We start from the raw sequence: 72089 nt of genomic DNA, 5'->3' as shown, positions 1-72089 counted from the left end.
GCGTCAGGTCATCATATATTTACATAAAACACGCCCCCACTTCCACATTTGAATTACGCGGGCTTACGCCGGCCCCATTTACGCTACGCCGCCGCAACTTAGAGAGCAAGTGCTTTGTGAATACAGCACTTGCTCCTGTAAGTTACGGCAGCGTATCGTAAATACGATACGCTGCGCCGCCGTATCATTGCGCGCCCCTACCTGAATCTACCCCAGTGTGTATGAGGGGTTATTCCTCTGCATTGTGTAAAAAGGCTGTTTGATCCTGTCTTCTCTGATCCTCCGCCCCTTTCACTGTCCCCAATCCATCCCCTGACAGTACAGAGCCTTGGGGGCAAGTGGCACATGCTCAGTTTGGTGTGTATTGCTAGAGCGTTTTTTTTTTCTTTTCTTGGGAGAGTGCATGCGATCAGCACAGGGCCAATCAGCATCATCCTGACAGAGGGTCAGGGGTCTTTGCAGCCGTATAGGACAATCAGGGAAGAATGAAAACTCCTCCTACAAGCTTCAACCAGACACTGATAGAAGTCATAAGACTGCTATATACTGCCGATAAGAAATGGTATTTAGCAGTTTATATTTACAAAAAAAATGCATTTCTATGTTCTGAGTACTGTGGGAGCAGTGGTGGTGCGTCCATAGAGGGCGCAGGAGCGCCGCCCCCTCTCTCCTGCAGCCGTCAATCAACAATAGATAGAATTATGCAGTGCATTCATTTGATTTGCAGCGATGGGGGTGTTTTAGAAGTGCATGATTAGAGCTGTGGGCTCCAATAGGCTTCCAAATTGTTAAGCAGCGGGCGCACGTAGTGCTGTGTTAGGGAATCGCTTCCCTAACACTGACCCGCCTCTCAGCCAATCAGGTGCAGCGGGTCTGGTTACCGGTCACCTGATTGGCTGAAGCAACAGGCGCTGTGACACAGCATCACTGTGTCATAGCAGAAGACGGGAGAAGGGAGAAGACATTGAGGAATCGGAGGTCAGCTTTGACCGAGACAGGTAAGTGCCGGGCGGGGGGGGGGGGATTTGATGGGGCAAATCTGGCAGCACACTGGTGGCATTTGATGGGGCAAATCTGGCAGCACACTGGTGGCAATTGATGGGGCAAATCTGGCAGCACACTGGTGGCAATTGATGGGGCAAATCTGGCAGCACACTGGTGGCAATTGATGGGGCAAACTGGCGGCATTTGATGGGGCAAACTGGCAGCACACTAGCGGCAATTGGGTTTAGTAACACTTTAAGTTGCAAAAGCAGCAAACGCCGGCGCTCGTTCACATGCCATGGTCGCAATGCTTTGTTTTGCGCACGGAGCAAAGAATCCCCCCCCCCCCCCCCCCCCAACGGCTGCATTTGATGGGTAATACTGCTGACAAATACAACCCATAAAGTGAATGTGGGGACGCTATGCACACAGTTGCAGCATGTGGTTGTGGCATTTAAAGGGTTAAAAGAGGTGGTGAGGAGACATATCGCCTCACCTCCTGCCAAATGCCTCTGAAAGGCAAACCCAAATACAAATAGCCTTTCAGAGGTGTGGCGATTTAGCCGTGAGTCTAAACTTAGCCTTTTGCCATTTATAAAGCTGATAGAAAATGACTCAGAGGGCCAATGCAAGGGAAGACAATTGGGAACAAGAAAATGTGCCACCAATGAGCGGGGCGCTAAAAACAGGTCCGCCGCATGTCCTCTCTTCCCAATCGCAAGTCTAAAGGAGCGCGTAATGCAAATCTTAGAAGCCAATCTGTAAAAATAAACAAAACGCGTATGTGCGCTCCATGGCATGCATCCAGGCTAAGTACAAAAGTTATCACCGAGACAAACGACTGCGATTGATGCCCATCAATACCAGATTTGTAATAAACGTAAAACGCTGATGGAAGGAAGGATCTGGACATGGAAAGTTCACATAGATACCCAATCATACCCCCAGGATTCATAGCCATGATACCCAATCATACCCCCAGTATTCATAGCCAAGATACCCCATCATACCTCCAGTATTCATAGCCAAGACACCCAATCATACCCCCAGGATTCATAGCCAAGACACCCAATCATACCCCCAGGATTCATAGCCAAGATACCTCATCATACCCCCAGTATTCATAGCCAAGATACCCCATCATACCCCCAGTATTCATAGCCAAGATACCCCAATCATACCCCCAGGATTCATAGCGGGTATATTGAACCATCACTTTCTTGTGGTCACTTTAGGGGGGCTCCTTTCCAAATACAAGCGGATGAGAATGTACAAGCAGCGTGACGCGGGTCAAATGTACCCACAAAGAATTGCCAACTATCCCAGAAGAGCTTCATACTGATGTCAACAGCGAGCTGCATATTCTTGTTACCACAGTCCCTAATGGATCAGAGTATAGACCAGTGGTGTGGCCCTTTGCTTGCCTTTAGCAGGCCCATGGGACACTATTCCTCCCACTGATACAAGGCACTATTTTCTTCTACACCAACAATGGGGCATAATTCCTGTCATCAATAATTCCTACCACTCTCCCCAACAATGGGGCACTATTCCTACCACTCTCCCCAACAATGGGGCACTATTCCTACCACTCTCCCCAACAATGGGGCACTATTCCTACCACTCTCCCCAACAATGGGGCACTATTCCTACCACTCTCCCCAACAATGGGACACTATTCCTACCACTCTCCCCAACAATGGGGCACTATTCCTACCACTCTCCCCAACAATGGGGCACTATTCCTACCACTCTCCCCAACAATGGGACACTATTCCTACCACTCCCCCCAACAATGGGACACTATTCCTACCACTCCCCCCAACAATGGGACACTATTCCTACCACTCTCCCCAACAATGGGGCACTATTCCTACCACTCTCCCCAACAATGGGGCACTATTCCTACCACTCTCCCCAACATGTTCTCTATTTCCTTGTTGTTCAATGAGGAAAGTTGGCCCGCCGAGATCCTCGGCGGCTTCAACACTGAACTCGACGAGGAACTCGATGTGTTTGGCACGTCAAGTTCCTCGGACGTGTGTACGGGGCCTAACTCAGTTTCCCAGCAGACACTGTGTTCAGTGTTCCGCCAATCACAGACCTTCTTTCATCCTCGGACAAGAGGACGTCCCTGATAGGCAGAACACTGAACACAGCATCTGCTGGAAAAGTCCGAGGATGAGAGGACCTCCGTGATAGGCGGTAGCGGAACACAGTGTCAAATGCCTATCACGGACCAGGAGGAAGCCGCGACTTTTGAAAAATGGACGCCCGCGACCCGACAGGTACACTGACTGGAGTATAAGCCTAAAAAAAGAACTGAAAACTGGGCTTATACTCGAGTATATACGGTAGTATATAGCCCCTACTTTCCCACATACAGAGGGACCATGGAGAACAATCAAAGTCACCCTCTAAGAGGAAGTCACATTACAGCAGCAAAACAAAGGAATTTGGAGATTTTAAGGAGGCCGAAAGCAATACTTTGAGTTAAGAACACATTCCTGAAATACATTTTTTCTTTTTAAATCCAGAGTTTAGTGTAATTTTAACATAATTTCCAAAGAAATGTCAAAACCAAGTAATTGAGACCCCAGAATGCTGCTGAGTGGTGAAGCTTTTAAACCCACAAAACAACGACGTCATTCTACAACAAAGCAAACACGCCGAGGACTGTAACCCCGCTATGATACATGGAGATTGTACAAACACATTACCATCTAGCTGGCATTTCAGAGAAAGGAAATGCAATAAAAACAATACGATTTGTTAAAAAAAAAATATATATATATATATAACACAATGGTAAGCTGAACTCCAGCCTAAACTAATATTACCTAAATACACTACATTGCCAAAAGTATTGGGACGCCTGTCTTTACATGCACATGAACTTTAATGGCATCCCAGTCTTATATTGTAGGGTTCAATATTGAGTTGGCCCATCCTTTGCAGCTATAACAGCTTCAACTCTTCTGGGAAGGCTGTCCACAAGGTTTAGGAGTGTCTATGGGAATGTTTAAAGCGGATGTGCCACGGGGAAAAAATATTAAAAGCCAGCAGCTACAAATACTGCAGCTGCTGACTTTTAATATTAGGACACTTACCTGTCCTGGAGTCCAGCGCCGTCCGCAGCAGAGGATGAGCGATCGCTCGTCTCTCTGCTGCTCCCCCCTCCATCCACGCTCAGGGAACCAGGAAGTGAAGCGCTGCGGCTTCACTGCCCGGTTCCCTACGGCGCATGCGCGAGTCGCGCTGCGCCCGCCGATTGGCTCACACGCTGTGTGCTGGGAGCCGAGTGTTCCCAGCACACAACGGGCGACAGACGGGATGTGACGGAATGCCCGTCTTTCGCCCGTAGCGTGTGGCCGGAAGTGGGTGCAAATACCTGTCTTTAGACAGGTGTCTGCACCCCCCTCCCCCCTGAAAGGTGTCAAATGTGACACCGGAGGGGGGGGGGGGGGTTCCGATCAGCGGGACTCCACTTTAGGGTGGAGAACCGCTTTAACTATTCTTCCAGAAGCGCATTTGTGAGGTCAGGTTCTGATGTTGGACGAGAAGACCTGACTCACAGTCTCTGCTCCAATTCATCCCAAAGGTGTTCTACCGGGTTGAGGTCAGGACTCTGTGCAGGCCAGTCAAGTTAATATTTTATTGATGGAATTTTTATGTATGTTGGTTTTGTCATACGTGTTCTGTTTTGAGCACATTTGATCAGCAGTTTGTTGTCCACAAAATGTCAAACGCAAGCTGAACCCACACTGCATTTTACCATCTATACAAGCCCCAATAATTGTGCCATCACTGCAATGAAAGATGCCACCTCCAAGGACCAATGACCAACTCTGTCCTTTCAACTTCTCATATCTCCACAATATTACACACAAAGGGGCAGATCAACAAAGAAATTATGCCGGCGTATCTATTGATACGCCGCATAATTTCAAAGTTCCCGTGTCGTATCTTTGTTTTGTATCCTCAAAACAAGATACAACGGCATCTCGGCTAGATCCGACAGGCGTACGTCTTATGCCGGGTACACACGAGAGGATTTATCCGCGGAAAAGGGTCCTCCGGACCGTATCCGCGGATAAATCCTCTGGCGGATTTTGATCTCCTGGTTGTACTAACCAGGAGATCAAAATCCCCGCGGAATTCCGTCCGCGGTGACGTGTCGCGCCGTCGCCGCGATGACGCGGCGACATGCGCGACGCTGTCATATAAGGATATCCACGCATGCGTCGAATCATTACGACGCATGCGAGGGAGTGAATCGGACGGATCGATCCAGTGAGTCTGTACAGACCACCGGATCGATCCGCTGGAGCCGATTCCAGCGGATAGATTTCTTAGCATGCTAAGAAATTTTTATCCGCTGGAAATCGGTCGGCCCGAAATATATCCGCGGATAAATATCCGCTGGATCGTACACACCAGCGGATCTATCCGCTAAAACCGATCCGCTTGTGTACGGGGCCTTAGTACGCCGTCGGATCTAAGCTGCAATTTTTCGGCGGCCGCTAGGTGGCGTTTCCGTCGAATTCCGCGTCGAGTATGCAAATTAGCTATTTACGGCGATCCACGAACGTACGACCGGCCGGCGCATTTTGTTTACGTCGTTTGCGTTCGGCTTTTTCCGGCGTATAGTTAAAGCTGCTGTTATGAGGCGTACTCAATGTTAAGTTTGGCCGTCGTTCCCGCGTACAATTTTGAATTTTTTACGTCGTTTGTGTAAGTCGTTCGCGAATAGGGATTTGCGTAGAATGACGTCACCGTCGTGAGCATTGGCTTGTTGGTTAATTTCGAGCATGCGCACTGGGATACCCCCACAGACGGCGCATGCGCAGTTAAAAAAAAAACGTTGTTTACGTTGGGTCACGACGTATTAACATAAAACACGCCCCCATCACACAGATTTGAATGGCGCGCCATTATGCCGCCAAAGATACACTACGCCGCCGTAACTTACGGCGCAAATTCTTTCAGGATTCGAAAAAAAAGCACAAAGTTACGGCGGCGTAGTGTATCTTAGATACGCTGCGCCCGGCGCAGAGGTACGTGAATCTGCCCCAAATACTCCAACAGGTAGGTGATGCAGTACAAGGCAGTGGAGCCGAGAACACATGTATAAGGACATACTTACCAACTGTCCCGAATTTCCTGGGGTATTTAGTCCCTTTTCCCGAATTTATCGTTTCCCGGGAAATCAGTTTTTCCCGATATTTCACCGCTGCTAGAGGTCCAGGGCCGGCGGAGCTAATGTCTCCGCTGGCCGCCATTTTTAAGAAGACCAGAAGTAGAAGTAGAACATGGCCAAGTGGCTACAATAGAAATGTAGCTGCTGCGGCGCCGCCCACCACTACGACACACCAACAAATGCCCCGCCCCCTAATTATAAGACTCCGCCCACAGACCAAAAAGCGTCCCTATAATTTATTTTACAATGTTGCCAACTATGTAAGGAGGATGATCCCAGAGATGTCAGTGAAAGACCCTACCGAAAACCGGCAAAGGGCTATTAAATCCATGAGTTTCCTTTCACGTATTCCATCTGTTATCACTCAGGCCAGAGCTTTTACACTTTGCTATGAAATATTTATTGAAGCACTTTGCATATTGCTTTGTATGCCATTTGAATATACCGTCAGAGAGAACTACAGTAAGATAACTTCACACAAAGCGCCAAAGATGTTCACCTAATTGTGACATCTACTAATCCTTTTACAAAGTCTGTGGCCAATCTCATAGAACAACGTAGAACCGGCAATGCCTTAATGTATCATCAACAACTTATCTTCACAAACTAGTAAAAAATGTATGTTAACAAAGTTTGTAATATTTGCAGGTTGGGTTTACATAGAATCCAATCCAGCAATGCCCAGCTGGTAGTATTTTGTTCCGTTGCAGACATCAGGTGTAGTGTTACATTCTAGGTCAGTGGTCTCCAAACTGCGGCCCAAGGGCCGAATGCGGCCCTTTGCTTGCCTTTATCCGGCCCTTGGGGCACTGTCCCTCCCACTGATACGAGACACTATTCTGCCATCTGACGCCGACAATGGAGCACCATTTCTCCCACTGACCCAACTAATAGAGCACTATTCCTCCCTATGATACCAGCAATGGGGCACTATTCCTCCCCCTAATACCAGATGTTTACTAACAATGATGCCAGGAAAATTTCCACTCCCGCTGGTCAAAGTCCGGCCCTCCAAGAGTCTGAAGGACAATAAACCGGCCCTTTGTTTAGAATGTTTGGAGACCCCTGTTCTAGGTAAAAGTTGAATTTCCCAGTTTTAAATTGTCACAGAATAAAGATTTGATTTCAAATATATATTTATTTTGTCGCAATAACATGGTGTGGGCAGATTTATGCCAGTCACAGGTGGTGTCATGCCCCTCCCAGCCTGTGTTTTAGAATAAGAGGGAGGCGAAGCCTCCATTAATCTGCATGTAATATCCCACCCCCATTGTTTTTAGCTGGTTAGTGGGCATGGAGGAGGAGGGAGGTTGTGGGCTGTAATTTTTCCACCTGTGTGACTCTATAGTCACATGACTGCTCAGATTTGAAAGGGAGAGAATGTTCAGCATAGAAACTCACTGAAAACTGAGCATGTGCAGAGTTGTCACCACAGATGGAAAATCCCTAGCTGAATTGGGGACAAACAGAAGGTGAAAATAAAGAACAGTGGGGTCAACCAGTTTTTTTTTTGCAGAATACAGAAAACGAATCGCATAGTGACTGAGTGAGTATGAACAGCATGCAATACATGATTTATTTATAGTGATGTGCCAGCAGCAGCTCATCATCCATCCACCTAAACCCTTTCAGGGCTGTGCCACCACCACAGGCTCACCCTCTTCTTTGGACAATATATATATATATATATATATATATATAGCGCCCGATTACTTTCCAGAACCGGTGCTAGGTTAAATTTAGAGGGGGTCAGAGAGTTAGGTAACCTTGACCATGGTAATTTGTTCAAATTTGAAGCTTCTGTCTCAGGTTTGGCTGTACTGTGGGCTCTTTCTGACGTTCCTGGGGTGCTGATCACACCCCAGGTCGGCAGGTGGCAGCAGTGGAGTCAAGGATTGGGTGCTCTTACCCAGCAGCCTATCAGGAGGGTTTTGCCTCTCTGTGCATGCTGGGGAAGGGTATTTATGGGACAGACACCATTGGTCTGGGTCTTCTTCGAGTGTGGCGCCCACCTTCAGGGTAGCCATACCACGGCACCCCGGTGAAATGGCCTTCCAGGCCGGGGTGTGTGCGTGCCAGGCGGTGTTCCTGGCTCCGGGACCATGTTGACCTGGAGCATCTGAGCTGTGGCTGGGCCCCAGTGATCGACTGGGTCCCCAATCTAAAGCGGTCCCAAGCGTTAGTCCTGATTGAGGAAACTGTTCAGTGGAATGTCTACCTGAGGAGTGCCAAGAGAGACTGGCGATCCAAAAGGGTTTCGACCATCCACCGGGGATCGAGGTAGCCGGGAGCCGAGAGGCTGGACGTCGGTCGCCTATCAAGCGGTAACCTACCAAACTACCTGAAGGAGATCCAGGTGCCAAGTCTGCTAAGGAGGATTATTTCTGCTGTTTCAACCATAGGGAGGGTCTGTGGCAGAGACTTTTTCCCCGAGTTCAAGTGACATTCTGGCTGCCAGGCTGGTGAGAGAGGCCTGTCCAGGTGCCCTACGCCCACTCAGGCTGGAGTGGTGAAGAAGAAAGTATTATTGGAAGCAGGACTGCTTCCCTATTGCTCACACCTGAATCTGCTGTCTCCACTTTCGCTTTATTGTTTTTACCCGGCTGGGTAATAAAGAGCACAGAAAATTCCGTTACTACAACTTTCACCAAATACCCCTAGACGGCGGAGGAACACAGGGTAACATGCCACCCGAAACAAACCAGCAGCTCCTTCGGTGGTAGTGCTATATATATATATATATATATATATATATATATATATATATATATATATATATATATATGTGTGTGTATGTTTTTATACTATTGCGAGTATTCGTTTTTAACTTTTCTTTGTAATTAAACCTTGTTGTAACTTACTACACCAGAGTGGTCGCACTGTCTCCCTCCCTCTCTAGCCAACATTGTGAATGGCCATATCTGTTGCAGATCCTACACATGTGAATTTCACCTGGTTTCTGATGAGGTGGCTAAAATTTGCTTCATGGTTGCCCCGTCACCACCCTCTCACTCAACATCCTTTGAATGAAAAATGAAAGAAGCGGAGAAGTTAATTAGCGAAACAGTGGCTTTGTCCCACCAGATGCAGCTGCTGTTTGGATATTCTAACAGTCACTAGTGTCCTCCACGCGTATAATGTGGGTGGAGAAACCTGTTGGATTTATTTAAAATCGAATAGTGTGCCTGATAGTGTGCCCTGGCCTGCTAAGTTAATGCCAATGACTTCTATAGCACTGCCTCCCGAGGGTGTCTCCTAACTCGGAAAACTGCCCCATAGAAGCCTATGAGTGGATTGCACAGGCACGACTAGTGCAAAGATTTGGTAAAAGGATGTAAACATCTCTGAGGAATGTGGGATGGAGGTAAGTATACATCTGGGGTGAGGGAGGGTGGGAGTATTTTGGAACACGGGGCAAAGTTTTCTTTGTTAAAAGTAAAAGCACATGTATCCTTTAAAAGGGTTGTAAAGGTTTGTTTTTTATTTTCTAAATAGGTTCCTTTAAGCTAGTGCATTGTTGGTTCACTTACCTTTTCCTTTGATTTCCCTTCTAAATGTTTTTTTTTCTTTGTCTGAATTTCTCACTTCCTGTTTCTCCTCAGTAAACTTGCCACCATAATCCGAGCTGTTCTGGCTGGGGGTTAGTCAGCCAGAACAGCTTACTGAGGAGGAACAGGAAGTGAGAGATTCAGACAGAGAAAACAAGGAAAAAAAACATTTAGAAGGGAAATCAAAGAAAAAGGTAAGTGAACCAACAATGCACTAGCTTAAAGGAACCTACTTAGAAAATAAAAACGAACCTTTACAACGCCTTTAATCAGAATTTTAGATATACTTTGGTTTAGACTAGGTATTTTCCGGCGTATGAGACGACTTTCTGAATGCAAAAAAATGCATCCGAAGTCGGGGGTCGTCTTATACGCCGGGTGCGGTCTCCGTGCTGCGAGCGTCAATGATTTAAAGAAAGCGCCTTCTCCTCAGAGTGTTCTGTGTTAGGCGGAACACAAATCTTCCCAGCAGCGCCTCTGTTCTGTGTTCCTCCTATCACAGATGCCTTCTCATCCTCGGACGAGATGGTGGAACACAGAACAGAGGCGCTGCTGGGAAAGTTTGTGTTCCGCCTAACACAGAACACTCTGAGGAGAAGGCGCGTTCTTTAAATCATTGACGCTCGCAGCACGGAGACTGTCACGGCGAGTGCAAGTGAGTGTTTGCAGTGATTGCACAGTGGGGGCAAGTTCAGGCACAGTGGGGGCAAGTGATGGCACAGAGGGGGCAAGTGATGGCACAGAGAGGGGGCAAGTGATGGCACAGAGAGGGGGCAAGTGATGGCACAGTGAGGGGCAAGTGATGGCACAGTGAGGGGCAAGTGAGGGGCAAGTGATGGCACAGTGAGGGGCAAGTGATGGCACAGTGGGGGCATGTAATGGCACAGTGAGGAATGTAATGTAATGGCACAGTGAGATTTGAAAAAGCCTGTTTCTGTCAGTGGTTCTGGCTACCCCTCAGCTTACAGAAAGACTAGTAAGAAGGGGGTAGTCTTATACGGCGAGTATATCCCAAAAACAACATTTTTCCTGGAAAATTAGGGGGTCGTCTTATACGCCCAGTCGTCTTATACCCCGGAAAATACGGTATGTAAAATTACAGATTAAAGTTGATTTTAAATTGGATGTCATAGCTTGGAGCACACCATTGGTCTATGTGCACAAGTAAGCAAGTTCTATTGCTTTCATGAGAGTTGCCTGTTAATCATTAAAGATTTATGAAAGTAATATTTTCTTCTGCTTGACTTCATATAAAAATACCTTGGTCGGTCTGAGACAATGACCTATTGCAAAGGCAAACACCTAACAGATATCGAGCCTCAATATGTACCACATAACCAGTCAGCAACTAAGTGATTTGCCCCAAAAATCTACCCATGCCTCCTTACTGCAATATTTTCCAATTTGCTCACTGAAAAAAAGAAAGCCAGTGAAAAGTTAAAAACATAAAAAGAGATAAACTTCCATAAAGAGTGTGATGCCTTTACACGCACTTGAACTTTAATGGCATTCCAGTCTTAGTCCATAGGGTTTAAATGTGTTCTATGGGGTTGAGGTCAGGACTCTGTGCAGGCCAGTCAAGTTCCTCCTCCCCAAACTTGCTCACCCATGTCTTTATGGACCTTGCTTTGTGCACTGGTCCAAATCATTTGGTGGAGGAGGGATTATGATGTGGGGTTGTTTTTCAGGGGTTGGGGCTTGGCCCCTTAGTTCCAGTGAAGGAAACTCCTAAGGCAGGGGTGTCCAACCAGTGGCCCATGGAACCCTCCTGTTCTGGGATTGTGGGCTGGCAAGCACAGATCACAGGTTGTCATCCCAGAGCATCAGTGTTGTGAATGAAGCCATGGGTATGAAGAAGCAAGCGGCTGCGGAGAAGAGCTGCATAAGCCGATGCTTTCTGTATAGCGCCAACTCCTGTCACAGGTGGTGTGATACCAAACAAACAAACAGAGACAGAAACAGCCGGCGATACTTGAATGAAAGACAGTTATTAAAAGGGAAGTTTATTACTTAAAGCAGGGGTTCACCCTAAAAAAAAAAAAAAAAATATTTTCTACCATGCCATCCAGCATACTAGCGTGAGCTACAGTATGCCTTTTTTTTTTTTAGCGCCGTACTCGCAGTTTAATCCGTTAGTTAAGTTTCAGACTCCCCGAGGGGAATGGGCATTCCTATGCAGAGGGGAACATGATCGACAGCCGGCTATGGCGCGTCATGCTTCCCGAAAATAGCCGAAATAGGACTTGGCTCTTCACAGCGCCTGCGCAGTCAGCTCCTAGTCTGTGCACAGGTGCCGTATAGCGCCGTGAAGAGCCGAGTCCTACTCCGGCTATTTTCGGGAAGCGTGACGCGCCATAGCCGGCCGTCAATCATGTTCCCTCTGCATAGGAACGCCCATTCCCCGTGGGGAGTCTGAAACTTAACTAAGCGATTAAACTGAGTACAGCCCAAAAAAATAAAAAATAAAGGCATACTGTAGCTCACGCTAGTATGCTGGATGGCATGGTAGAAACTTGTTTTTTAGGGTGAACCCCCGCTTTAAATTACAGTGTATATACACTATGGGCATATCTGTTCTGCAGTGGTTACTGGGCTGCTTTCAAACTGATCCGCAGGTGCAGAGCAGTGATCCTGTGGGTTACCTGCACTGAGCCATAGACTTCTGCTGGTTTCTCCTTCTTTCAAGTTTTTCTTTCTTTCATGTTTCAATCTGACCACGCCAAGCACGGAAACAGATCAATACCTGTGTGGTCACTTTGCATATCCGGGTTTCCTGACTGGAGTTACAGGATGGCGTGCTGATGCACAGCATGCCTGTATCTCTATTGTCAGTTTATCTGCTATGCTGCTCACCCAGCCCCAGCATGTGGATTGAAAGCGGCTCCCAGCAAGCATCTCACTGTCAAAACTGCAGCTTCTCGCACGCAAATAGGGGACATACTTCCCCGTTGTGTGTGATGTAGATACCCTGCTTGCCCGCTTACAATACAGACACACCGCCTGCTATGGGGAAGAGGGATAGGAACTGAGGCAGTCATATAACTACCAAATAATACATTTATAAAAGTTGTATGTTTGATTTAGGCCTCATTCACACGGGCAGTCTTTGCCTACACAAAATGCATAGGTGGTCCATGTACCCACATGCAGGCAGTCCATTTATGTCTATTGGGACACAGACATTGATCCCAATTTTGCCACCAATTGCACACGGTCTGTGTTCAGGAACACGCACCTGAACCCACACAGCTGTAAATTGGGACCAGCATCTGTCTTTGCAGCTGCTGTGTCCCAATAGAACAGGGGTGTCCAACCTGTGGGCCTCCAGCTGTTGCAGAACTACAAGTCCCATCATGCTTCTGCCTTTGGGAGTCATGCTTGCAACTGTAAAGCCCCGTACACGCGATCAGGCTTTTGCCGCCCAAACTCACATCGGAATTCCGACAGAGTAAAAGAGAACATGGGGCTGGATTCAGGTAGATCGGCGCATCTTTCTGCCGGCATAGCGCATCTCATATGCACTACGCTGACGTAACACAGAGAGGCAAGCAGAGTATTCACAAAGCACTTGCTCCCTACGTTGCACCAGCGTAACGTAAATTATTTGGCGTAAGCCCGCCTAATTCAAAGTAGGTGGACGGTGGGCGTGATCCATTTAAATGAACCGTGACCCCATGCAAATGATGGACCGAACGAACGGCACATGCACCGTCCCGTAGACGCTTCCCAGTGCGCATGCTCAGAATCACGTCGGAACGAATGCCTAAGATACGTCGAATCACTGAACGTAACCTACGCCCAGCCCTATTCACGTAGTCCTACGTAAACAACGTAAAATACGACGGCTGTTCCGTGGTCCATACCTTTGCACGGGATGCGCCTCCTTTAAGTGGAATAACTTTACGCCGGACATACGCCTTACGTAAACGGCGTATATTTCTGCGACGGGCGCAAGTACGTTCGTGAATCGGCGTATCTCCCTCATTTGCATATTTGCAATTAGGCGGCCAGCGTAAATATGCGCCCAAGATACACCGGCGTAGGAAAGTTACGTCGGTCGGAGGAAGCCTATTTTCAGGCGTATCTAGTTCTATGGGCACGGCGCATAGATACGACGGCGCACATTGACACTTACGCGCTACGTGAATCCAGGCCATGTTCTCTATCTAATCTCCAATGGAATTCCTCGGGAAAAAAGTCAGATGGGGCATACACATGGCCGGAATTTCCGATGGAAAAAGTCTCTTTTTCCATCTGAAATTCCGGTCGTGTGTACGGGGCTTTAGCCTTGTAATGCCTCATGGGTAATGTAGTTCCGCAACAGCTGGGGGGCCGCAGGTTGGACACCCATGCAATAGAAAAATCATGATTAGATTTTGTGTAGATGTGCGTGAACACCACTCTAGGTCAGTCTCCCATCTCTACTTCCACAAACGCACTAGCCAGATGCTGGCCCCATCCAGCACAGATTCCAATGAGCAAAAAGAGATCTGGTTGGCCGCACGTCCAGTATAATCACCTTTATTTCAGCAAGTCCATAAAAACAATTTAAAAATACAGATAGAGGGGAACAGCAAAACCAACTTATGCGTTTCACACTCACCTATTGCTTAGGGTGAGCTATGACAAAGTGCTGAGTGTGAAACGCGTTAGCTGGTTATGCTGTTCCCCTCTATTTGTGTTTTTGGATTTTTTCGGGAAAAAAAAAAAAAAAAGGTGATTTTACTAGACCTGTGGCCTTTTTGCTCTTCGGATTTTCTGTAGATCACAGCATGTACAATGGAGGCACTTAGAAATTCAGGTATGGACAGCAGTATCAAGGACCTAAAGTAATGTTTCACTAATCCGAAACTCTACAGAAACTGGAATGGTACAATCACATTGCTTGAGTGACAAATGAGATAACGAGTTAGGAATCTGCAGGGAATGAAACAACCGCCCCTTCAAGGCTGCTGAAAGGTGAGCTCCAGAATTGATCGCTTTAATTTTCATGCTTGTGATCGATGTTACTCAGGATGTGAATGGTGCCGTTCATTACAAACAAAGCTCAACGATCACCAGGACACCACCATTTTCTTGTCTACCTTATTATACAGGGTAATCGACATCTCGCGTCATCTTGTATTCAAATATTAGTGGACAATTTTCAGGCCCCATATATGAATGGGCCGCTGTATTTAGGCCCCAGAAAAGTGGCTGCGTTAGGAAATCCTACCAAATAAATACAATTTTTACTAGTCTTGGTCATCTGGATGTATAATGCAGCACCCCATTACAGCTCCTAACAAATACACTGAGCACCTAGGAGCTACATAACAGGATTCGCAACATGGGACTGTAAAATGATTACCGTATTTATCGGGGTATAGCGCGCTCCCGTGTATAGCGCGCACCCCTAAACTTGTTTCGAATTCCTGTGGAGAAAAGTTTTTTTGTACTTACAGTTTTGGTGTCTTGCGCGGCGTCCATCGGCGGCCTCGTCGGGTCCGGCGTCCCGTCTGCGGCTTCGGGTGTCCTCTTCGTCGGGTCCGGTGTCCTTCTGCGGCGTCCTCCCCGCTCCGAGTTTGAATACTGCGCCGGCATATACAGAGCGCAGTACACTCGTGTATCGTCGGGCAGGCTCGGCAACTCTCGCTCTGACGTCCTGTACGTCCAGAACGTCAGCGCGAGAGGACCCGAGACTGCCCGACAATACACGAGTGTACTGCGCTCGGTATATGTCGGCGCAGTATTCAAACTCGGCGCGGGAAAGCGGGTATCGGCGTATACCGCGCACCCACGATTTTGCCCTGATTTTCAGGGCAAAAAAGTGCGCGGTATACGCCGATAAATACGGTAAATAAATTGCACCTTCATCATTGCATACAATTGCCTATTCAGGCCCCATTCACACTTGTGTATGGGGCTGTTTACGATTAGCTACTAATGGGAAGCGCCTTAGAAAGCATTGGAAGGTTAACAGCTCCCGCAGCTATTCGTGGCCGATAATCGCTGCATGACTAATTCCATGTGAACGGCCACAAATAGCTGCAGGAGCTGTCAACCGACCATTGTGGCTCCCTGCCCGCAGCTAATCACAGGGAACCATTGCTGGGTCTCCTGCAGACACCATCGCCCCATCCCTGAGGAACCTTCATTGGCTAACCGTGAAGGATCAGGTCACTTTCAAGACCCTCTGCCTCACCCACAAATGCACACAAGGAAATGCTCCTCAATATTTATGCGAGAAAATAAAACACTACTCAACCAATCGCATTCTCCGATCAACTAACCAAAACCTCCTCCGTATCCCCAAGTCCCGCTACAAATTGAAGGGAGAATGAAGATTTGCAGCCCAAGGACCACGGCTATGGAACGCGCTACCCACTGACATCGGCACGGGAGAAAACCACCGGGCCTTCAGAAGAAAAACTTAAGGCCCACCTCTTCTGAAGGATCAGGGCGACACTGAATGGAAAAAGCGCCTTCAGGCGATTTAGTTCGCATTTGTAGCGCTATACACGTTACTCACTCGCTCACATCCCTATTTGCACTTACACTTTTCTTCAGTAAACAGGGGCATTGGGACCAACTGGGCCGCCTTGCCCCTCACAGTCCTGGTACAAGAAAACAGTTCACACCACCAAGCTGTGGTGATGTGCAGAATAAAAAAATTACAGCTTGCAGTACTTTTTCTCAGGAATTCACCGCAGCGTGGCCAATAGAACTTTATAAAATCTCACCTTGGAAAATTTCAGTAAAGTTCATACAAAAAATAAAAAAATAAATAAACAGTGCAATGTGGCACATCTATACCACTGTCATCACACTGCACACCAGTGGCAGCATCTAATGCAGCTGTTGGCATTAAAATGCAATACAAAGAGAAATCCTATTATTTCCTACATGGTTGGCTTACATTTAAAGGGGTTGAAAAGGTTTGTTTTTTATTTTCTAAATACCGTATATACTCAAGTATAAGCCGACCCGAGTATAAGCCGAGGTACCTAATTTTACCCCAAAAAACTGGGAAAACGTATTGACTTGAGTATAAGCCTAGAGTGAGAATGCAGCAGCTACTGTAAGCAGAAAAGAGGGTCAACAATGTCCATTTGCAGCTTCACTGTGCCTATTTGCACGCCTCACTGTGCCCATTGCAGCCTCACTGTGCTCAACCTCACTGTACCCATTTGCACGCCTCACTGTGCCCATTGCAACCTCCCTGTGCCCATTTGCAACCTCACTGTGCCCATTTGCAACCTCCCTGTGCCCGAGTCAGTGTACCTAAAATTCTTGACAGGCTGCGGGCGTCCATTGTTTAAAAGTCGCAGTTTCCTCCTGGTCCCTTCCGTGATGGGCGTTTCTCAGCAGATACAGTTCTGCCTATCACGGACATTCTCCTATCCTCGGACAAGAGGACGTCCGTGATTGGCGGAACACTGAACACAGTGTCTGCTGGGAAACTGAGTCCGAGGATGAGAGAACGTCCGTGATAGGCAGAACTGTGTCTGCTGGGAAACGCCTATCATGGAAGGGACCAGGAGGAGACAGCGATTTTTAAACAATGAATGGACGCCCGCAGCCCGTCAAGAATTTCAGGTGCACTGACTTGAGTATAAGCCGAGGGGGGTATTTTCAGCCTTAAAAAAAAAAGGGTTGAAAAACTTGGCTTATACTCGAGTGTGTACGGTAGGTTCCTTTAGGCTAGTGCATTGTTAGTTCTGCTCCTCTCTTTGTCCCTAAACATTTAGCTGGCACCTCTCGCCTATCTAGAGCTGTACTGGCAGCAGCACTGCTCTTTTCTCACTTCCTAGTCTCACAGGAGACACAGAGCCGTGGGGTCTATAGGCTCCAGCTGCTGTCAGCCACACTCATGTGAGGAGAGATGGGGGGGGGGGGGGTGGCTTGCTGTCGCTGTGTGTGTCCATGGATGCACACAGCCCGGCTTGGAAGCACACCTGCAGACTGGTGCCCCCAGCATGCTATAATGAGTTACCATGTGTGTGGTGCGCAGCTATGCAAAGGTACATTAGCGTGTCATCCACAATGAACAGCACCGTAGCGTGTGTAATGCGTGTTACTGTGCATTGCAGCAACATACATATTATTCTCAAATATACATATTATTGCAACACAGTGGTGTGCAAGGGCCCCATGTCTACTGAGAACCACATACGATTCCTGGGCCACCAGACTAATGAACGAAAACTAGTTCTTCTAATAGATGAATCATTCTTCACAAATACATGTCATAAAAAGTCTGAAGGATGGGAGCGTTGTTACTGCAATGACTAAAAGAAAATTCCCTAGCTCTGATGTCACCTAACACTGAAGACCTGGGACAGGTGAAGGACTACATAATATAAACCACTCTCCCTCTATTTCTCAATGAGCCATTACCTCACAGATATTTACTGAGCAGAGGAAATATTGTGTATCTATCTAATTCAAGCTGTGCCGATGTTCAGTAAGGACCAGGGGAGGGCTGGCAGCCTTAGGCCTGGGGGGCAAGTCCAGTCAAATGGCCCATAGAGCGTGGAAAAGTGATGGATCGAGGAAAACAGTCTAATATTTTTCATGATCACAAGAGTCCGCACAGAGGCCTCCCCTTACATCAGAGTCCGCACAGAGGCCTCCCTTACATCAGAGTCCGCACAGAGGCCTCCCCTTACATCAGAGTCCGCACAGAGGCCTCCCCTTACATCAGAGTCCGCACAGACCCCATATACATCAGATCTGATGTAAGGGGTGTTCTGGGAAACTTAATTTAAGGGTGCATGCTGTGGACTATTGTGTAAAGAGGGTCTCTGCTCACCAAAGCCTGCCCTTTAACAAAGTCCACAGAGCACCCCTTTTTATACACTGGGAGGCAGGAGAGACTAGAGGGTGAGCTTTCCAGGATGGAGGCTGAGGCGCAGGCAGGCTGTCTGATGCTTTTTTGGGTTCAAAGTTCCTGTCCAGTGCCCACACATGCCCGGGGAGTGTGGGCAGGCAGACTCAGACGGAGAAGGAGCAGATGAGCTCTATCTTTCCTTGTGTCTTTGCAGAGAGAGAAGGGGGTGTCAGCACTGGTGTGCGCTGAGGCTGAGCTATGTGTGAGACGAGACATAGCTCAGCTCTGCAGCCATCTACCTCGGAGCTGACACAGGCACGGCTTCACAGTGGGAGGTGAGCAGCGGCTGTGACCTGTGTTAACAGAGCTCCAGCAGGCATATACCCGATCTGCAAAAACAGCATTTGGTAGTGGTGGCCGGTGGCTGTGCATAGTGTCACCAGCCCGGGGGGAGATTTCCACCCTGCCCCCCCTCCCCTGGTAAGGACCAATATGATAGCCAGCAAGGATGGACAATTCTACTGAATGTTCTGTGGTGGTCCCTGAAGACAAAAACTACAAGAAGTCTCTTTTAAAACTTGGTGACAAGGACACTTCTTGGCTCAAAGTGTTTCTGTCATTGGCTCCAAGCTCATACCAGACAGGGTTCAATGAACCTTACAAGCAGTACCAGCTAGGCTCCATTACCTCTACAGTGAAGGCAGATGACGCAGATAAGACGTAGGCCTACAGCCGAGTTCAGGCGGCCTTAACAGACTATACCCACTACAATTCCAATGTACAAGCTCCTCTACAATTATCCAAACTCTGTAATATAAGGTCAGAATTCTAAGCAGTTAAAAAAAAAATTCAAACGCCCCCCACAGCTGACGAAGGATTTAGTGGTTGTTTTGTCAAGGGGATGGGCTTGTACAGGGCGATACCTTAATCCATGGACTGTATCTTTTTAACCACTGGTTCCTCAAAGCTGCTCTGTTTGGCAGTCCTCAGCTGGTCTTGTTGATGATCCTCATATCACCATCATAACATTTCTGTCTTTGCAGATGACACCAAGCTATGCAGTGGAAAAACGTGCTTACAGGATGTCGCCAATTTACAAGCCGACCTCAATGCTCTGTCTAATTGGGCGACTAAGTGGCAGATGAGGTTTAATGTTGATAAATGTAAAGTTATGTACTTGGGGGCTAAGAATATGCATGCATCATACATGCTAGGGGGAGTACAACTGGGGGGATCTGTAGTGGAGAAGGATCTGGGGGTTTTGGTAGATCATAAGCTCAATAATGGCATGCAATGCCAAGCTGCGGTTTTCCAAAGTCCTTTCTTGTATTAAGAGACGTATGGACTCCAGAGAGAGAGAGAGAGATATCGTTTTGCCCCTGTACAAATCATTAGTCAGACCTCATCTGGAATATGCAGTTCAGTTTTGGGCCCCAGTTCTCAAGAAGGATATCGGGGAACTGGAGAAAGTGCAGAGAAGGGCAACCAAACTGATAAGAGGAATGGAGGAGCTCAGCTATGAGGAAAGATTAGAACTGAATCTATTCACTCTTGAGAAGAGGAGATTAAGGGGGGATATGATCAACATGTACAAATATATAAGGGGTCCATATAGTGACCTTGGTGTTGAGTTATTCACTTTACGGTCATCACAGAGGACAAGGGGGCACTCTTTACATCTAGAGGAAAAGAGATTTCATCTCCAAACACGGAAAGGTTTCTTTACAGTGAGAGCTGTGAAAATGTGGAACAGACTCCCTGCAGAGGTGGTTCTGGCCAGCTCAGTAGATTGCTTTAAGAAAGACCTGGATACTTTCTTAAATGTACAGAATATAACTGAGTACTAACATTTATAGGCAAAGTTGATCCGGGGAAAATCCGATTGCCTCTCGGGGGATCAGGAAGGAATTTTTTCCCCTGCTGTAGCAAATTGGATCATGCTCTGCTGGGTTTTTTTTTTTGCCTTCCTCTGGATCAACTGTGGGTATATAGGATTGTATGATATTTTTTATTTTTTTTATGGTTGAACATCCATGTCCCATTCTGATTGGGGCAACCCATTCTAGTCCTGCACTGTATGCGATTATATAGGGCCACACACAAATGCTACTTAAAGTGGGTGTAAACTCTCTTGGCCGATTTTTACCTATAGGTAACCAAATTTACTACCACTTTAAGGAAAAAAAAACTGACACACTGCAACTTACATTTTATGAATGGGCTGCAATGATGTGGACTAATACTGGAGTGTTTAGCAGACAGCAGACACCAATATCCAATCTCTGCTATAGATGAGCCACTTTATTTGTAGCATTTTATTGTACAACCCAGGTCTGCAGTCCAGACTTTTCACCGATTGAAAGTTTTTGGGGAATCTTGAAATTAAAAATATGACAAAGAAGACTGAGCAGTTAGAATCCTTTACCAGCGCCAACAACTGGTCTCCTTGGTTTCCAGATATTTACAGTGTTAAAAAAACATGCTGCACCGTGGTAAACATGGCTCTGTCCCAACTTTTTTGAGATGTGTTGCTGCTGTTTTATAATTTTCAATAAACTCCAGCTATAGAGATGACAAAGAAATACTTTCCGAAAGGTCTAGGCGAGAACCTAAATGACACGTCTCTGATGCATCTTGAGCCCTGATGGATTAGCAGCATACTTTAAGGTTTTTAATATTGACATACTTCCTGCTGGACATCTTCCAAATGCTGAGCAACTACTTCTGATTCACAATAAAGCAATATTAGTTGCTGCTAATACAAAAGAGGAGAGTGCTGGGTTAGGACAAAAAGGCAATTGTGCAATGCAAGTAAAATCCCAGTATTGTGGTATTATCATACAACGATCCTAACATGACTTCTACCCTTCTGCTCATTTTGGTTTAAAGGATAAGTAGTGTACTTTCACAGGAAGTCTAGGTTCACATCTATGCGACTGCGCTTGATACGTTTTTCTGGCACATGTTTTTGATGCACTTTTGCATGCAGTTTTCATGCATTTCATGTTTTTCTTCTCTTTTTTTCTCTTTTTAATATGCTGTGTATAGCGGTTGCTAAGAAGAGAGGCAGAAAGCCAGCCGCCACGTCCTTAACAACCGATGAGTCATCCCCGCTGACGGCTGAATGTATAAAAAAAAACTGAATTTTGGGTGTTGAGTGTTTTGGACCTTTGAGCCACAAAAAGCTCAGGTGTGAATATGGCCCTCTTGTCCAATCACAGGTTGTGAACATAGAGGCGACCGAGCTGCATTTCCTCCAACCTGCATGTACTGTTTTGCAGGACCGATTAAATGTCACAAGTGTCTGGACAGTTACAAAACCATTGGCAAGTAAAACGGCTCCCCTACATGTATTTTAATTAAATGTATTATTATTATTTATATAATATTGATATTAAAGGCAAATCTTAAAAAATAAATAATTAAAAACAAAAAACATGTTATATTTATCAGCTCGGTGTAATGATTTTGCGCAGAGCAGCCCCAATCCTCCTCTTCTCAGGTCCTCCATGGCACTCCTGGCTATTCCTCTTTTCTGAGTCCCCCCCATTGCAAGCCGTTTGCTATGGGGGCACTCCTGCGTGCTCACTCCCGAGCTCCGCTCCGTTTGTTCAGAAGACACACAGAACGGGGGTCAGCCCAGCTCCCTCCTCACTGGCTGTGATGGCTCCTGCTGCCGTCTCTCAGCCAATAAGGAAGTAGAGACTCTGGACAGCAGCCGCTCCCATGCACATTGCTGGATTGCGATTGGGCTCAGATAAGTATTAGGGGGGCTGCATACTGAAGAATTTTTACCTTCATGCTCAGAACCACTTTAAAAGAGAAGTATGGGTTATATTTTTATTTATTCTTACCTCGGTGGATGGAGCATCAGACCGATGCTCCATCTGTCCACCGCCGTCTGTGCACTCAGAACCGAGCCACCGATCATCGCCGATGGCTCAGTTCTCACAGATCCTTGAGAGGAAAGCTGCCGACTGTCAGTCAGCGTCTTTCCTCTCTGCTTCTCCACGCTCATTGGAGCGCTGCGCTGTGGAGGGGCGGGGAGAGGCTGTCTCAGCGGTTTGCTGAGACTGCCATCAATCAGGGTAGCTGGCGGATCCCAACTTGGAAGTCGTGATGACGCGCTGCCCCGACGGATGGCAGCGACATCAGCGGAGAGCGGACTTCAGACCGCTCTCCGTTGAAAACGGGTCACAGGAGTGACAAAAAAGAATTGTACTCCTGTGACCCAGAGGAGAAGCCCAGCCTAAAAAGCTCAGGCTGGACTTCTCCTTTAAAGGGGTGGTTCACCCTAAAAACTACTTTTTCTTATTACACTGGCCCCCCACATTACAATACGATTAAGCCTATTATCTTTTTTTTGATGCTGTACATACCTTCGTACAGCTATTCACCCGTGGCTTCCGGGTTGCGAGTCCCGCGGGAGTGGGCGTTCCTAACATGTCTGTGATTGACGTTTTGACCAAAAACGAGCTCCCCCCGTCGCGTAAGCCGCGTCACGGTTGGCGAAAGGAGCCAAACGGCGATGCGCATGCGCAGTATAGCGCCGACTCGCCGTTCGGCTCCTTTCGCCAACCGTGACGCGGCTTACGCGACGGGGGGAGCTCGTTTTTGGTCAAAACGTCAATCACAGACATGTTAGGAACGCCCACTCCCGCGGGACTCGCAACCCAGAAGCCACGGGTGAATAGCTGTACGAAGATATGTACAGCATCAAAAAAAATATAATAGGCTTAATCGTATTGTAATGTGGGGGGCAAGTGTAATAAGAAAAAGTAGTTTTTAGGGTGAACCACCCCTTTAAGTATTTAGGCATTTCCCTGGAGTTTAGGTCAGGACCCCCATCACACTTACATGTGTGGAGTTCTGTAAGTTTTAAACACAAAATGTATTTGCATTTTAAAATACTTGCATTCTAAAACGCTCTCTAAAAATGGAGGAGGAAGGCCCTTCATTTATCCATCCTCCATTTATAGAGCACTTTTCATTGCTAGAAGCGATAGTACGGCTTTTATGAATGGAGGAGGTGGAAGGAAAGGGCGGATGTAGCTGCCACTTTTGATAAAGACCCCCCAACAGGTCAAGCAGCTCATATTAACCCCTGCAGCACCAGAAGATCACAGCTACCGAGATATGGGGGGAGTGCCATGGACTTTGGATGTTCTTTGCATCCTGCACCCCCAGCCAAAACGTGCTGGGGTTTAGCAGATGAGTGGGCAGCAGCCCATACAAATGAATAGGTGCCCCGCAGCAAACGCACAAATGTGAACTTAGGGGGTTATCCTCAAAAGAGATACGCCGTCGTATCCCTGTTTCTATTTATGGAACTGATCCACAGAATCAGTCTACCATAGATAGGCAGAAGATCCGACATGTGTAATTGAATTACACTGTCGGATCTTAAGGATGCAATTCTAGGCCGGCCGCTAGGTGGCGAGGCCATTGCGGGCGGCCTAGAATATGCAAATGAACACTTACGGCGATCCACAAACGTTCCGACTGGCCCGTCGCGCTGAATCTACGTCGTTTACGTTGAGTTACGCCGTGTAAAAATAGGGCTAAGTCCTATTTGCCTAAGCCCTATTAAGTATGGCCTTCGTTCCCGCGTAGAAATTTTAAACTCTACGTCGTTTGCGTAAGACGTCCGTGAATTGCGCTGGACACCATTTACGTTAACGGCTAAGCAAATGACGCCGGAGCGACGTCTGTTAGCGCAATGCACGTCGGGTAAGTTACCCAACGGAGCATGCGCAGTACGTCCGGCGCGGGAGCGCGCCTAATTTAAATGGGACTCGCCCCATTAGATTCGGCACGCCTTGCGCCGGACACATTTAAGTTACACCGCCGCAAATTTCAAGGTAAGTGCTTTGTGGATCGGGCACTTAGGTAGAAATTTTGCGGCGGTGTAACTTAAATCGGAAGATTTAAGTTACGCAGGATATTTGTGGATCTGGCCCCTAGACTTTCTCACCTGTGCAATCATAAATGCCCTTTTTTCCCCGCTTTATTTCATTTTTTTTCTTCTTTTTTTTCTGGCCCCGCCTCCAAACACATGTCCCGATCCTGCAGCCTCCTGGGCTACTTCTCCTAGGAGGCTGCAAATCCAGGTACGCAGAGCGAGTCCAGCATGTCATTGGGAGCTGACTGCCTGCACCTGGAAGAGACATGCAACCAAACAGGACCAGGGTGGGAACGTGGGATGTGCGCTATGTCACTCACCCGAACAGCGAATCACAGCGAGACAATGCTGAATTCGCTTTGTGCGCAAGTATTTTTTGTTAAGTTCTTCAGGAAAATGGCCATGTGCAACTTTAGGTTTACTATACATGTTTATTGATGTGTTCAATGTGGTCATTTGACATCCCATAGTATTTCAATGCTGTATTCATTTTTTCTATCAGTGCACAGACCAGGCTGGTTTCTGCTATACCTTCCCTTACATTCTACATGCATTAGCTTTAAAGAGACTTAGCATACTCCATGCCACTCCTAGACTCCACACCCTGGAGATCACGCAAGACTTCTAAATGTGCTAGCTGCTGGGAGGAGAGCAAAAAAACTTTTTTTTTTTTTCTACTTCCAAAAAAGGGCAGAAAATGCACAGCCCACGCTCACCACCTCTGGGCAGAGCGCCAGGAACAGGAGGCGCAGTCACTCAGGTAGGGTGTGGGCTTTGTGTGAAGTCAACTGAAATACTTGGACAATGACAGAGAGACAATCTACAGGGGTGGGGCCGGATGATAGCAACCGTCTGGCAGAAGAAGTCACACCTTGTGCACAGCATGGCTACACTTCAGTGTAGAAGAAAATAAAAGCAATGGATAGATGCAGAACTTCAATAGCTAGGAGTACAAGTAAATCATTGAATGTGCTATAGCACCGTGTATCATAGCATTTCCCCCCTAATATAGTAAATACTGTTTTCATCCTATGTTGCATCTCAAAGCTGTTGGTCCCCCGCAGCCTTTTTGCAGCCACTTCCATTCTACATGCATGTACAGGCATACACTCACTTTACATACACTCACTTTACATACAGTACGGACACATTGGCGTCTATGGAAAATCTTGGACAGCTTTGAGCGGCACTGCTCCTGGGTTTTTAACATTGGCGTCAATGGGAAAAATCTTGGGTCAGCTTGACAAGGCACTTTCATGCTACATATCTGATTTTGGGTCGGCCAGCTTGCCTAGGTATTCAGTTATGCCTGTAAATTATTATTGCAATGCAGTACATGCATTAAGAAGTGGAAATTTTAAAGTGGTTGTAAATCCTAATGCCGCGTACACACGATCATTTTTCGGCATGAAAAAAAACCGATGTTTTTTGGCATGTAGCGTTTTTCCAACTTCATCATTAAAAACGACGTTGCCCACACACCATCGTTTTAAAAAAATACTCTAGCAAAGCGCGGTGACGTACAACACGTACGACGGCACTATAAAGGGGAAGTTCCATGCAGATGACGCCATCCTTGCGGCTGCTTTAGCTGATTCCGTGTTAGTAAAAGACGATTCGCGCTTTTCTGTCTGTTACAGCGTGATGAATGTGCTTACTCCATTATGAACAGTAGTTTTACCAGAACGAGCGCTCCCGTCTCATAACTTGCTTCTGAGCATACGCGATTTTTTAACGTTGTTTTAGCCCACACACGATCATTTTTTACAACCCGAAAAACAACATCAATTAAAACGTCGTTAAAAAATGCAGCATGTTCGAATATTTTTTTTGTCGTTTTTCAGAACCCGAAAAATGATGTGAAGCCCACACACGATCATTTTAAATGACATTTTTTAAAAAACAACGTTTTTTTCATGCCGAAAAATGATTGTGTGTACGCGGCATTACAGACCACTTTAACCCACAGGTAAGCCTAGATTAAGGCTGGCTTCACACTGAAGCGTCAGCCGCGGTGACGGTATAGCCGCGCTATTTGTAGCGCGGCTATACCATCATGTTTACCGCGATATTCAGGCGCTAGCGGTGAGGTTTTAACCCCCGCTAGCGGCCGAAAAAGGGTTAATATGGCCCGCGTTGCGGCGGTATTACCGCGGTATTGCAGCGGTATTACCGCGCTTTCCAATTGATTTCAATGGGAAGGCGCGGTATAGGAGCGGTGAACACACCGCTCCTATACCGCGGTAAAGATGCGGCTAGCGGGACTTTTGGAGCGTTCCTGCTAGCGCATCGCTTCAATGTGAAAGCCTTCGGGCTTTCACATTGAAGAGTACAGGGCATGATTTTTCATGCGGTATAGCAGCGCTATTTTTAGCGCTGTACCGCATGAAAAACGTCCCAATGTGAAAGGGGCCTAAGGCTTACCTGTAGGTGCAACAAATATCTCCTAAACCTACACAGTTTAGGAGATATTTGCAAAAGAAAGGCACCGATGTCTAAGGCGCATGCGCCGTAGACAACGGCGCGCAGGTGCCCTGAGCGTGCCGTTAGTGGTGGCACCCGCGTGCATGCGCAGTAGTGATGTCATCGCGGCTCCGGCCAGTCACAGCAGCGGAGCCGCGATATGCGGAAGTAAATCGCGGAGAGATGGCGCAGAGGGAGGAGGTGACCGAGAACCGATGCGGGGGCTTTGATCTCAGGTAAGTACTTCATAATGAGCTAGTATGCTATGCATACTTGCTCATTATGCCTTTGCCTTGCAGGGTTTTTTTTTTTTTAAAAAAAGAGAGGGTTTACTTCCTCTTTAAAGCGGGGGGTCACCCCAAAAAAATGTTTTAACATTACATTCAGCCGAGTTGTCAAAATGACAATCGGCTGTTTTTTTTATTTTATCCCCGTACATACCGTATTTTCACTGCAGCTTCCGGGTATGTCTTCTGCGGGACTGGGCGTTCCTAATTGATTGACAGGCTTCCGACCGTTGCATACAGCGCGTCACAAGTTGCCGAAAGAAGCCGGACTGCGAGCCGGCTCTATATGGCGCCTGTGCACCGACGTTCGGCTTCTTTCGGCAACTCGCGACGCGCTGTATGCGACGGTCGGAAGCCTGTCAATCAATTAGGAACGCCCAGTCCCGCAGAAGACATACCCGGAAGCGGCGGTGAAAATACGGTATGTACGGGGATAAAATAAAAAAACACAGCTGATTGTCATTCTGACAACTCAGCTGAATGTAATGTTAAAAACATTTTTTTGGGTGAACCCCCGCTTTAAGTCCATTTTCGTTTAACATGCATGCTCTGGTCCCATTGTGTACTTAAAAGTGGGGTATGCCTGTACTCCAGTGATGGTTGCATGGCATTTCTCATGGTGGTTTTCCTACTTTCCTGATGGGGACAACAGAGGTCCATGCTATGGACTGTGTATTAAACAGTTGCTTGCAGCTTCCACCAGAAGAACCTTTGGCAGGGTGACAACCCATGAATTGGGAGACAGGGACAGATTGATGCCACTGTATAACAGGAAGTTCCTGCATAAGGATCTTCATGGCAAGAACAGCAGTTATTATTCTGATGACATTTGCATATTTAAATAGACAGATGGCAAATTTATACTAAAGGTGGTGTAGTAATGCACACAAAATTGCACACCAGATTGTGTGCTATGGCAGTAATCTACATTACTGCATTGTGGTTCCATTCATTTTGAATGGCACCAAGTTGATGCATCTGCATTGCACCACATTGCAATGCATAGTAGTGTGCTGCGTTACAAAAAAAAAAACAAAAAAACAGGGTCATCCCCCATTTTTGCAATGTTAGGGTGCGTTTGCCGACCATTCATTTAAATGGGCTACCTTAACACAAGACAGGTTTAACCACTGACCCCCCTTCATGACCAGGCCATTGTTTGCAATATGGCACTGCGTTACTTTAACTAGCAAACAATTGTACAGTCAATTGTGCAGCGCTGTACCCAAAATCAAACGTATGTCCTTTTTTCCCGACAAATAGAGCTTTATTTTGGTGGTAATTGATCACCTCTGCATTTTTTATTTCTAAAAAAAGACCGAAACGTTTGAATACAAAAAAAAAAAAAAAATATTCTATTTTTTACTTTCTGCTATAAAACAGATCCAATAAAAAAATAAAAAAGTAATCAAATGTCTTCAAAAATAAAATAAAAATGTAGGCCAATATGTATTCTGCTACATATTTTTGGTAAATAAATCCCAATAAGCGTATATTGATTGGTTTGCACAAAAGTTATAGCGTCTACAAACAAGGGGATATCTTTATTTTTCACTAGTAATGGCGGCGATCAGCGACCTTTAGTGGGACTGCGATATTGTGGCAGACATTCCGACACAAACTCACACTTTTTGGGAACCGGTGACAGTAATACAGCGATCAGTGCTGAAAAATTTCCACAGTCACTTTACGAATGACACTGTTTGTGAAAGTGTGAACATCAGGGGTGATTCAAGGGTTAACCGCGTGAGGTGCTTTTACTACTGAAAGAGATGGAGTTTATTGCAGTGTGTAATCAGAGTGGAAGCAAGCCACCAGCCGTGTGCATACGCACTCCCTACCCGGAAGTGTTGGAACACACACACACACACACTCATAAATATGCACAGTATCTCACAAAAGTGAGTACACCCCTCACAATTTTGTAAATATTGTATTATATCTTTTCATGTGACAACACTGAGGAAATGACACTTTGCTACAATGTAATGTAGTGAGTGTACAGCTTGTATAACAGTGTAAATTTGCTGTCCCCTCAAAATAACTCAACACTCAGCCATGAATGTCTAAACCACTGGCAACAAAAGCGAGTACAACCCTAAGTGAAAATGTCCAAATTGGGCCCAATTAGCCATTTTTTCCCCTGTGTCATGTGACTCGTTGGTTTTACAAGATCTCAGGTGTGAATGGGGTGCAGGTGTGTTAAATTTGGCGTTATCGCTCTCACTCTCTCATACTGGTCACTGGAGGTTCAACATGGCACCTCATGGTAAAGAACTCTCAGAGGATCTGAAAAAAAGAATTATTGCTCTACATAGAGATGGTCTAGGCAAGGGATCCTCAAACTACGGCCCTCCAGCTGTTTTGGAACTACACATCCCATGAGGCATTGTAACACACTGACATTCACAGACATGACTAGGCATGATGGGAATTGTAGTTCCTGAACAACTGGAGGGCCGTAGTTTGAAGACCCCTGGTCTAGGCTATAAGAAGATTGCCAAGACCCTGAAATGAGCTGTAGCACGGTGGCCAAGACCATACAGTGGTTTAACAGGACAGGTTCCACTCAGAACAGGCCTCTCCATGGTCAACCAAAGAAGTTGAATGCACGTGCTCAGCAACATATCCAGAGGTTGTCTTTGGGAAATAGACATATGAGTGTTGCCAGCATTGCTGCAGAGGTTGAAGGGTTGGGGGGGGCGGTCAGCCTGTAAGTGCTCAGACCATACACCGCACACTGCATCAAATTTATCTGCTTGGCTGTCGTCCCAGAAGGAAGCCTGTTCTAAAGATGATGCACAAGAAAGCCTTAAAATAGTTTGCTGAAGACAAGCAGACTAAAGACATGGATTACTGGAACCATGTCCTGTGCTCTGATGAGACCAAGATAAACTTACTTGGCTCAGATGGTTTCAAGCGTGTTGGGCGGCAACCAGGTGAGGAGTACAAAGACAAGTGTGTCTTGCCTACAGTCAAGCATGGTGGTGGGAGTGTCATGATCTGGGGCTGCATGAGTGCTGCCAGCACTGGGGAGCTACAGTTCATTGAGGGAACCATTAATGCCAACATGTACTGTGACATACTGAGGCAGAGCATGATCCCCTCCCTTCGGAGACTGGGCCGCAGGGCAGTATTCCAACATGATAACGACCCCAAACACACCTCCAAGATGATCACTGCCTTGCTAAATAAGCCGAGGGTAAAGGTGATAGACTGGCCAAGCATGCCTCCAGACTCAAACCCTATTGAGCATATGTGGGGCATCCTCAATTGGAAGGTGAAAGAGCGCAAGGTCTCTAACATCCACCAGCACTGTGATGTCATCATGGAGGAGTGGAAGAGGACTCCAGTGGCAACCAGTGAAGCTCTGGTGAACTCCATTCTCAAGAGGGTTAAGGCAGTGCTGGAAAATAATGGTGGCCACACACAGCAGCGGCACACAGGTGATCAGCACCACTTCCAGGTCACCCTCCTCACCCATCAGACATATTCAGCCAATGCAAGAGGGGGAGAGAGGGGGGAGGTGTGAAAGAGACAGTAGAGAGATCCGATGACACCGACATTAGTATTGATCACAGGCAAATTAGTCAGCCGCGAGGCCCCTGTGAGAACGAGGCCTTAGGCGACTGCCTAATTTGTCTAATTAGAAAGCCGCCTCTGGCCACACAAAATATTGAGTTTGGGCCCAATTTGGACATTTTCACTTAGGGGTGTACTCACTTTTGTTGCCAGAAGTTTAGACATTAATGGCTGTGTGTTGAGTTATTTTGAGAGGACAACAAATGTACACTGTTATACAAGCTGTACACTCACTCCTTTACATTGTAGCAAAGTGTAATTTCTTCAGTGTTGTCACATGAAAAGATATAATAAAATATTTACAAAAATGTGAGGGGTGTACCAACTTTTGTGAAACACTGTGTATATATGATCTGGCACACAGGTGCCGCCCTGTAGCATTAAAATTGCTAAAGGGCCCCAAAAAGCACTTTTTTTGCAATGACAGCATGCTAAGATTATATGTATGAAATTTTAAAAATGTGGTTTATATTTTCTTTAAATTATAATGATGATGAAGAGTGTCAGGAAAGTGAAAATATAGAAGAGGCCGATTACCAGATATCTGCAAACCTTCAAGAAGAACAGGTTTCCTTTTCCAGCATGGGCCCATACAAAACACTAAAAATACCTACAAATACATACAAAGGCATGAACATCAAAGGAGGAAAATAAGCAGAGGAGACACACATATACAGGAGCTCAGGATATTTATTTTATACTGTCCGGGATAAAAGCACAGCAGTTGCACAGATGTGAAAGACGCTCCATTTCATCTACTTAAAACAATGACGACTTATTTAAAAAGGCAATTTATCACGAAGAGAGAGGAAAACAAGGCACTCAGAACTTGCTTAAGACTCTTTATCACAGCTTCTAAGAAAAGACTATTAGCTAGATTCAGGTAGAGTTAGGTCGGCGTATCAGTAGATACACCGACCTAACTCAGAATCTGCGCCAACCTATGTTTAAGCGTATTCTCAAACAGAGATACTCTTAAACATATCTAAGATACGACGGCTTGCGCCATCCTATCTTAGGTTGCAATATTTTGTCTGGCCGCTAGGTGGGGCTTCCATTGCGGGCGGCGTAGAATATGTAAATCACTACTTACGCCTATTCACGAACGTACGAGATAGGCCGCCTAAAGTTAAAGATGCCCCCTAGGTGGCGTAGCCAATGTTAAAGTATGGCCGCCATTCCTGCTTCGAAATTCGGAAATTTTACGTAGTTTGCGCAAGTCGTCCGTGAATAGGGATTTACGTCGTTTACGTCCACGTCAAAATCAATAGGCCCGTGCGGCGGACTTAGCCGCAATGCACACAGGGAAATGTAGGCGCACGGCACATGCGCAGTTGCAAAAAAACGTCAATCACGTCGGGTCAAGCTTAAATTATCATAAAACACGCCCCCTCAGCCAAATTTGAATTAGGCGCCCTTACGCCCGCCCGCTTTAGGCTACGCCGCCGTAACTTAGCAGGCAAGTACATTGTGAATCATGTACTTGCCTCGCTAACTTACGGCGGCGTAGCCTAAATGCCTTAAGCTACGCAGCCGCAGGTATGCGCTCGCCATCCTGAATCTAGCAATATAATCACATTTTGGACTACAATAATGTCATGTGGATCCCCCACAATTTCTCAAAGCCTTCACTTTGGAGAGATTTCCTGTTGAGTTCTAACCATTCCCTACTCCTGAACATAAACTTTTTGGTTTTAGTTCACTTTTTTTTAATAACATCTGTAAGGCTCCATGCAAACTGGATGTCAACATGTGAGCGGAGGGCACAGGTGCAATGTCCAGCCCCACTACAGGCAGAGGCGGCTCTTTAATTAGGTGGTCGCCTAAGGCCTCGCACTCACAGGGGCCTCGCGGCTACCTACTTTACATGTGGTCAATCACCAGGGTGGCATTCCACTATTTCCGGTGCTGCCCTATGCTTTCTGATCATTGCTGATCATGAATACAAAACCCCGGCTTCTGCAGAAGTGACAGCACAACTCTCCGGGCGGCAACACTGAACTCTCCCACCGCCAATGCCAGGCATCCATCCAGACACTTTACTTGCAAAGGTGATGGCGCCCGCAGAATCTCCCACGTCATGCCAGTTGTTGCCTGCCAGCCCAGAGTAAAAGAGCCAAGGGTTCTTTTCCCAGGCGCCTCCTCTGCTCCGACGTGTCTAATGACAGACCACACAAGGCGGAACCTGGTAGAAAGAACATCGTCCCTGCTGACCCTCCTCTCCTATTCATCCCATGTGATTGGCACAGTACACATCCCTGACACACACAAGCAACAGCAGTAATAACAGGCTCTGTTTCTGGGTTTTTCCTTAACCCTGCAAAGGCCGTGAGTAGGGCCTCATGTTTAAATTTTGCCTAAGGCCTCACAAAGCCTAGAGCCGCCTCTGAAAAACTCAATGAGATACCGCAGCTACATGGGGCTGGGCAATGCACACAGTGGCACTTCTATTAACACAAACACAAAGCCCCACAGGCAGAATCCGGCCCGCCAGGCCTTGTCATATGGCCCTCGCATCCAGTTTTGCCCAGGTTCCCACCCTTTACTCCTGCTCCCCGCTGTCACTTGTAAACACAAAAGCCTTCTGCGCGTGCCCGGCGGGCGCGATCGCCGCCGGGTACACGCGATCGCTCGTTACAGAGCGGGGACCGGGAGCTGTGTGTGTAAACACACAGCTCCCGGTCCTGTCAGGGGGGGAAATGCTGATCCTATGTTCATACAATGTATGAACAGAAGATCAGTGATTTCCCCTAGTGAGGCCACCCCCCCTACAGTTAGAACACACCCAGGGAACATACTTAACCCCTTCCCCACCTCCTAGTGTTAACCCCTTTACTGCCAGTGGCATTTTTATAGTAATCCAATGCATTTTTATAGCACTGATCGCTATAAAAAATGCCAATGGTCCCAAAAATGTGTCAAAGGTGTCCGAAGTGTCTGCCATAATGTCGCAGTACCGAAAAAAAATCGCTTATCGCCGCCATTACTAGTAAAAAAAAATATTAATAAAAATGCAGAAAGCTCTATTTGTGAGAAAAAAAGGACGCCAATTTTGTTGGGAGCCACGTCGCCTGACCGCGCAATTGTCAGTTAAAGCGACGCAGTGCCGAATCGCAAAAAGTGCTCTGGTCTTTGACCAGCAATATGGTCCGGGGGATCAAGTGGTTAAACAGCACAGACACAGTGTCACCTGACCTTTCCAGAGGCCAAGTGTTCCCGCAAATTTTAAACCTGAGGGGATACTAGAAACCCTGCTGCCGCAATCCCATGAGGCAAGAGGGGCTTAAAACAGTTTCCCCTTTTTCCTTACATTCTGTACATAGTGCACCCTTGAACCTTGCACTCTGTATAAACCACACTCCTGAAATCTGCACTCTGTACGTATCGTAATCCTGAACCCTGAACACACCACACTTCTAAAGTCTGCACTCTGTACGTATCATAATCCTGAAGTCTGCACTCTGTACAAAACACACTTCTGAACCCTACACTCTGTACAGGTACACCCACTTTTTTTAAGGTGTCCATACTGCTCATGTGATCCCTGATGAAATTAAGCTTTATACCCCTGGTTTAGGGCAAACGTTCTTGGGTGCATAATACCCTAAACGTACATATGACTAGGTACACCATCCAGCCACAGCAACTGTCAGTTTTTCATAACGTTTTACAGGTTGGCTCCAGTGAGGTTGGATGGCGCAACTGTGTCCAGCTAAACGCCAGAGTCTCAAGCACCTGGCCTTAATGCCCATTGTGTATTGATGCAGCTTCTTACCTAATTGTTTGAGCTGCAAAATGACAATAGAGAGCAGACTTCTGGAATGCCATAGCACACAGTGTATGGTCCATGTAGATAGACAAGTTATGAGCTTCATGGAATGTGAACTAACTACTGTATATGCTTCAGGGAATGTGACATAACTACAATGGACAGAGAAACAAGAAGATGAAAACACTGTAGCCATGTTACATTTAGAAGCACTTCTACATTACATAGTGACATAGGGGAGTGAGCAGAGTTAATGATTTGTCTTTGGAATATGTGAAGTAGCTACATTGCATGGTACATCTGCTATAGAAAAAGAACTAGCAACATTGTATGGTGAATGAAGAGAGTGAATTAGGTGTGTGATGATGGAGGATGAGTATGCGATGATGGAGGAGGAGTATGTGATGATGGAGGATGAGTATGTGATGGAGGATGAGTATGTGACGATGGAGGATGAGTATGCGACAATGGAGGATGAGTATGCGACAATGGAGGATGAGTATGCGACGATGGAGGATGAGTATGCGACGATGGAGGATGAGTATGCGACGATGGAGGATGAGTATGCGACGATGGAGGATGAGTATGCGACGATGGAGGATGAGTATGCGACGATGGAGGATGAGTATGCGACGATGGAGGATGAGTATGCGACGATGGAGGATGAGTATGCGACGATGGAGGATGAGTATGCGACGATGGAGGATGAGTATGCGACGATGGAGGATGAGTATGCGACGATGGAGGATGAGTATGCGACGATGGAGGATGAGTATGCGATGATGGAGGAGGAGTATGCGATGATGGAGGAGGAGTATGTGATGATGGAGGAGGAGTATGCGATGATGGAGGAGGAGTATGTGATGATGGAGGAGGAGTATGCGATGATGGAGGATGAGTATGCGATGATGGAGGATGAGTATGGGATGATGGAGGATGAGTATGTGATGATGGAGGATGAGTATGTGATGATGGAGGATGAGTATGTGATGATGGAGGATGAGTATGTGACGATGGAGGATGAGTATGTGATGATGGAGGAGGAGTATGTGATGATGGAGGAGGAGTATGTGATGATGGAGGAGTATGTGATGATGGAGGAGGAGTATGTGATGATGGAGGAGTATGTGATGATGGAGGAGTATGTGATGATGGAGGAGGAGTATGTGATGATGGAGGAGGAGTATGTGATGATGGAGGATGAGTATGTGATGATGGAGGAGTATGTGATGATGGAGGATGAGTATGTGATGATGGAGGAGGAGTATGTGATGATGGAGGAGGAGTATGCGATGATGGAGGAGTATGTGATGATGGAGGAGTATGTGATGATGGAGGAGTATGTGATGATGGAGGAGTATGTGATGATGGAGGAGTATGTGATGATGGAGGAGTATGCGATGATGGAGGAGGAGTATGTGATGATGGAGGAGGAGTATGTGATGATGGAGGATGAGTATGTGATGATGGAGGAGTATGTGATGATGGAGGATGAGTATGTGATGATGGAGGAGGAGTATGTGATGATGGAGGAGGAGTATGCGATGATGGAGGAGTATGTGATGATGGAGGATGAGTATGTGATATCAGCAACATAGTGGGGCCTGTTCATTACAGAGACACAAATTAACTTAAAGTGGAGGTTCACCCAAAAACTAATTTTTTAACATTAGATTGAGGCTCATTTTATCAAGGGGAATCGGGTGTTTTTTTTTTAAATCGAAGCAGTACTTACCGTTTTAGAGATAGATGTTCTCCGCCGCTTCTGGGTATGGGCTGCGGGACTGGGCGTTCCAATTTGATTGACAGGCTTCCGACGGTCTCATACAGCGCGTCACGATTTTCTGAAAGTAGCCGAACATCGGTGCGCAGGCGCCGTATAGAGCCACACCGACTTTCGGCTACTCGTGGCGCGATGTATGCGACCGTCGGAAGCCTGTCAATCAAATAGGAACGCCCAGTCCCGAAGACCATACCCGGAAGCGGCGGAGAAGATCTCTCTAAAACAGTAAGTACTGCTTCGATTTAAAAAAAAACACCCGATTCCCCTTCACAAAATGAGCATCAATCTAATGTTCAAAATAGTTTTTCAGGTGAACTCCCGCTTTAAGTGCCGGTTCACACAGGGGCAACCCGACTTACAGCGCGACTTTGCAAGGCGACTTCAGCGCGAGTTGGAGCAACTTACAACGCGACTTAAAGTTGCCTCCAGGACAGGCGACTTAGGCTGTGGCCAATCACAGAATAATCAGCTCTGTGGGAGGGAGGGGTTTGCCCGAGAAACTATTTTCTTTTCCTGAAAAGTTGCTTCAGTCCGACTTTGGAGGCAACTTCCATTGAAATCAATGGGTACAAGTTGCCTAGAAGTCACCTTGAAGTTGTACAGGAACCTTTTCTGGAGTCAGAGCGACTTCAGTAGTGTACATTAAGACGGGTCTCATTCACTTCAATGGAATTTCTCATGTCGGGCGACACAAGTCGGATCCCAATTCGCTGTAGTGTGAACCGGCACTTAGAGATGCTTATTTATCATGTGTGTATGTATATACAGTATATTTATTTTTTATTTTTACACAATCAGGTGGCAAAGCGGTAGTGCATTCCTGAAGCAGTTAAATGCTGCCAATTCCACATCAAAGTTGAGCTTTTTGTGAATGAAGAGCCAACACAGCATAAAAGCCAGGACAATACAGAGTGTAAAAAAGAATAAATCTATGAATATGGTCTTCAGAGAAACCTCAGATGTACATGTCTCGATCAAACGCGCCCCTCAGACATGCTCCAGCAGGGATCCTTTCTAATAACCGTGTGGAAGGATCCCCTGGTCTAACATGTTACTTTGTACTTCATAGCTTTTTGTTCTCTACAGAAGAAACAGAGTGTAAGGCTGGGTTCACACTACGGTTTTCCCGTCCGTCAGCCGCATACGATTTCAGTATTGAAAACGTACGGGCCCGGACGGGAAAACGTATAGATAGACAATGCATTGCAAATCGTATGCACTCAGATGCATCCGGGTGCGTACGATTTGCTGGCAAAACGTTTTTTAAACGTACGCAAAACCGTGTTCAACCACGGTTTTGCGGTCGTTTTTAAAACAGTATGGCAACCGCATACGTTTTCCTTTAACATTAATGTTAATGGAAAACACACATATGTGCGGTGCCATACGTTCCCGTCCGTTTCAGCCGCATACGTTTTTTCATATAAATCGTATGCGGCTGACGGACGGGAAAACCGTAGTGTGAACCCAGCCTAACAAGGAAAAATAACACCAAGCCTCGTCCTTTTTCCGCATGTACAAAATAATAAACTTTGGTCATTCTTCTGAAAGTGATCACCATCTAGGATCACAGACATTTTTCAAAACCGTACAAAATTCTCACTCTACCTTCACAATGAGTGCACACTTGAATAGTAGTATTAATATCTCAGGTTAATTAAAGCGGAGCTCCACCTTAAAGTGGAACTTCCGCTCATCGGAACCCTCCCCCCCTCCGGTGTCACATTTGACACCTTTCACCTTAGACAGGTATTTGCACCCACTTCCGGGTATCCACTCTGCGGGGACCTGCGGGTAGTGCGTCACTTCCCGCCCCTCCCTCCCCCCGGTTGTGTTCTGGGAAACACACGGCTCCCAGAACACAGCGGGGACCAGTGAGCACGGCGCAGCGCGACTCGTGCATGCGCCGTAGGGAACCGGGCAGTGAAGCCGCAATGCTTCACTTCCTGCTTCCCTCATGGAGGATGGCGGTGGGGGTAGCAGAGTGACGAGCAATTGCTCGTCTTCTGCTGCCGACGTCGCTGGACTCCAGGACAGGCAAGTGTCCTAATGTTAAAAATCAGCAGCTGCAGTATTTGTAGCTGCTGGCTTTTAACAGGCTTTGTACGGCAGAGATCCGCTTTAAATAATCTTATCACTATAACAACGGATGTTATTACATTGAACTAGTAGATCCACTAGATTATGTGGCATTAGTCAAAGTGGAACACACCCTGCTTATCAGTAGGTACAACTTATGCCGCGTACACACTATTTGTTTAACCGATGAGAATGGTCTGATGGACGGTTTTCATCGGTCAAAACCGATCGTGTGTGGGCGCCATCGGTTATTTAACCATCGGTTAAAAAAAAGGCAACTTGTTTTAAATTTAACCGATGGATTCCTAACCGATACGACAAAACCGATCGTTAGTAGGCACAACCATCAGTCAAAAAATCCACGCATGCTCACAATCAAGTCAACGCATGCTTGGAAGCATTGAACTTCGTTTTTTTCAGCACGTCGTGTGTTTTACGTCACCGCGTTCTGACACGATCGTTTTTTTAACCGATGGTGTGTAGGCGCGACGGACCATCAGTCAGCTTCATCGGTTAACCGATGAAAACGGTCCATTCTCATTGGATGGACTGATTGTGTGTACGCGGCATTAGACCTTTCTAACCTTCAGCCAAATCAGATTTATAAAAATAAAACAAAAACAGTGCAAGCAATAAATGAACATAAAGTCCAAATAACATGAATGGTGAACCACAAAGCCCAGGGATCATATTTGTGATATTAAATGTCCTCAGCTGTACTATGTCTAAGTCCACTAATGCCTCGTACACGCGGTCGGACTTCTGACCGTGCAAAAGTCTGCCGTGAGTCCGTCGGAAAGAAACAGAACAGGTTCTCTATCTAAGGTCCGTCGGACTTCCGACAAAAATGTCAGATGGAGGCTACACACGGTTGTACTTTCCGAGAAAAAAAGCCTGTCTGACTTTTTTTCTCGGAAAGTCTGGCCGTATGTACGAGGCATAATAGAGCACTAAGGACCCATAACATTGCACAAACTGTAGGGGAGTCATTGTTGGTTTGCTGATTAGGGCCACAGCACACATTCCAGCCATGCATGCAGAAGTGTGCACCCCTCAACACACATATGAAGGTGTGCACACGCTAAATGAGCACTTGCACTTAAGGCAATGTCACCAATTTGCAGGTAAAAACAAAGAACAAATTAAAGTATTTCCAGCATTATTTATCCTTTCAATCATTTTTTTTTTATACTTTTGAAATGTGCCAGACAATTTTCCTACTGGAAGAAATAATTACCCAGCACAGCCTCATTCCTCCTTGCATGTCATGCCCTTCTCTCTTCTGAAGATGTCTACTTAAAGTGGATGTAAACTTAATTCATGAAATCTCACCTGAGCACATATATCTGTAGTGTTTACTTATCTCTCTCCAAAGCACCAAGTCCTGTGTTTTTCTGCTGCTTCGTTCTTCTGTTATCAGCATGATAACTTCTGACAAATTCTCTGACACAGAAGATAAAAGCAGCTGAAAATGTGGAGAGGGGGTGTGTGCGTCTTTCCTCCAATCAGCTGTCACACATTGTATGCCCAGACTCCACACCCATTGCTGAAAGAGGAAGTAAACATTCTAACATAATGCTCACTTTCTAAAGAAAATAGCAAGCTGAAGACAGTAGATATGCAAGTAGAACTTATGTAGGGAGATTTGTTTCATCACTGTGTATCATCAGAGGCTATTCACCCTATATGTCAGGGTTTTTTTTTATCTTAATTTCTCTTTATTATTTTCCAAAAACATTGACATACATACAGATTTATATGTTTACATATCGGTAGTATAAATTGTCTAGTTCAATTACATTGATATATATAAACAGGCATATATTCTTTAATTTCATTAATTTAACCCATCCCCTCCCTCTCTTCTCCCCCCTCCCACCCCCCTATTGATATATGTGAGGGTTTACATTCACTTTAATCTTTGTGTTTGGCCAGCGGCTGTCCCTCTTTGCACCTCTGCCAGGGCAAACACAGCTTGAAGTCTGCTTGGGCTGCTGACATCACATTCAAGATGGTGGAGCTCAGTGGCAGCCTCAGGGCTTTTGGATGTCTACACAAGGGAGGCTTTTACACGTAAATAACATATCAAAAAAATGTTAATGGCACATATAATTTCATGGGAAGTTTTTGTTGAAATAAATGGTCTAGCGACAGGGTCTCTTTCAACCTGGGGCTGACTCTGGATTATTACGGACTGGTCTCCACTAATTTTCTGCAACCTAACCTGTTCCACCATGTGTCTGTATATAATTTTCTGTTGTCTAACTGGTTTCCATTCCTGACATGCCCTTGGGCTTTTTGGATTTTTGCTTTACAGTTGCTGACTTCAGCTTATCTTTGATTCTGCCTAAAGGTCTGGTGTCCCGCTATCCACCTGTTATCCCCGGCTTGGTATAGGACCCTACTCCTATATATGATTTGGTACCTCGCTGTCTGCTTGCTAACAAACGTGGCCTGTTCTATGGCTAAGTCCTGGTGTCTGATCTTGGCCCTCTCCCGGGACCCACAGCCGCCCACTGAGGTGAATTAGAAGATGCGGCTGTAGACGGCTGTGTGCCGGGGGTTGCATAAAGCACCCACACACGGCTCTACTGTTCTGTTTGAACACACAATGGGGTTAATTTACTAAAGACAAATAGACTGTACAGATGTGTTGATGCATAAATATATATTACCATGTAACCCTACATATATCTTATCAGATTGCATGCAAAGCTGAGCAAATATTTTATGTGGGTACTTTTACTACATTGGTATTCGGCTGTTCAAGCAACAATGGGTCTAAACCCTCGTACACACGATCAGATTTCCATCGGACAAATCTGTGGAATTTTGTTCCAAGGGCATTGGCCGCGAACTTGTTTTGCATACAGACGGCAAAACATTGTTGGCCACCATACACTTGTGGTTTTTCAGGTCTTTAGCGCTACCCTTTGGGCAACTTCTGCTAATGTTGTCTTATGGTTAGCATTGGTTCGGAGCATGCGTGTTTGTACTTTGGATTTTTTTCCAATGTACACACGATCGGATAATCCGACAAGACACATTTGTGGTCGGAAAATTTTAAAGCGTGCTATCCAACATTTGTTGTTGGAAATTACGACAACAATTGTCCGATGGAGTATACAAACGGTCAGAATATCCGACAAAACCCTGCCATCACACATTGGTTGTCGGGAAATCGGATTGTGTGTACGGGCCTTTAGAATGATTGATAAGCTCCAACATTGGATGCACCGTCCAGTGCGGATCTTCCATTCAGACTGGTTCGCCATTATATACTGTACATCAGGGATATGCAATTAGCGGACCTCCAGATGTTGCAAAACTACAATTCCCATCATGCCTCTGCCTCTGGGTGTCATGCTTGTGGCTGTCAGACTCTTGCTATGCCTCATGGGACTTGTAGTTCTGCAACAGCTGGAGGTCCACTAATTGCATATCCCTGCTGTACATGGTATACCCTTGTCCGCCAAACTGTCCGTCTCATCCTGGCCGACTGCAGAGGTCCTTTGGATCTCACGCTGTTATAGGTCTTTCCACAAGAGAAAGAAGTTTCCTTTACAGTAAAATCGGCCTACGAACCCCTCGTTTTTGGTATGAATACTATTTTTTTTAGAACATTATAGTATTATATTATGTACATAAATGTTTTTCACTAACCAGCATATACGTTCCTGGACTGCTGTCATCATACTTTCTCTGCCCCTCTGTACCATATTTATGATTTAATTCCTTATTCCTATTCTCTCCTGTATTAATGAACAAACATTGCACCCGAAATCCTCAGCTCATATTCTTGAGAATTGTTTTGTTGCTTTTACAGGTTAGTACAGGTTAACAAAAGCTGGAGTGACTACAAGCGTCAGATTACAAAATGTCTTAATTATAATCTAATGACATTGTAGATCATGTTTTTATTTTTATAGTTTGACTGCACTATGGGTAATAACCCACAAGCAATAACATATGTAAACATTAAAATTCTACAGAATACAAACTATAATGGGGTATGTGCTTTATCTATTTGTAGAAATATTACAAAACACAAGGGTGTTACTCCTTATCGCAACTTTCTAGTTAAGCCAGGATCAAGAGCTACATTGTATACTAAGGCCTCATGCCACAGAAGCAAAAAAGGCATACCATATATACACTCGAGTATAAGCCGAGGTACCCAATTGTACCACAAAAAAATGAGAAAACGTATTGACTTGAGTATAAGCCTAGGGTGAGAATGCAGCAGCTACTGTAAGCGGAAAAGAGGGTCAACAATGCCCATTTGCAGCTTCACTGTGCCCATTTGCAGCCTCACTGTGCCCATTTACAGCCTCACTGTGCCCATTGCAACCTCCTTGTGCCCAAGTCAGTGTACCTGAAATTCTTGACAGGCTGCGGGCATCCATTCATTGTTTAAAAGTCACAGTCTTCTCCTGGTCCCTTCAATGATGGGCGTTTCCCAGCAGACACAGTTCCGCCTATCACGGACATTCTCTCATCCTCGAACAAGAGGACGTCCGTGATTGGTGGAACACCGAACACAGTGTCTGCTGGGAAACTGAGTCAGAGGATGAGAGAACATCCGTGATAGGTGGAACTGTGTCTGCTGGGAAACGCCCATCACGGAAGGGACCAGGAGGAGACCGTGACTTTTAAACAATGGACGCCCGCAGCCTGTCAAGAATTTTAGGTACACGACTTGAGTATAAGCCGGGGGGGGGGGTATTTTCAGCCTTAAAAAAAAGGGGGGGGGGGGCTGAAAAACTTGGCTTATACTCGAGTATATTACGGTACATCATGATGTTCTAGCTTTATGTACCTGGGCATACAGTTGCCCAGACACATGAATGACTGCACAGCTATGTGCAAGTATATGCCGGTACGCCTGTAAATCTGTGTAGCTTACACACTTTCCACATTCAGAGAATTTGTCCATATGCTATACGCGGATTTACTTAAAGCGGGGGTTCACCCTTAGAGGGCACTTTCTCCCCTTAGATTCCTGCTCGTTTTCTCTAGGGGAATCGGCTATTTGTTTTAAAATATGTGCAGTACTTACCCGTTTACGAGATGCATCCTCTCCGTCGCTTCCGGGTATGGGCTGCCGGAATGGTCGTTCCTTCTTGATTGACAGTCTTCCGAGAGGCTTCCGACGGTCGAAACCATCGCGTCACGATTTTCCGAAAGAAGCCGAACGTCGGTGCGCAGGCGCAGTATAGAGCCGCACCGACTTTCGGCTTCTTTCGGCTACGAGTGACGCGATGGATGCGACCGTCGGAAGCCTCTCGGAAGACTGTCAATCAAGAAGGAACGCCCGCTCCCGAAGACCCATACCCGGAAGCGACGGAAGAAGATGCAGCTCGAAAACGGGTAAGTACTGCTCATATTTTAATACAAATAGCCGATTCCCCTAGACCGAACGAGCAGGAATCTAAGGGGAGAAAAAAAAAAAATTTAATAAATGGGTGAACTCCCGCTTTAAGTACCTATCTCCATATACTCATGTACAACTGTGCACAGCCATTCAGGTCTATGGATGGCTCTACAAAGCTCTCTGCCTCCTGGGCACAGAAGAATCCCAACATTTTACATTATGCAAGGCCATTGTGCCCGTGTGCATGTGGCGTTACATTTTCACTTTTAGCACCTTGTTAATTTTTCTCTTTGGTTCCTTTACTATCTCACTCTGGATATTTTTCCTTTTCTTTCATACTTGGTGGTTGCTCAGTTCTTCCCTTTATCTGACCTGGTGTATGGGCTTTACACACTTATATAATATATTATTATATTAACAATATTATACATTCACTATATACTACTGATCTCAATCCACAGAAGTGTTGGCTCACTGTCATCTACATTTGCACATTGGCCTTGGGGAATCCACAGTGCTCCCTGCTTATCCACGCGTCTCTACCTCAGGTTCCATGCCAGATCTCTAAACGGCTCTGATCCTCTGTTCACATCTATGCAGTTGACGTGAGTATCTATAGGGATGTCCATCTTGTCCCTTATTCCCGTTATGTATCCCTTTTTTTCAGTTACAACAATATACCATATGGTTATGTCTCTTTATAGATCACCATTGCATTCGCCCCTAAAGAATTGGTATACCCCAATGAAACGCGTCGGACTTACATAGATGCACGATGTCCTTACAGATGATTTCATGTCTTTTATAATGTTTTACTCCAAGATTTTCCAATACCATCTAGCCCCTTCAGCGGTTCATGTTGTGCAGGACTTGTCTTTACTCCATGATATGCCAAGCACTATGGCGTCAATATGTATATGTAATTTTTAGCATGCTCTGCATTTATGCGATTTTGTGTATGCATCTTTCTGTCATTCAGTATGCTGTACATGGTCTCATTAAAACGTTCTTTGCCAAGACTGCTTTTTTGCTATACATCTCTCATTAAAAGTCCCTAACAAACTCCCCCCTTGTTTTGATGGAACGTATATAAACAATACTGTGTTTTATATCCCACATGCTTACTCTACATAGTGATTGGCCTCATTTAAAGTCCCCTTGACCAAACTCTCTTTTTCTGTACATTTTCACAGGAGAACCATAAAACTGGCGTCATGCAGGGCCGTCTTAATAGCATCATGGTCCCCTGGGCAAAGTAATGCTCTGGGGACCTTACAATGAGGACAGTGCAGGTAAACAGACATCAAGTAGGTAAGAGGCAGACTGCCTCCTCTGTGTATCCATCACTCTCAGTACCATCATGGGGCCCCCAATTTTGGGGCAGCGTGGGCTCAAGGGCCAGCTACTTTGGGAAAAGTGCAGGGGCCCCCATGCAGCTGGGGCCCCTGGGAAGTGCCCAGGTGTGCCCTCTCATTAAGACAGCCCTGGCATCATGGACTGTTGTCGGACATAGTGGTGTTCTATAATACATTTTACATAAAGTAGAAGCTCATTGACATTATGGGGGAGATTTACTAAGACTGAAGCACTCAAAATCTGGTGCAGCTGTACATGGTAGCACATCAGCTTCTAACTTCAGCTTGTTCAATTAAGCTTTGACAATAATAGATAGAAGCCGTTTGGTTTCTATGCAGAGTTTGCACGCTCCAGATTTAGTAAATCAACTCCAGTTTTTATAATAAAACATTGGTTTCTGCTTGCTGTTCTGGTGTAATTTCCCCTTCCCAGTTTCATATACTGTTTGTGCTGAAGACCGCGCTGGACTGACTAGGATCAGTCACTGGTCATGGGTGGGCAATTGTGTGGGTGAGTAAGGAGATGTCCCTCCAGGAGGTTATGCCCAATGATGGATACTGGTGGTGAACCCTCTTAGGGCCTCAAATTCATTGACAGGTGCATTTAACCTGCAGTTGAACTCCTCCTTCTGACCTGTATATAGTGGGCTAAAATATTTTAAAGCAGAGGTCCATACAAAAATGGAACCTCCGCTGACCAGATTCCTCCCCCCCTCCGGTGTCACATTTGGCACCTTTCAGGTGGGAGGGGGGTGCAGATACCAGTCTAAGACAGGTATTTGCACCCACTTCCGGGGATACACCCCCGCATTATCTGAAGGAGTCTACACCACGTCCGGCGCCCCCCCCCCCGCTGTCTTATGGGAGACACACGGGTCCCAGAAGACAGCAGGGACCAGTGGCATTGCGCAGCGAGAGTCGCACATGCACAATAGGGAACCAGCAAGTGAAGCCGCAAGGCTTTATTTCCCGATTCCCTTATCGAAAATGGCAGCGGCAGCACCCGAGAGCCAATCGATAGCTCGGCTTCGGGTGCCGACATCACGGGCGTGCTGGACAGGTAAGTGTCCTTATTTTAAAAGTCAGCAGCTGCAGTATTTGTAGCTGCTGACTTAAAAAAAAATATATATAATTGGCGGACCTCCGCTTTGAGTAATATCTGTCGAAAGTATAAAGTTATGTACTACTTCTTACTGCCTATGGTAGATCACTGTGCTTATTGGGTCAATGTGATATTGTGAGGGTCTAATTTTAAGACACTACAGGCTTGCTTTAAAAGTTTTCAAATATCCAGCAGCATCAGTATCCATGATCTAAAATATAACTGAGGACAGGTAACAAATAAATCCATTACAAATAAAACCATTAAATCAGCGAATGAATACCACTACTCTGTATAAATTGGTTAAAATACTACAATTTACAAGAGAGAAACCTCTGTGTCCCATATGGTATTTACACACCCATATGATGGTTCGTGCTTTCAGTCATCTTTGTACTTTGTCATTATAGTCTCTGTTGTGAAGACACTCCTTTGTATAGCTAGCATGATAAGGCTGGAATTTTAAGAGGCAAACAAAGACAAACCACAAAATAAACTACTGATGGAATGGCAAGTTCCAAAAGGGCCAATATGTACGACATAAAAACTGGCACTGAGCACCAAAACTTTGAATGTACTATACTCTATATACTATATCTCCGCTTTTGTATGTACTATATTATATCATACTATACTAAGGCCCAGATTCACAGAGAGCACGGCGCACATTACGCCGCCGTAGAGTAACCCATATACGCCAGTGCTCCCAACGCTGCGCCAGCGTGGCGTGGGTATCAAAGGCGCAGGCCGGCGTAGGTGGAAGTGGGCGTGACCCATGCAAATGAGGCATGACCCCATGTAAATGATGGGCCGAGCGCCAGACAAGTACTTATAACGAACTGCGCATGCGCCGTAACGTGGACGCATCCCCCTGCGCCTGCTCACAACCACGTCGGAACTGCCTAAGATACGCCGGATCACTGCGTACGCCGTGAACGTAAACTACGCCCAGCCAGACACACGTCCAACGTAAAATGCGCCGGCTTGTGTTCCTTGGTGCAGACCTTTGCATGTCTGCTGCTGGGTTACACCTCCTTTATGGGGCATAACTTTACGCGCACCTCTCGTAGCCTACGTCGGGCGCACGCAGGTTCGTGAATCGCCGTATTTCCCTCATTTGCATGTTTGAATAGCTAATCAATGGGAGCGGCACTATGCGCCCAGCCAAAATGTGCTCCCACTCTACGCCGGCGTAGGCAAGTTACGTCGGCGGGATGAAGCCTGTTTTTAGGCACATCTTAGTTTGTGGGTCCGGTGCACAGATACGAAGGGGCACATTTGCACTTACGTTGGCGTAACTTGATATACGTCGGCGTAAGTGCTTTGTGAATCTGGGCCTATATCTCTATATACTATATCTCTACCTTTGTATGTGTTATACCATATCTCCACTTTTGTATGTACTATACTATGGGGGTTATTTAAGAAAGGCAAATCCACTTTGCACTACAAGTGCAAAGTGTGCTTGAAAGTGCACTTGGAAGTGCATTCGCTGTAAATCTGAGGGGTAGATCTGAAATGAGGGGGGGGGGGAAGATCTGCTGATTTTATTATACAATCATGTGCAAGCTAAAATGCATTTTTTTTATTTTCCTTGCATGTCCCCCTCAGATCTACAGCGACTGCACTTTCCAGTGCAATTTCAAGTGTAGTTTGCACTTGTAGTGCCAAGTGGATTTGCCTTTCGTAAATAACCCCAATATATCCACCTTTTGTATGTACTATACTCTATTCTCCATCAAAATATACTAAAGTCTAAAAATGTGTTAAATGGTTCGATGTCTCAACACCAACATGGGCCAGGTGCGCACGCATGCATATGGCTATCCAGGGACACGTTGAGAATTTCTGCCTATCGTGGAGTACAAATGAGCGTCAGGGTAAACCCACTGTGGCAAGTCAAACATAGTCAATGTGAGGGGGAGGGTCACAGTGAAATGGAGCAATGAGTGAACATCAAGTTCTGCTACAAATTGTGAAAAATGGTGGCATGAAATAATGGTGTAAGTGTACGGGATGGAAGCCGTGAGCAGAAAATGTGTTTACACGCTTTTGTGACCGGAAGCAAATGACTGAGGATGAGCCACATTCAGATGGGCCTTCGACAAGCAAATGCTGGCACGAGATCGACGACTGACTCTACGATTGATGGCGAGGAATTGGGCATTAGCAAGGACATGGTGCGCACCAACGTCCGTGAAGAAGCGGAAGATCCGTTCTTGGTTTGTGCCGCACAAGCTGACAGACGAACAGAAAACAAAACGGATGGAAACTTCTGGAGATTTCATTACCATGTGACCAGAATCCATTCTTTCTGCGAACCATCATCATAGGGGAGGAGACCTTGTGCTACCAAGCGGCAATCGATGGAATGGCGTTCACCATCTTCCCCGCGACCCAAAAAGTCGCCTACAAAAGTCCAAGGTTAATACGATGTTTTGTGGACATGGCGGCAATCCAAGAATGTGTGACGGCAGTTCTGTGATTGATTCCTGAAGAGGCCTTTGCTGACAGTTTCTAGAAGCTTTATGAATGTTGCCAGAAGTGTGTTGTGAAGGATGGCGATTATTTTGAAGGCCAAAAAAGGTCAATTAGTTTGCATCTTGTTTTCTGATATCATTCACCAAATTTTTTAGACACACCTCATACATCTCCACTGTCTTACAGGGATCTTACCAGACTGTGCCTGGAGCTGCACTAAGAAGTAGAGTACTCCTGTTCTCACATGCAGACGCAGTAGGGGCACCTGCCTTGATAACATCATTGTCCTGAGGAAGGGAGAGAGGACTGGGCCCTTGTCTGTCAGCTACCTGAATGACAGTGACACCAATAATGCCAGCTGTCTAAGGGGCCCCACAATTTCTGATGGCGGCCCTGGACACTACCAATTTAGAGACAATTTTCCTTCCAGTGACACCACCGACACAGAGACATTTTTCCTTTCAGTGACACCACTGGGCACGTTTTTACACAGGGCGGGATTACAGGTCCAGCAGCAGACTGACTAGGTCTTCTTTGTCAAGAACACATTTTATTAACCACTTGCTTACTGGGCACATAAACCCCCTTCGTTCCCAGGCGAAATCTCAGCGTCCGGCACTGCGTCGCTTTAACTGACAATTGCGCGGTCGTGCGACGTGGCTCCCAAACAAAATTGGCGTCCTTTTTTCCCCACAAATAGAGCTTTCTTTTGGTGGTATTTGATCACCTCTGCGGTTTTTATTTTTTGCGCTATAAACAAAAAAAGAGCAACAATTTAAAAAAAATATATATTTTTTTTACTTGTTGCTATAATAAATATCCCAATTTTTTTTTAAAAAACTATTTTTTTTCTCAGTTAAGGCCGATACGTATTTTTCGACGTATTTTTGTAAAAAAAAAAAAAAAATCACAATAAGCGACTGGTTTGCGCAAAAGTTATAGCGCCTACAAAATGGGGAACAGAATTATGATTTTTTTTATTATTTTTTTTTTTACTAGTAATGGCGGCGATCTGCGATTTTTATTGGGACTGGGATATTGCGGCGGACGTATCGGACACTTTTGACACAAATTTGGCGCCATTCACATTTATACGGCGATCAGTGATATAAAAATGCACTAATTACTGTATAAATGTGACTGGCAGTGAAGGGGTTAACACTAGGGGGTGAGGAAGGGGTTAACTGTGTAGCCTGGGTGTGTTATAACTGTGTGGGGGGAGGGGGGTGACTGGGGGAGGGGACCGATGCTGTGTCCCTATGTACAAGAGACACAGATCGGTCTCCTCTCCTCTAACAGCACGTGGAGCTCTGTGTTTACACACAGAGCTCCACGTTCCTGCTGTCACCTACCGTGTCACCGACGATCGCGTGTACCCGGCGGACATCGCTGCCTCCAGGTACACGCATCGGGTCTTCGGCGATGCGTCGGGACAGTTTTTACCCGCCGCGCGCCACCCAGTGGCGCGCGCGGGTAATGCACATAAAGGCCGTTTTTAAACGGCCACTTGGCACTTGAGAGCCGCGCTGCGGACGTATTTCGTCTATAGCGCGGATCTCAAGTGGTTAATACAGAGCTGCATTCACTTATGTATTTGTTGGGAGTTTTTCTTTAACCACTTCCTGACGGCGGTACGACTTTATACGGCCACAGTGTGGATCTTCATTTCCGGGAGGCCGTTTATATATGGCCTCCAGCCACTGGGGGGCGCGAGCGTGCCCGCCGCATCACTGAGATGCCGATGCGCGTGCCTGGCAGCCGCGATGTCTGCCAGGCACCCGCGATCGGCGGTTACAGAGACAAGGACGTGGATCTGTTTGTGTAAACATACAGATCCACATCCTGTCGGGGAGAGAGGAGACCGATCTGTGTCTCTTGTACATAGGGACACAGATCGGTCACCTCCCCCAGTCAGTCCCCTTCCCCCACAGTTAGAAACACTATGCAGGGCACACATTTAACCCCTTCCTCATCCCCTAGTGTTAACCCCTTCAATGCCAGTCACATTTATACAGTAATCAGTGCATATTTATAGCACTGATCGCAGTATAAATGTGAATGGTGCCAAAAATGTGTCAAAAGTGTCCGATGTGTCAGCCATAATGTTGCAGTGCCGATAAAAATCGCAGATCGCCGCCATTACTAGCAAAAAATAAATAAAAAATTATAATTCTGTCCCTATTTTGTAGGCGCTGTAACTTTTGCGCAAACCATTCGCTTGTTGCGTTTTTTGTTTTTTTTTACCAAAAATATGTAGACGAATACGTATCGGCCTAGACTGAGAATTTTTTTTTTTTTTTTTTAATTGGGCTATTATAGCAACAAGTAAAACATATTGAATTTTTTTTTCAAAATTTACGCTTTTTTTTTTATTTATAGCGCAAAAAATAAAAAAACGCAGCGGTGATCAAATACCACCAAAAGTTAAAGCGACGCAGTGCTGGAAGCTGAAATTTCACCTGGGCAGGAGGGGGGTATATGTGCCCAGTAAGCAAGTGGTTAAAAAGTATGTATCATAATAATGGCCCATACCCCATAATAAATATACATGGAAGCCACTGCTTCGGGCTCCACCCAGTGCTTTCATTTCACCAAAAACCAACATACTGGTCATGTAACCTCAGCCAAAAGGACTTTGGCATGTAACATTCAGGCAGAGTTGGCTGGTCAGTTGTTGATCTTACACAATCCTTCAGCTCATATCATGTTACAAGTGGCTTTGAATTGGTGCGATCACTAAAGCTTCCTTCATACTGAGTTGGATGCACAAAAGTATCCAATGAAGTATGTTTTGGCAGTTTATCCTTAAAGCGGAGTTCCACCCTATATATATATTTTTTGAAAAAAATGTTAACTCCCTTTTATCTGGCTGTTACTAGGCAGATTTCGTAATCTTCCTAATTTCTAGATAAAAATAGCCGGATTTGCCGCGGGATTCGGCCGCTAGCGGTGCGGTATTAACCCCCGATTAAGGGTTAATACCGCCCGCAATTAGCCTCTGCAGAGGCGCATTGCGGGCGGTATTGCCACGGTTTCCCATTGTTTTAAATGGGAAGGAGCGGTGAAGAAGCGGTATACATGCCGCTCCTCTCACCGCACCAAAGATGCTGCTGACAGGAGATTTTTTTTCTCTCCTGCTAGCACATCGCCTCAGTGTGAAAGTCCTCGGGCTTTCACATTGAGGTTGCTGGGCAGGAGTTTTTCAGGCGGTATAGCAGCGCTATTTTTAGCGCTGTACCGCCTGAAAAACTCCTCAGTGTGAAAGGGGTCTTAGTGTGAATCCTAAAAACAAAGAAAGAGGAAAGCGCTGGCAATCACGCCAATGCTGGGCAGTCCGGGCACATCAGTGCAGGGAAAGACTTTCCGATCATTGCTGTAAATATTTTCTATGTAATCGTTCTCTCCCATGGTAGTCTCTGCTACTATACACATTACACGGACAATCCTTACACAGCATTTGCTAAGCACGTGTATGCTGTATGGTTCTGTAAAGGCAACAGCTGGCTGTAGAAATAACAATTGCAATGAATTAACGAGTGAACTTCAATCTGTGAGATGAATGAGCTCATTCTTTGCTTTAGCCAAAAGACCGTAATAGTGTGGCATGATGCATAATCACGTGGCACATTACCAAAATACAGTTAAAGACGAAATCTGGGCAAACCGCTAATTACACAGGTGAAGTAAATAAAAGGGAGCGATTTTTACCTGCCAAAAAGGATTTGTGTTTGTTTATCCAGTGCTGAGAAATACACAGCTCTGCCACATAGCACAGCCTTGTCTGGCGGAGAAGGGGATCGGATTTATTTCTGTGCCATAGTCCAGTAACACTAAGGCCCCTTTCACACTGAGTTTTTCAGGCAGTTTAGCGCTAAAAATAACGCCTAAAAAACTCCTGCCCTGCAGTCTCAGTGTGAAAGCCCAAGTGCTTTGACACTGAGGTGGTGCAGTAGCAGGACCGCTCCAAAAGTCCTACTAGCCGCATCTTTGTAGCGGTGAAGGAGAGGTGTGTTTACCGCTCCTCCACCGCTTCTTCCAATTGAAACCAATGGGACACCGCAGCTATACCGCCGGCAATGCGCCTCTGCAGAGGCGCATTGCTGGCGGTATTAACCCTTTTTCGGCCGCTAGTGGGAGTTACAACTGCACCGCTAGCGGCCGACCCCGCTGCAATTCCGACTGTATAGCGCCATTAAAAATAGCGCTGCTATACCGTCAGCGCACCAGTGTTAAGGAGCCTTACAGGTCTTGTTCTTCCCCCATTAGAGAGCAGAGAATGCTGTGCATCCAGGGGCAGATCAGACATCTGAATGTGTCTAAACGCATGCAGACACAACTACATCACATTTCTGACCAGGTTTTATATAAGACCATATTCAGGGTTCAGCATGAAACATGGTCATCATGCAGAGCCCCCCCAACCCAAAAGCCCCCCCACTATCCTTTCCGTCTCCCTGCATCATCCAGTTACATTTTAAAACCTTTATCCCGGAAAAAAAAACAGTTTCTGTAACTGCTTCTGTATTGGCAGTATGAGCAGGAGTTTGGCTTTAGTTTGTTAGTGTATTGAAATTGGTTAGTATATCTAAGGCTCGGTTCACACCTAGGCAGTTTTGATCGTTTCTGCAGTGCTTTTTTGTACATGTAATTTTGACATCGATTTGTTGCGATTTACGATTTGCTTTGGCCAATTTGATGTAGGGCAGATTTAAAAAAACGCAAAATGTAAATTACCTCAAAATACGCACTGCATGCTTTTTTGAAGCCTCTCCATTAGAGTCTATTGAACCAAAAAAAAAAAGCACTGTTTTGCATATATAAAAGCCCCTGACCCTTTACAAGAACGCAGTGGCTGAAAAAAACATAGATGTGAATGTGTCCCATAGGAAACCATGTTAAATGAACTGTAGTGCATTTCTGCAAAAAGCACTAAAAAAAAAAACGCATAAGTGCGAACCAGGCTTACGCTCCCCCAGACTGACAATGCTGCTGTCCAAAAGTGCTCCCTGTGCTCCATCATCCAGAGTAAGGGCACTCTAAGGCTGGGTTCACATATATGCAAATTGGATGAGTTTTCGCATGACACGTGAATATGACCGGCTCTCAATGTACGGGGCGGGTCCAGTGCGTTTTTGGGTCCGATTAAGATGCAAATTCAGGCAAAACCCGGCTCAACTTGCCAACCAGCCTGCCAACCAAACGCATGTATTTGCAAACTGAACCTCTGTTTTTAACACATACTGTAAAACTGGCCAAACATTATACAATTTTCTTATTCAATTTCCTTTAGATTTACCTTCAATTTGTATGCAACTGATTACATACAAATTGAAAGTGTTTAGGTCTGACCTCATATTATATGGTTTTGGTTAATCTAAAAGAAAATTGTGCAAGAAAATTGTATAAATGTATGGCCATTCTAAAGCCTCATACGCACGATCGGACTTTTCCGTAGATTTTGCTCCAAATGGGTGTTGGCCATGAACTTGGTATGCATACACACGGCAGGACTTTTTCAGCCAACTTTCACCAAATCAAGTGGTTTATTAGCTCTTTACCGCCATCCTGTGTGCAACTTTTGCTATTGTTGTCTGATCTTTGGCATTGGTTCTGAGCATGTGTGTTTGTACTTTGGACTTCAGTCCGATGGACTTGTGTACACATGATCGGATTAGCCAATGTAGGACATTTGGATAAGGTGAACTCCTGCGCTGTCTACAAAGTGAAGGGGAGGGGAACAAACTGAAAATACTGCTGCAAATATAAAGGTCTACCTCGATAGACTAAGGTGAAACAAAAAATATTAAATAAAATACTTGCGCTGTAGAGTGTGGGACAAAGAGTGAGAATGGGTGATAAAAGTTACAAAGTAACTAGTGAGACTAATATTATAAAACATATAATATAGCAATGAAAATAATAATAACAAAAGGACAGTCCTTAGTAGAAACCGGCACTCTGAAAAAGTCCAGATCCGGCACAATCCTGCCGTGTATTGGTGTATTTCATCGAAAGTGAATCCTAATCTCCAACGGTGCAGGTGTTGTGTAAATGATAATACAAAAAATATACTTTAAGAGAAGAAGCACGGAAAATAGTTCTAAAGGAAGTACATATAAGACCCTTGGATCCGGAGTATAGGTGGGATAGAGTAGTTGAGCCAACACCAAAGTCACATGTATACACCTCTGGTGAACCCAGCTGCTCACCTCAAATTAACCGCAATGTGTCTAGATCAACCTGGTCTGGATGGTTATAGTCCACAAATAGGTAGCACATATAAATCTCCGTCCGGTGTGTTACATGAAAAAAACAAAGTAAAAAGACAACAAAAAAAGCTGATGGTGAAATAACGTCACAAAGGGGGTTGGTAATTGGGATCTTGGCGAGTGGGAGTGCACTCACATGTAGGTGAGAGATCTCAGGCTCATATCCACGAGCACCGAACTCGTTAGTCCCTCTATTTTTCCTCTGTTTTTTCTGCTAGATCTTAGGATTCGTGGGCTGGCTGTTTTAGTCTCCCCAAGGTTTCACAATGTGTGGGGATGTCTCAGCTGGTGTGGGCTTGTGATGACTCCTATTCCTCTCTCAGTAACTCAGATGGAGCGCTCAGATGGCGTGATGATGGGGAAGAGGTGAAAAAGCACACCCATAGTATAGCCCAGTCAGCGATATAAACAGGTTTATTAAAAACAAGATTAAAAACTCACATAAACATTCAGGAACTCTGCAACAATCCTTACGAGTGGCGAACTCGTGTGTCCGTTCGTCAGATGCTGGAGTGTGTCCTGCCTGCCAATCCCGACGCGTATCGTCACGTGACTTCATCAGGGAAGTCCCCTGATGAAGTCACGTGACCGTGACGATACGCGTCGGGATTGGCAGGCAGGACACACTCCAGCATCTGACGAACGGACACACGAGTTCGCCACTCGTAAGGATTGTTGCAGAGTTCCTGAATGTTTATGTGAGTTTTTAATCTTGTTTTTAATAAACCTGTTTATATCGCTGACTGGGCTATACTATGGGTGTGCTTTTTCACCTCTTCCCCATCATCACGCCATCTGAGCGCTCCATCTGAGTTACTGAGAGAGGAATAGGAGTCATCACAAGCCCACACCAGCTGAGACATCCCCACACATTGTGAAACCTTGGGGAGACTAAAACAGCCAGCCCACGAATCCTAAGATCTAGCAGAAAAAACAGAGGAAAAATAGAGGGACTAACGAGTTCGGTGCTCGTGGATATGAGCCTGAGATCTCTCACCTACATGTGAGTGCACTCCCACTCGCCAAGATCCCAATTACCAACCCCCTTTGTGACGTTATTTCACCATCAGCTTTTTTTGTTGTCTTTTTACTTTGTTTTTTTCATGTAACACACCGGACGGAGATTTATATGTGCTACCTATTTGTGGACTATAACCATCCAGACCAGGTTGATCTAGACACATTGCGGTTAATTTGAGGTGAGCAGCTGGGTTCACCAGAGGTGTATACATGTGACTTTGGTGTTGGCTCAACTACTCTATCCCACCTATACTCCGGATCCAAGGGTCTTATATGTACTTCCTTTAGAACTATTTTCCGTGCTTCTTCTCTTAAAGTATATTTTTTGTATTATCATTTACACAACACCTGCACCGTTGGAGATTAGGATTCACTTTCGATGAAATACACCAATACACGGCAGGATTGTGCCGGATCTGGACTTTTTCAGAGTGCCGGTTTCTACTAAGGACTGTCCTTTTGTTATTATTATTTTCATTGCTATATTATATGTTTTATAATATTAGTCTCACTAGTTACTTTGTAACTTTTATCACCCATTCTCACTCTTTGTCCCACACTCTACAGCGCAAGTATTTTATTTAATATTTAATGTAGGACATTTGTTGCCGGAAAGTTTGTCTGTTTGCACAGCAAACATTTGTCCGATGAAAAACACAACAAGTGTGTCTGATGGAGCATACACACCGTCGGATTGTCCGATAAAACAGCTTTGTCGGACATTTGTTGTCAAAAAGTCTGATCGTGTGTATGGGCCTTTAGACAGGATTATTTGGTTGGTAAGCGAATGCAGCCACCACATCGAAGGATTGGTAAGCTTCAATATATTATATTTCTGGTTTTGGTTTTAATACTGCGTTATGCTAGGGTTGCCACCTCATTCCTTTAACTACTTAAAGACCGGCCACCGCAGATACACTGCGGCAGGTCGGCTCTATTGCGTGAAACGACATACCTGTATGTCATTTTGTGTAGTAGACAGCGGGGGTGCGTGCGCTGATTGGCCAGAGGTGGAGCCAGTCAGCGGGTCTGGAGGACTTGATGTCTGCCGGGACCCGCCGATTGTTCCCCAGAGAGGCAGAACGGCAATCTGCCTATGTAAACAAAGCAGATCGCCACAGACAGGGGAGAACATAATGACCTTGTGTTCCTGCCAAGCAGAAACACGGATCTCTGTGTTCGCCCAGTCCCAGTCTACCCCCCACACTGTTAGAAAGCACCTCCTAAGGAAACACTTAACCATTTGATTGCCCCAGGTGTTAACTCCTTCCCTGACAGTGTCATTAGTACAGTAACAGTGCATATTTTTAGCACTGATCGCTGTATTAGTGCCACTGGTTCCCAAACGTGTCACTTGGTGTCCAATTTGTTTGCTGCAATGTCGCAGTCACGCAAATAAATCGCTGATCACCACTATTACTAGTAAAAATAAATAAATAAATAAATACAAATGCCATAAAACTGTTCCGTAGTTTGTAGAGGCAATAACTTTTGTGCTAACTAATCAATATAAGTTTATTGCAATTTATTTTACCAGAAATATGTAGCAGAATGCATACCGGACTAAAAAAAAAAAAAAAATATTGGATATGTTTTGTAGCAGAAAATAAAAAATATATAATTTTTTTTTTCAAAATATTGTCGCTCTTTTTTGTTTATTTTGTAAAAAATAAAAACCACAGAGGTGATCAAATACCACCAAAAGAAAGAAAGTTCTATTTGTGGGGAAAAAAGGACATACATTCTATTTGGTTACAGCATTGCACGACCGCGCAATTGTCAGTTAAAATAACGCAGTGCCACATCACAAAAAAATCGCCTGGTCAGGAAAGGGGGGTAAAACCTTCCAGGGCTGAAGTGGTTGAAACCAAACACATATGAAATACGCAGGTTCTGTGGCTGATTAATGTGGTAAACTCACTTGGTGCCTGTATCTGCATTAAACTAGCCTCAGAACCTGTGTAATTCATATGTGTTTGGATTTAAAGGTGTTGTAAAGCTTTGTGTTTAACCTTAATGCATCCTATGCATTAGGCCCCTTTCACACTGGGGTGTTATTTCGAGCGAAGCCTCATCTGCAATCCCAATGTGAAAGCCAGAGTACTTTCAGAGCCCTTTCACACTGCCAGCGCCCGAAAAACGCTGGTAAAGCACCGCTAAGACCCTAAAGTTTAAGGGTGTTTTTGCAGTGGCTCAGTGTGAAAGGGTAAGGCGTTTTTACAGCGCTTTTCAATTAATTTCAATGGAGAGGGGTTTTTTTGGAGCGTTTTTTTCAGCGCCCAAAAGCTGCTCCAAAGATGCTGCTTGCAGGACTCAGCGTTAAAAGGGTCCATTGAGATGCATGGAGAGCGTTTTATGAGCGTTTTAATAGCGCTATTTTTAACGCTAAAACGCTTCAGTGTGAAAGGGGTCTTAAGGTGAAAAAACATCTGATGGTTAAAAGCCCCCCTCGTTTACTTACCGAAGCCCTCGAAAGTCCCACGTCGTGAATGCGCTGGCTTCTTGGCCCAGTCTTCTCGGCTCTTCATTGGATGATTGATAGCAACGCAGCCATCGGCTCCCACGGCGGTCAATCAAATCAATGATGCGGCGGGGCCAAGTGATACATCTGGCGGCTATGGCCCTCACTGTATCACACAAGAGCGCGTCCGCAATCTAACCCTCTTGGGAGAGCGCTTCACAGACGGGGGTTAGCTCAGTTCGTTTTCCACTTTGTGCAAAACGAACTGCACGGTGGAGGTAAGTATGGTATGTTTGTTATTTTAAAAAAAAAAAAGAACCTTTTCTAACCCACTGGTGTGATGTGCGACATTGCATGCGTTTCGCACCACAAATCACATGCGATTTCTGTGCAATGAGATTTCAGCCATACAGATAGTATGGCTGAATATGCATTGCATTTGGACCAAACTCGCACAGGACCCTTTTTTTTGGTCCACAGCAGAATCGAATCGCATGGGTGTTCACACGAATGCAATCTGATTCAGATCTGAATTTGCTGATCGGACTGCGATATGCGAACTGATTTGGTGATGTCATGAACTTTTAATTGACACTCCCAGCAGTTTGCATAAGGCAGTGTGACCTGCCGCCGGGAGACATGCGATGCGGGAACCCGCAGTTGATTTGCAGGGTTCTCGCATCGCTGCAGTGTGAACTGAGCCTAAAGGGATGAGGTGGCAAGGCAGCAGAGTCTTAAAAAGTATTTTAAAAATTCAACATCTTAGGGCTCCTTCACATGATGTTCATTGGCTGTGTTGGATCAGCATAGATCAACACAGGCCTAATGAATGTCAGCTAGGAAACAATTGTGTTGTGTGTGCCCTGACCCAGAACTGCACAGAACGTGACACACCTGAAGAAAGTCTATTGCCAATATAAACAAAGCACACAGGCTGAGCTCACACCACAATGAAGTAATACCTCAGGAATGTAAGGGCTCCTAATGAGCAAATCCCATTATGAAAAAGTGCAAAACTTCACTTACAAATAAAACATTTTTGTTGGCTGACAAATCACAGGAGCGATAAAATCAAAATGCTACATTGCCTTCAGATGTCGCCTGAAATTCATTAGCGGGAACACAGATCCAGCAGAGTTACCAGTGGGTGGTACTAGATTAACCACTTCAGCTCTGGAAGATGTGACCCCCCCCATGACCAGAGCATTTTTTTACTATTTGGCACTGCGCTACTTTGAGACCCCTTTCACACTGAGGGCGTTTTGCAGGCGCTATAGCGTTAAAATAGCGCCTGAAATCTGCCCTTAAACAGCGGCTCTATTCACACTGGAGCGGTGCGCTGGCAGGGCGTCAGGAAAAGTCCTGTCAGCAACTTCTTTGGAGCACATTAGGAGCAGTGAACTCACCACTCCTAATGCGCTCCTGCCCATTGAAATCAATGGGCAGCGCCGCCGTACCGCCGGCAATATGCTGCTGTAGCAGCGCATTGCGGGCGGTATTAACCCTTTTTCGGGTTAAAAGCACCCGCTAGCAGCCGAAATGCGCCGCAAAGCTGATGGTAAAATAGCAGCGTTTTACCAACGACGCTATGGGTGGCACCAGTGTGAAAGCGTTCTTACTGGTAATTTCACAGTCTTGCAACATTGTACCCATATTACATTTATATATTGATTGGTTTGTGTGAATGTTCTAGCGTCTACAAACTATGGGATATAAACTGGATTTTTTTTTATTCTACTAATGGCGGCGATCAACGGGGCTGTGATGGTGCGTCGGCCACTCTGACACTAACGGACGCTGGGGGGAACCGACTACCACTGACATCACCAGTGACCCTAATACAGTGATGATATTATACACTGTACTAATGACACTGGCTGGGAAGGGGTTAACATCTAGAGCAATCAAGGGGTTAACTATATGAACTGTGTGCCGTTTTTACTAATAATCTCTCAGTTTCTCATCCTTGCTTTTCAGGGATAAGAAACTGAAAGATCGCTCCCTGTGTACAGAGCTCTGTGTTATTCACCAACACAGAGCTCTGGGCTGTGATTGCACACAGCCAATTATCAGATCCTGCACGTGAATCAGTGGCTGGGACTTGCTCACAGGCTCCCGCTGTGTGCAATCACAGCGTAAGCCAGGCAGGGGGCGCCCTAAAACCGGAAGTAGGCAGCAACGTAGGGGTAGGTCACTTTGCCTACACCGGCCGCCCATCGGCAGGACATTGCGGCAAATGGGTAATGACACGTCCAAACAGACACACAGTGCCCAATCTGTCTGATAAAAACTGTTTACCTGGTTCAGATCCATTGATCTGATGGGTTCTCTCTCGTTAAGGCCCCTTTCACACGGGAGGTTTGAGTTCCGATCAGCAGGGGATCCCCTTGGAGAGCAGAGCGGATGACAGGTCTGTGTCTTCTCAGTTTATGCAGAGCAGACACAGACAGACCCCGCTCTGCTCTTTGGGTGGCCAGGAGTAAATAAATAAATGAATTAAACCCCCAGAACATCATATATTCTATTAATGAAGAGACCCTGTAGAATAAAAAGGTGAATGTTGCAAATTTTTGTTTCACATGATATTTGCGCAACTGTTTATTAAATGCAAATTTTCAGGAAAAAAAATCTAATAAAAAGGACTTTCAGTCCAAAACCACACCATATAATACCCATTTTGGGTTAAAATATAAAAGATGAGGTTATATCAAGTAAATAGATACCAAACATTCCATGCGCCTCCAATGCAGTGCAGTGCCCAAAAATCCCCATAGGTGACGTTTTAAAAGCCTTTACAGCTCATCAGTTTAGGAGTTAGCTAGTAGGTCTTCTGCTAGAATTATTGTACTCACTCCGACGTTCGCACCAAAATGTCACATGCATGGTGTGACCGCGGTTTACATGTGCGTGCACACCCTGGGTTTGCGTTTGTGTGCCGGGCAACAGAGGTTTTCGCCAAATTTTTTATTTTTTTTCTATTATTATATTTTTTACTTTATTTTTATATTTATTTTTACTTGATTGCCATCACAGGGGGTTAATAAACTCCTATGTGATAGCATTGGGCAGGTGACATGTACTCTTTTTGGAGACATTAGGGATCTAATAGACCCCAATGTCTCCGCTGCCCTTCACACCATCTAACACAGATCAGCTTGGTTAGAAGTGTCCCCTGGCAGGAAAGAGTGCATCTAAAATGGGAAGTGACATCACGTCTGGCTTCACGGTTTACAAGCAAGATCGAGACATGGATTTGCCTCGATTTCACTGCAATCTCTTTCCCCCAGCCGTTGTCCTATCAGAATACCGTTACCTATCAGAAATTGTAACGGATGGGACATTGTAAACTAAAAATGCTTACGGCGTATGCGCCATGCGTTCCAACATCTGACAGAACACAAAGCCAGCAGCAGACATCTTGTTACACCCAGGCAAGCAGGTAAAAGGTGGCAGCGGCCATCTTAGTACACCCCGCACTGCTCGTCGGCAAACCGATTAGATCCTGAAATAGACTATTACACTCAGTTGCGGTGAAATTGTTTATTTCAGTGTATAAGGTGAGTTAACTGTTAAAACAAGTGTGAAATTGAAGACTTTCCTGGGTGTAAGAACTCACCTTATATACTGAAATAGACTATTTCACTCTGTTGTGGTGAAGTAGTCTATTTCAGTATAAAATCAGTTTGCCGCTGTGCAGTGCGGGGTGTACCAAGATGGCCGTCACCATCTTCTGCCTGCTTTCCTGGGTTTAACAAGATGTTGTCCACTGCTGGCTTTGTGTTCTGTCACATTAGGAAACCTATTGAAACGCATAGCGGCCATGCTGGAACGCATAGCGCATGCACAATAAGCATTTTTTTTGCACTGTCACCTCCATTGCATTTTCTCATATTCTTTATTTTCCATTTTTCAACATATCACATTGCCTTAAAACACAGGTTCATATCACATCAAACAATATAAACGGCTTCATACTCTACATTCTTATGTTTATCTTATCTCCTATTTAGATTTCCTCTATTTTTATCTGCCGCTCTTCCTCTACGTCTCTTCTACCCAAGTACTTTTTCTCCTTTTCCTCTTTTCCTCCCTTTTCTACCATCTTTGACGTGTTCTTCCCCCGTTTAAGGCACTAATACCCCATCTTCTCCCCCTCCCCCCCCTTCCCCCAAGTCTATTACTCGGCCCCAAAAAAAAAAAAAAAAAAAAACCTTAAATCTCTCCCTCCCTCTCCCAATGTACTCTCCTCCTCGCCCCTACCCCTCCCCCTCCTCCCGTGTCCTATATCTGACATATGGTGCCCATATCTCTTCCACCCTCTCCTCCCCCTCCCTCAAAGAAGCTGTGAGGGTTTCCATGCTTTGCATTTCAGTAATTTTGGCTATCCATTGTGATTTGCTTGGGGAACATGCGCTCTTCCAAAGAACCGGGATACATGATCTGGCTGTGACCACTAAATGTCTCACTAGGGATCTCTTAAATTTTTCTATTGACATGGGTAAATCTAATAGCAGATATGTCGCCGGTTCATCCCCCAACACTATCTCAGTTATTTCTTCTATCACTTCAGATACCATTTTCCAGAAGTCTTTGACTCCTTCACAGTTCCAAAAAATGTGTAGCAGAGTTCCCTCCTCTTTCTGACATCGCCAGCAAATATTTGATACTTGGGGAAAGATCCGATTTAAGACCTCCGGTGTTCTGTACCACCTGCTCAGAATTTTATATCCTCCTTCTTGGAATTTAGATGCTATTGATGCTTTATGATTAAATTGAAAGATTTTTTTCTTCTGAGTTTCCGTGAATGTTACCTCTAGGTCTCTTTCCCAACTCTGAATAAAGCCTATTACTCGTGGTGCTTTTATTTCGTTTACCATTGAATAGAACAGGGATAGTGAATGTCTTACTGGTTCTCTCTTAAGACACATTTTCTCAAATTCTGTCAATATTTCTCTCACCCTGATTTGTCCTCGAATAGTTCTGAGAAATCCCCCTAACTGTCTTCTCCTATACGGGTCTAGGTATTCGGCCAGTTCCCTTTCTATTTCTTCATTAGACATTACCCGATTCTCTCTCTGAAAGTGTATCAATCTGGTTTGACCTCTATTTTTTAAATTCCCAAATCCTGGATCGTTCAGGCCAGGAGTAAACAGTGGGTTCCCTAGAATTGGTGTCATCGGGTTGACTTCCGTTTCATCCTCTAGGTTTTTGAGTATTTTTTTAACAGTACTTATTGTCGTCCCTATCGTTGGGTGTCTCTTGACTGTCTGTGGTATGACCGATTTGGAGAGCCATAATAGCCCCTCCAGTGGGATATCCGTCATTTCTTGTTCTAAGAGGATCCAAGGTTTGATCTTTGGCGCAACGCACCAGTCAAGTACTCTCGACAGATGAACTGCCTCGTAATAGGCTAGCGGATCCGGGAATCCTACTCCCCCCTTTTCCTTTGGCAGTGTTAAGATATCTCTTCTCACTCTTGCCGGTTTCCCCGCCCATATAAATCCTGCAAACTTCGCTTTGATTCCTTTAAGGAATCCCTGCGGTATCCTTGTTGGGAGTGTCTGTAGTACGTACAATAACCTCGGCATTGCATTCATCTTTAGAATGTTAATCCTCCCGAACCAAGTAAACACCTCCTTGTCCCATTTCTGTAAGTCTTTTTTCAATTGTCTTACCAACGGGGCTAAATTTAACTCTAATATTCTGCTTAGTTTCTTCGGTATTTTAGTCCCCAAGTATCCTACATGTGAGTTCGTCCACCTAAATGGGAAGCAGTTCGCTAAATGTTGTTGTTGTGTATTATTTATCTCTACCCCCATTGCCTCTGATTTGTCATAGTTTACTCTAAAGTTTGAGATTTTTCCATACTTATCTATCTCCGCAAGCAGTGGGGGCAGAGATAGTACTGGTTCTGTCACAAAAAACATTAAATCATCGGCAAATGCCGCAAGCTTCTGCTCTCCCCCCTTTACTTTTATTCCTCTAATATCTGTGCTTAGCCTTATTGTTCTTAAAAAAGGTTCTAATGTTAAAACAAAGATCAAAGGCGATAAAGGACACCCTTGTCGTGTCCCATTACCTATATCGAAGGGTTCTGACATAATGCCATTTATCTTTATTTTCGCTTTTGGTCTGGAGTATAGGCTCATAATCCATCTTTGCATTCCCTCCCGCAGTCCTATATGTTGGATAATAGATTTTAAAAATTTCCAATCAACCCTATCGAATGCTTTTTCAGCATCCGTAGATACTAATACTAAGGGCTTTTTATGTGACTGCGAGAGGTGGATCGCATTTATCACACGTTGCGTATTTTCCCTACCTTCTCTTCCTGGCGTGAAGCCTACTTGGTCCTGATGTATCAGGCTAGGCGTGTATGGTAATATTCTATTTGCTAAAATTTTTGCAAAGATCTTCAGATCAACGTTCAGTAAAGATATTGGGCGATAATTTGCACATTGCGCTGGGTCTTTCCCCTCTTTCTGTATAACCGCTATGTGTGCCATAAGAGTTTCTTCTGGCATCTTCTGTCCTTCTCGTATCGAGTTGAAAGCATCTAAGAATCTCGGCAGCAACTTTTCTGCGAAAGTCTTATAATAAAGAAGGGTAAATCCGTCTGGGCCGGGTGCTTTACCCGGTTTTAACTGCTTAAGCGTATTTCTAACCTCTTCTGCTGTTATCGGGCCTTCTAGACTTCTCCCTATATCTTCTGATAGCTTCGGCATTCCTGACTTCTCTATGTATTCTTTTATTTTTTCCTCCCTCTCCCCCATTTTCGCCATCCTCTGCTCCCCTTCTATTTGGTACAAACTCACATAATAGTTTCTAAATATTTTAGCAATTTCTTGTGGGGATTTCGTTATTTTGTCCCCCGTTGTTTTAATACCCTCTATATGGTTTTGGGCTCTTACTTCACCTAAAGCTCTCGCTAGCATCTTACTTGGTTTGTTGCCAAATTCATAAAACGCTTGTTTACACCTTCTTAATGATGCTTTCGCTTTATCCGTTAATATTAGGTTCAATTCCTCTCGTGTCTTCCTCAGCTCTTCTTCTACCTTTATTGCCAAAGATCTTTTGTGTACTTTTTCTAGTCTACGGATTTCTCCCATCAGAGCATCCATCTGTGCTCCTATCTTTCGTTTCCTATGTGTTCCCAGAGATATCAATAATCCTCTGATATAACACTTATGTGTTTCCCAAATGCACATTGGGGTCACTTCTCCATCCTCGTTATTGTCAAAGAAGGTCTCCATTTCCTGTTTTATCTTTTCCTCATACTCTGGGTCCCTTATAAGGGACTCATTGATTTTCCAGTGCCATTCACGTGCTACCTCTTCCCCCCATTTCAATGTACACTTTATAGGTGCGTGGTCAGATATTGAAAAAGACCCAATAGTAACTTCATCTATTCCCTGTAAATAATTTTGTGATACAAATATATAATCTATTCTGGAATAGGTTCTATATTTCGCTGAAAAAAAAGTGTAGTCTCTCTCATGTGGGTGGGTGGACCTCCAACAGTCTACTACCTGTGTTTCTTGTAGGAGCCTATTTGCTTTGCTTAGTTTGCTATATGCTAGATGTGAGGTTCCCCTTGATGTGTCTAAAATAGGATCTAGAGCAATATTTAAGTCTCCTGCCATTATTACAATACCTTCCATAATCTGTTGTACCCTGTTTGTGTACTTCTCCAATGCTGCTATCTGACCGTCATTGGGCAAGTACACATTTACCAGGGTCACCTTCTGCTCATTTATGTATCCTTTCACAATAAGGAGGCGTCCTTCCTCTTCCTTTATTATGCTTAACTCTTTCCATAATATCGTTTTTGAGAGCATAATTGACACTCCCTTTGTCTTTGTTGACGATGAGGAACTGTGATACACCTTTGGGAATCTGTGATTTTCTAGCTTTGGAATTTTATTTTTTTTAAAATGAGTCTCTTGAAGAAATACTATTTGTGCCTTTGCTCTCCATAGTTCTGCCATTAATTTTGATCGTTTCTCCTGTTTATTTAGCCCTTTCACATTATAGGTCATTACCGTAATTTTTGACATTTTGGAATTTTGACTAGATTATCCCCCACAGCTCTTCTTGGGAGGGGAAAGGGATCGGGGGTCGATACAATAAGATGATGGGGGTCTCCACCCCCCGGCCAAAAAGAATGCGTGAGAGGAAATGAACGAGGAAGGGGGGGAAAAGAGGCAAGCCCGGGAAGAGAAAGGGAGAGAGGAAAAAAAAAAAAAAAAAAAAGGAGTGACCTGATCTGGTTTAACCCCTGGGATCTCAGATCTGGAAAAAAAAAAAAAAAAAAAAAAAAAACCCCCAAAAATACCCTCCACCTAGCGTCTCCGACTTCCCTCCACACGGAGGAGAGACGCTTTAATGGGGGTCGATGTATGAGCAACAAGGAGAACCGCGCCTTCCCGTAGGTCCGGGTACCCCTCGTCTATTTGGTCTCCCACCTCTCCCCTCTAGAAAAGGAGAGAAACACAGACCAAGGGAGGAGAGGAGCAAGAAGGGAGGAGAGAGAGGGAGAAAAAAAAAAAAAAAAAAAAAAAAATCCTCTCCCCCCCCCCGTCCACCCCCCTCTCCCCACCCTCCGTCTCCCTCCCTCCGTCTCCTATACAACTAGCAGCCTTTTTATATCTGGGCCTTTTAATCCCTCTTCAATAGCCTCGGTATCCACATATTTACAATATTATACATACATATCACATACATGTCATTCTATATATACCTGTCGTTCCTGTCATCCCTCCTCTTCCCTCCTCTCACTTCTTTCTCTCTTATCTCCTTTTCCCTGCCATGGCCCACCGATCTTGCAATCTTAATACTTTTACATTATTCCTTAGCTCCACAGAATCCCTATTTTGGGTTGCTTATTTGTTCTTCCCCTCCACCCCCCCCCTTCATCCCCTCACCCCATCTCCCACTAACCTTTCCCCTCCCCACCCCCTCCCCCGAATCCTTCCCATTCCTCCCCCCCCTCCCCGTGTCATTCCTTTAAATTAGTCCTCTATTGACTGTGTTGTCCCCATCCTCTAGTGTGTCTAGATATACTAGACATTAGTGTCAAAAATCTTCCCTAAATCAAGTGCTCTCAAGTCCTCTTATTTTATTTCACCTGTGTGATCAATTCCTTCCTTATTACACTGCCTCTCTTACTCATTCCCATTCCCTTACTTGGTCGTGTCTCACTCTTACCCATCCTTGTTCCCACTTGATACTTAAACCCCTTGTAACATTTATCCTACTTCATTTAGTGAAATGATATTTGCCTCTTAACCATTAAACCCCTGCTGACCTAATATATACAATATCATACAATCCAATATCCAACCCACAAAAAACAAAATTCCCCTCTAGCCCAACACCAACCCTTATCCCTATTCCCCCCCCCACCCCCTACCCTTCCCATTCAACCCCAAAATTCCCACCCCCCCCCCTTTGGTGGACGGGTGGACGGGTGGACGGGGAGTCCAATCATATCCTATATTGGTTTCTGGTTTGCAATTCTGGCCTCTAATCTTCTATAATCATGAGCATACCCACAACATATCCCAAATACGTTTACCCCAAATCCAACTACACCAGCATTAAAACACCAATAACCAGCCAGCGTTTGGAAATGGCCTAAAAAGGACCTCCAAAAAAAAAAAAAAAAAAATACAAAAAGGCGAAGGGAGCGAAATATTCTCAGGATATCCCCAATACACACAGAGGAAGGAAAAAAAAAAAAGGAGAAAAAGGCAGGCACTAGAATTCCTCATTATTTCTGAGCTTAACCCCCATCTGTGTTCTACTGCACACTTTACTTCAATTTTTCCAATATCCAAAATATTCTCCCAGCCCTAAAAAAAAAAAAATTGAGGGCTATAAAAAAGAAGGGAGTGTTAATTATTGTCAGAAACCCCCCTTAACTGGGGGTAGGTAATTAGCTTCCTCTCCTTTCCTTCCAATTTTTAGAGGGATGTCGCTCCCTAGTATCCATGTATGCGTTGCTGTGTATTGTTGTGGACCTTTGCTGTCTATATCCTCCTTCTATCTATCTATCTGATACTGTGTCTGGTAGGTCTAACCAGTTCGGTACTTCTATAGGCGTTGCTTCCAGAAATCCAAAGAGAGCAGGGAGCTGAGAGGGGTCTCTTAGATTAAAGTTTCTTCCTGCCCTTTTTATATTTACAGCCAGCGGGTATCCCCATCTGTATGTAGCTTCTTGACTGCGTATATATTCTAGTAGCGGTCTCAACATATGTCGTCTTGCTTTTGTTTGCCAACACAAATCAGGAAATAGCTGTATGCTTACCCCCTCCCATATCACAGTTCCTTCTTTCCATGCCTCCCTCAGAATGTCCTCCTTAATTCTAAAAAAATGTATTCGGCATAACACATCCCGAGGACTGCCTTGATCCGGGTTTCTTCTTGTAGGAACCTTATGTACTCTATCCAGCTCTATTGGGGACTCTAAATTTTTTTTCAATATTTTGTTGAAAATAGAAACAACCGCTTCTCTTAGCGCAGCGCCCTCATAACTTTCCGGTATGCCTCTAATGCGCACGTTATTTCTTCTGCTTCTATTATCCGCCTCTTCAGCTTTTAATTGCAGTCTAACCAGCTGCTGTTGCTGTCTACAGACTTTTTCTTCCAGGACTTCTAATCTATAGTCACCTGTAGCTTGCTGGTTCTCTAGTACAGCTATTTTTTGTTCCCCATCTGACACTCTTATCCGGACCTCTTCCATCTCTTCTTTCAGTGTACCTGTCAAAGCCGTTAACATTTTCTGAATGTCCTCTTTGGTCGGAAGGGCCTGGATAAGCCTGCTTAATTGTCTAATGTCAAGAGGCTGCTCTTGTAGAGGTGTGTTCGCTGTGTCCCCTCTGTTCTGTAGGTCAGGCTGTGTATCCTCTCCTGCTGAGTGTATTTTTTCCTTTACCTTAGACATTTCACCTACTATGGCCATTTTCACACTTTTAATTTCTAGTGTAGGTGGCGCAGTCAGTGTCTCTGTATGCGTTGCGATATAAGCCCCCGATAATTTCCGTGTGTCTGGCGTTAATAGCAATGGAAATGGTAACTTTACCTCTGTAGCTGGGTATGAAATACCTCCGGTCAGCTCTTCCACTATCCACTCCACATCGGGGGCTATTACCGTGCTTCTCGTCCGGTTTTGAACCTCCTGGGCTGTCAAGGTCTTTGCAGCTGATCCTACTTCCGTGGTATCCTCCGGTACTGCTGTCTGCCGTTTTCCTTCTGCCTCTGCTGTGACCGCTGCATATGGCTTCAATATTACGGCGGCGGCGGCTTGCAGAGAGCTTTCTGTCAGGGATTCCCTCCTCAACGCAGCACTGCCACTGGCGTCTTTCTGCTGTGCACTGCCCCTTTGTACCGTCATATATCTGGTAATATACGAGTGACCGGGCGTGTGCACTCCTCCTGAGCTGCCGCTCTTCTTTCCCCGCCGCGACATCAGCTGTTCAGCGCCGCATACTAGGCGTCGCTCTCCCTCACTCGCCGGGAGGGGTGAAGGGAGAGGGGGGTTTTCAAAACTGCCGCTCTTCTGTCGAGGCGCACCACGGACCTCCGCTAGACCAGCGCGCTCACTCCTCCATGCTCACGTCACCACCCCCGGAAACGGAAGTCCTAAAACTCCATTGCATTTTCTGATGGGTAGTGGTATTCTGACAGAACACCAGTGGATGTGTTCCCAAGCTCCAGTGCGTGAAGGACAGCCTGGAAACCATGGGAGGAGGGGGGAGGCACCGCACAGCGGGCTCCATGAAAATGATCAGCAGTTATGGAGCTGCCGCATGACTTTCACTTTGAAGCCGGTAGCCGGCTAAACAAAACCTGCATAGGCCTTTGGCTGCTACTGCCTGTGATTAAGGGTTTACTCTTTGGACATACATAGTACATCCAAAGAGCTCAATGGTTAATGGCACCCCCACGCATCTAAAAACACACCGCGTTTGCTGGTACGGCATGGTGGAAAAGCACCATATGATTTGCCAGCGCAAATGCGGTCCGCAGACCCGCGATAGTGTGAACCAGGCCTTAAAGCCTACCTGTCAGCAGTGTTATATTGGACATCACGGGCCAGATTCTGAAAGGACTTACGACGGCGCATCGCCATGTACGCCGTCGCAAGTCCTAATCCGACCCGTCGTATCTATGCGCCTGATTCTTAGAATCAGTTATGCATAGATATCCATTAGATCTGACAGGCGTAAGTCGGATCTTAACTGAATTTTTTTTTTGACCGCTAGGTGGCGCTTCCGTGGAATTCCGCGGCGAGTATGCAAATTAGCTAGATACGCGAATTCCCGAATGTACGCGCGGCCAACGCAGTAAAGTTACGACGTTTACGTTAGGCTTTTCCCGGCGTATAGTTGCCCCTGCTATATGAGGCATAAGTGCGGTGTAACAATGTTAAGTATGGCCGTCGTTCCCGTGTCGAAATTTGAAAAAGTTACGTCGTTTGCGAATGGGGCTGGACGTCATTTACGTTCACGTCGAAACCAATGACGCCCTTGCGGCGTACTTGGAGCAATGCACACTGGGAAATTCCACGGACGTCGCATGTGCCGTTCCGCAAAAACGTCAATCACGTCGGGTCACAGTAGTTTTACATAAAACACACCCCCCTGATCCAATTTTGAATTAGGCGGGCTTATGCCGGCCGATTTACGCTACGCCGCCGCAACTTACGGAGCAATTGCTTTGAGAATACAGCACTTGCCCGTCTAAGTTGCGGTAACGTAAATCGGATATGTTATGCCGCCGCAGAGATACGCCGCTGGACGTGAATCTGGGCCCACATTTTGATTTATAGTTTTATACATAGCCTTTTGCCTAAAATGCCATTTTAGTTTTAGTCGTATTTTAGTCATCTGAATTGTTTTAGTTCACTAAAAAAAAGTTTCAATTTCGTGGAGGAAAATATTTTCGTCAACTAAATGAACACTGCCTGCCAGCAATGTTTGCTAAAAAAGGACTTTCGTTCTGCCTTAAACTTTTAAAATGACTCTTATGTAATTATTCTCACATGGAACAAATTAACATTTTCTAGAACAAGCTTGTACTGTACAGGTCTTGTGTGCAACATAGCACTTAATGTAAAGAATACTGATTAAAAGTAAATGTTTGTAAAATGATGTAATAGGGCAGGCCTTAGGGGTAATTGCTCTCAAAAGGTATTAAATCGATTACAAAAAATAAACAAAATCATTAGAAAAAGATATAAGGGTTATAAGAAAACAATGTGCTGTCACTATGATTTATTAAAGTGTACCTGTCTTCTACAAACTCAAACCTTCCTTTCGATTTAAAACACCACACATCTTATTACTCAGCAGGGATTATCCATGATACTGCCATGAAATAACGCTTCTCGGAAGCCATGTTCTGCATTGTATTGTTTGTTTGCAGCTGGAAAACCTGGATCTCTGGGGTTAAACTTCGCATGCACCCAAAGTCGCACTGTTTGTTATTAAAGAACAGTCAGAAGGTCGTATGAAGCTTTATTTTTCAAAAGTTTTTGATGTTTTATCCAAACTCAACTTCGACTGAGAAGTCTGTAACCATAAGGCGCCTAGAGTATGTTAAGATTCCAAGATTC

This window comes from Rana temporaria, chromosome 10, assembly GCF_905171775.1.
Source record: "Rana temporaria chromosome 10, aRanTem1.1, whole genome shotgun sequence".
Classification (NCBI taxonomy): Eukaryota; Metazoa; Chordata; class Amphibia; order Anura; family Ranidae; genus Rana; species Rana temporaria.
Note: the sequence above shows the minus strand (reverse complement) of the source record.